The sequence below is a fragment of the Pinus tabuliformis genome, chromosome 3_2 (genome assembly GCF_031772625.1).
Source record: "Pinus tabuliformis cultivar Carrire ecotype Pingquan chromosome 3_2, CPIR1, whole genome shotgun sequence".
NCBI lineage: Eukaryota > Viridiplantae > Streptophyta > Pinopsida > Pinales > Pinaceae > Pinus > Pinus tabuliformis.
In genome coordinates, this window is record NC_142302.1 from 905,580,302 (window position 1) to 905,652,390 (window position 72,089).

Consider the following 72,089-nt stretch of genomic DNA (forward strand, 5'->3'; position numbering starts at 1 on the left):
CTAAATGAGTTATCTTGGGTTATTTTTGAATGAACATTTATCTTTTTGCTAATATAATTCACGCTTTACAGTAATTGTAACCTTGGATGTTTTGTTATTATGTTAATACATTCTTAACTTTCTTATAGTGTATGCTATTCTCTAAAAATTTCACGTTTTACTCTTGCATGAATGTCAGTCCTGATATATAATATTAACTGTTATTCAACATAGAGTGGAATGGATATGCCTGACCTTGTTGCACATGTTTTCGTATAACCAGAGTGTAGTTTTGTTTTTAAAGTCAATGTTTTCATTTTTTGAATTTTTGACCGGAGAATTCACAGTAATAGAATTTTTACACCAACGTTTGGAATCCCAAATAGGATCCATCATCAGGGTTGAGAGAAAGATGATAAAAGAAGAGCCAGATGGAAGAAATAAATACTCATGAGGGAATGAATATTAAAGGAACAGCACAGGTCGGCCAGAAAGATTTATAATGAAACCTAAATTTAATTTTAATTTTTAATTGTTATAAATTAATATCATTTATTTAATTATCTATAAAACAAAATCTTTAAAAAACCTAAAATCTATATTAATATTAATATCTAAAAACTAGTATATATATTAATATTAATATCATAAATCTTTATATAACCTAAAATCTATATTAATATTAATAACTAAAAAAACTAATATATATATTAATATTAATATCCTAAATCCTAACATCTATATAACATTAATATTTATATAACCTAAGTCTATATAACTTAATAATTATGAAACTTGATCACTATATAACTTAATATTTATATAACCTAAATTTTTTTTATAACTTAATATAAATAATAGAATTAATATTAATAAAACCTAATATCTCTATCAATATCTAAAAAACTAATATATATATAATATTAATATCATAAATCATTATATAACCTAAAATCTATATTAATATTAAACTCTAAAAAATCTAATATATATATTAATATTAATATCATAGATCCTAATATCTATATAACATTTAAAAAAATTTATAACCTAATGACTATATAACTTAATATTTATAAAACATGATCACTATATAACTTAATATTTATAAAACCTAAAATCTATATAACTTAATATATATAATAGTATTAATATCAATAAAACCTAATATCTATATCAATATCTAAATAAATTAATATTAATATAACCTAAATTTTTATTTTTATTTTAAATTATTTTGAAATATATAACTTAATATTTATATAACCTAAATTTTTTTTATAACTTAATATAAATAATAGAATTAATATTAATAAAACCTAATATCTATATCAATATCTAAAAAACTAATATATATATAATATTAATATCATAAATCATTATATAACCTAAAATCTATATTAATATTAAAATCTAAAAAAAATCTAATATATATATTAATATTAATATCATAAATCCTAATATTTATATAACATTAAAATTTTTATAACGTAATGACTATATAACTTAATATTTATAAAACATGATCACTATATAACTTTAATATTTATAAAACCTAAAATCTATATAACTTAATATATATAATAGTATTAATATCAATAAAACCTAATATCTATATCAATATCTAAATAAATTAATATTAATACCTAAATTCTATATTAAATTCTATATTAGAATCTAAACTATATTAAAACCTACATTAATGACTAAATTATATTAAAATCCATGCTTGTAATTATATTAATAATTAGAGCTTTAATAGAATATATATAACCTAATAACAAAATTAATATTAAAATCAAAACTATGCTAATATCTATAATAATATTTATATTAATATGTAAACTTATATTAATATCTATATTAATAACTATCTTACCTGTTCGACAACTTACTTGGGGTCGGGCTGACGTTTCTTGATTTCACTGATCAGGGGAAGCCAGCTTCCGCTAATCTCCAAACCGCTGTCTCTGTTCAGATTACAAGGATGCTTCAAGATTTCAAGGGCTTCTCTGATTTTCCGTCTCTGATGCTGCTCTTCTCTCGCGATAATTGATGCGTTTTCTAAGCAGATGTGGTGTTTAGTCTTCGAGGAGTGCTCTGCCAAGGCTGAGGTACGAGATCTTCCATTCCTGATGTCAGCGCCATGTTCTTTCAGTCTTGTCTGGAGGGAGCGACCAGTTTCACCTATGTAGCTTTTTCCACACGAACAGTCTATCTTATAGACTCCTTTAAGCTGCTGCTTGTCAATATCATCCTTAACAGATTTTAAACTTTGTCTGATGGTACCGGGGGCTGAGAATTGAGTTATAATGTTTTTCTTTCTTAGGATCTTTGCCATTTTATCTGTGACCCCATGGATATAAGGTAGAAAAACCTTACCACCTTGAGGTTGATCCTCCTCTTTAGGTTTGGGAGATGACAACCTCCTTTCAGCTTTCTTTATGGCTTTTTTAATCTCATGATCCTTGTAGCCTATATTTTTGAAAGTTGAAACTAAATGCCTCTTCTCTTCATTTATATGCTCTGAGTCAGAAATTCGGAGGGCTCTAATGGCAAGAGTGTTCAGAACGCCAAGCTTTTGGGCTGGGTGATGGTGGGAATCCGCATGAAGGTAACTCTCCGTGTGAGTTGACTTCCTGAAAACCTTATGGCCCAAAGAGCCATCCTCTTTTCTGATGATAAGAATGTCCAAGAAAGGGATGCTCATATTTTCTTCAAGCTCCATAGTGAATTTTATATCAGGGGAGATGGAGTTAAGGTGATTGAAAAACCTGTCGAGTTCTGTTTTACCATGGGTCCATTTTATATTGGTGTCATCGACAAAACGCTTCCACCAAGCTGGTTTTAGAGGATAAGATTCCAAGGCCTTCTTCTCAAAATATTCCATGTATAAGTTGGCCACAATTGGCGAGAGGGGTGATCCCATTGCTACACCAGATGTCTGTTCATAGAATGTTCCTTGGAATGTGAATACAGTTGACCTTAAGCAGACTTCAGCCAGTTTTGCGGTCTCTGGATCAGTGACACCTCTTATAACCTGAATGGCTTCATCAAGAGGAATCTTCGTGAATAAGGAAACCACGTCAAAGCTTACAAGGATGTCATCCTTTTCCATTCTTTCATTTTTAATAAGATTCACAAAGTCGTGTGAGTCTTTAATGAAGGAGTCAGTATTTCCAACAAGGGGCTTTAGAATTTTGGCGACATATTTAGCAAGTTCATAGGTTGGGGAGCCAATAGTATTAACTATCGGTCTAAGGGGGACCCCCTCCTTATGGATCTTGGGTAATCCATAGATTCTAGGGATGGTTTCACAAGAGGGGGTTAATTTCTTCTTCAATTTTTCGTCAAGGCTGGAATCTGAGATAATCTTTTTTACATCCTTCATAATTTTGGCCATGGGATTACTGTTCAGCTTCTTATAACTGCCACAATTTAGGTGATCATTCATTTTCTTAACATAGTCTTCTTTATCAAGGATAACCGCTGCTCCTCCTTTATCTGCTTTAAGAACAACTATCTTGTCATTATTTCGTAAGGATCTGAAAGCCTTTTGCTCTTCCTTACTCAAGTTGCTTTTGGGAGCCTTGGCTTTTCTCATGATGAGAGAAAACTCTTGCCTTAATGCTTCTTTGTCTTCAAGAGGAAGGTTGCTAATCCCATCTTCAATGCTACAAATCATCTTTTCAATGGGGAGGCTTTTAGGGGCCATTGCAAACCCCATCCCCTTGCTGAGAACATTAACGGCTACCTGGTCAAGAACCTCGGAAGACAGGTTAACTACTTTTCTTTTTGATGTTGATGTTGATCCATATGAGTTTTCGCCAGCCTCCTTGTCACCCTTGCTCAGCACATTGCATTTTGCCACATCTTTTTGGATAAAACTGTCATTATTAGCGTTTAATTCTGGCCTTTTCACATCCTCATAGAATTTGCTGACTCTGCCATGCGCATCTTCTCTGGAGACCTGCACCCTCTCGGTACTATCCATGTCAACAAGGCTCACATTGTTCTCATTCTTTTCATTTCCCGCCCTGCCCAGGGAGTTATCACTATCTATGTCGATCCTATTCATTGCTTCTGGTTTAGACTCATCACATATAAACACCTCTGCGATTTTATTGTCAAACTCACTATTTTTATTAGAATTTTCATTTAAATTTTTTGGATTAATTACCTCTGCGTTCTCACCGAAACCGCTATTTGAATTATTACCATTTTCACCGGAGCTGTTGTTCGAACTATTAACACCTATCTCCTCTGCGCTCTCAATGTCAACACCTAAAATGTTGATCGAATTTCTGCTATTATCAATTTCGCTCCCGTTATTTTTATCTGAATACAAATGCTTATTGAGCTGCAGATTTATCGTGTTGCATTTATTTAATTCGTTATTTGGAGCATCTGCGTTTGAACCAGTGCTGACCGACCTACTTTCAAAGGTATTTCCGCTGTCTATGTTTGAGTCAGCGTGGTGAATCCGAGAGTTAACAATTGTCACTTCTGCGTTCTTCATATCACAGTCGTAACTGTTACTCGACTTATTAAACCGGCATTTTGGATAACCTCTGCTATTTGGCACCGTTATTCTTTCTGCGTTATCGGTTTTCCTTCCGCTACTTTTGTCCGAATTATCAAATTCACTTCCGCTGCTTTTTTCTGAACATATATGTTTATTGGGCCTGTATTTATATGAGCAGATATTGGGGCCATCTGCGCAGTTACCAGGATTTTGAACCAGCGTTGTCCGAACTCTTGGTTCGTTCGAAACTGCGTGTTTAACCTTTAGAAGCTTGGTTAGCTTATTGTGCTGTCTAGTCTGCGCAGTCTGCCACTCATTCTCTGCTTTCAGTGCAGTCCTGCCATCTATAATGGCCCACAGGTCTTTATCGATGCTGCTGGCAAGTTTAAGGTGGGAAGAGAGGGCCAAACGACCAAGATGCTCCAGGGAAGCTCTAATTCTTCTGATTTCAGACCGGATTAGAGAGAAACTAAGATGGAGAAACGCTTTACTGTTGTATTTATTATGTAACTTATGTTTAACCTGTGCAAATGGAGGAATGAGATTGCTGTCCCGACAATTTTTGAGGAAATGTAGATCTGAAGCTCTTCTTTTTATCCTTACTCTAACACTTTCGAGTGCAAGGATTTCACTCCAAGTATCCCCTCCGTACAGGGATAAGATATTGGATTTCAGAGATCTGTGGTTTGTGCTTTTTGAATTTTTGACCGGAGAATCCACAGTAATAGAATTTTTACACCAACGTTTCGAATCCCAAATGGGATCCATCATCAGGGTTGAGAGAAAGATGATAAAAGAAGAGCCAGATGGAAGAAATAAATACTCATGAGGGAATGAATATTAAAGGAACAGCACATGTCGGCCAGAAAGATTTATAATGAAACCTAAATTTAATTTTAATTTTTAATTTTTATAAATTAATATCATTTATTTAATTATCTATAAAACAAAATCTTTAAAAAACCTAAAATCTATATTAATATTAATATCTAAAAACTAATATATATATATATTAATATTAATATCATAAATCTTTATATAACCTAAAATCTATATTAATATTAATAACTAAAAAACTAATATATATATTAATATTAGTATCCTAAATCCTAATATCTATATAACATTAATATTTATATAACCTAAGTCTATATAACTTAATAATTATGAAACTTGATCACTATATAACTTAATATTTATATAACCTAAAATTTTTTTATAACTTAATATAAATAGTAGAATTAATATTAATAAAACCTAATATCTATATCAATATCTAAAAAACTAATATATATAATATTAATATCATAAATCATTATATAACCTAAAATCTATATAACTTAATATATATAATAGTATTAATATCAATAAAACCTAATATCTATATCAATATCTAAATAAATTAATATTAATATAACCTAAATTTTTTTTTTATTTTAAATTATTTTGAACCATATAACTTAATATTTATATAACCTAAAATTTTTTTATAACTTAATATAAATAATAGAATTAATATTAATAAAACCTAATATCTATATCAATATCTAAAAAACTATTATATATATAATATTAATATCATAAATCATTATATAACCTAAAATCTATATTAATATTAAAATCTAAAAAAAATCTAATATATATATTAATATTAATATCATAAATCCTAATATTTATATAACATTAAAATTTTTATAACCTAATGACTATATAACTTAATATTTATAAAACATGATCACTATATAACTTTAATATTTATAAAACCTAAAATCTATATAACTTAATATATATAATAGTATTAATATCAATAAAACCTAATATCTATATCAATATCTAAATAAATTAATATTAATTTAACCTAAATTCTATATTAAATTCTATATTAAAATCTAAACTATATTAAAACCTACATTAATGTCTAAATTATATTAAAATCCATGCTTGTAATTATATTAATAATTAGAGCTTTAATAGAATATATATAACCTAATAACAAAATTAATATTAAAATCAAAACTATGCTAATATCTATAATAATATTTATATTAATATGTAAACTTATATTAATATCTATATTAATAACTATCTTACCTGTTCGACAACTTACCTGGGGCCGGGCTGACGTTTCTTGATTTCACTGATCAGGGGAAGCCAGCTTCCGCTAATCTCCAAACCGCTGTCTCTGTTCAGATTACAAGGATGCTTCAAGATTTCGAGGGCTTCTCTGATTTTCCGTCTCTGATGCTGCTCTTCTCTCGCGATAATTGATGCGTTTTCTAAGCAGATGTGGTGTTTAGTCTTCGAGGAGTGCTCTGCCAAGGCTGAGGTACGAGATCTTCCATTCCTGATGTCAGCGCCATGTTCTTTCAGTCTTGTCTGGAGGGAGCGACCAGTTTCAATTATTTTTCTTAATACTTCCATCTCCCTAATCCTCACTTTTTATCATCATCGTGTTTTGTTATTATTATCTTACTCATTGGGAATCAGAATTCCAAATTGCATATCATTAATGTTTGCCTTTCTCTTGTGAATGCCCCTATTATCTACTACAGCTAAAACACTCACACCTGGTCTTATACCATTTTCATATTGAAAATCTCACAATTACATTACAGGGTTACCCCCTATGGTTTGCTGAGGACTAGAAGTTACACCTAAAGAGGGAGGGCTACATAGCCCTCAGTGAATGTGTGCTCCATTGTTTATATGTGGGAACATCTATCCACCTACATTATTTTGGCACCATTGTTGGGGATTTGTTAGTTTAATCTAAATGACTAATTCTAATCTTTTTCAGCCACATATTTTATTTGGTTTGGCCGATCAACACAATTTACTTAATGGTTTATATTAACTGTTGTTGCAGGTTTCTCGAACACATCATGAATTACGCAAAAATTGGGAAGTTTTAGCGCAAGCAGATGAACACACTCAACCAAACCTTAACACTCCTAGATGATGACAACCTATCAGATCTTGAAGTCTACTACAGAAGTGCACGTTCGTTGATTCTCAAGTACTATATAAGTTCATATTGTACTATTTTCTTTATATTGATTTAATCATGATTTACTTGTAATAGTTTTGTATTTATAGAAGTTCTTTCTTTTATCGTTTTATGTAGTTACCCCTTTAAAAATAGATACCCCTCAAAGGCTAACCTAATCTACCTCAGATATTATTTCTTCTCCTTTAGAATACTCAGAAGTACTTGTGACTATACAAAATAGGAGAACACAATTTGATAACTTTAGACAAAACCACCGTTTATCGCCTACCCTTCTAGTAGTCGCATCCTCCAGCTCACCTGGTTTTAACTTTCAAGCCTAGTTATCCTCACCTTTATCTCTCCCAGAGGATTTAGCCTTCCTTCATCCTTCTACTCCTCCCAATAATCCATTGGCTCTACAGTCTTCCTCCTCATCACCCTCTTCTCCTCTGACCCCTCCACCCATGAATGTGTGGGTGAATGCCTGATACCGTCCCCTCGATATATAGGGGCCTTTGCACAATTCTCCTCCTAAATACGAGAAAAATATTCCTCGATTTGATAATGAAGGAGATCGGACTATCGAGGATCACATAATTAAGTTCCAAGATTACTGTGAAAATATAGGAGCTGAATACAATGATATCTGTATTATATTATTTGTTCAAAGCCTCAAAGGAGAACCCCACAAGTGGTTCAGGTCATTGGCTCCCAACACCATCAATACTATGGATAGGCTTATCAAGTTGTTCACTTAAAAACACAGTGTGAAGAAAAGAAATCAAATTTGGCTCACCAAATTTTCCACTCTTAAGTTAAAGCATGACAAATCTCTTAGTGAATTTAATAAAAGTTTTACCAAGTGATATAATAATTTACCCCCAATAGTTCGGCCTTCTGACATGGCAACTATCGTGGAGTATACTTCCTCCCTTGACAATCACCTTTCCTATGCCATACAAGAAATGGAACCCACGACATTTGTTGATGCACAAGCTAAGGCTTGTTCCTGTGAGGGTAACCTCATTGCTACAGGAAAAATGGTTTCTCGGGACGTTAAGTCTGATGGCAAGAAAAACGTCATTGATATTTATCATTGTCTTCCTACTTCCTCTTCTTCACAGGAGTATAATATTGACGAGATGTCTAAACTCATCAAGTCCTTAACGAATAAGATACAATGTTTAGAACTGGGAAATAGACCAACTCTTCCTCATCCTCCTAACCCTGAAAATCGTAATCTGAGTTTTCCTCCTATGAATCCTCCCCCTTTTAATCATCCTTAGAAACAATAACTACTACAACGAGGAAAAATATCCGATGAACCACCTCTTCAACCTCCTTTGAGGAATAATTCTAGCCTAGTAGATGAATACGATGATGAAATTGCTAATTAGCTCAAAAATCCTGATGAATGCGATTATCCAAATGTTGGCTCTATAAGTTATTTTGATATACCTTCTCCAGTTTCCCATTAATATTTGGAGTAGGATTTATGGGACCCCCAATTACAGAGATTCATAGAACAGTTAGAGGCCTAGTTCCAACAAAAGTATAATTTAAGGCCTAGGAAGAATCGTGAGCCTCCTCAAGAATCCCCCATTAAATATCAGCAGGTTGTTGGAAAGCACTCACCACTCCATCCTAATCCTATCTATTTCGACTCTCCTTTGCCCAAAAATTTTAGCTTACAAAATGACCTGAACAAACTCTGAATTAATATGTCATTAGCAGAAGTTGCGAAACTTTCAAAGTATAAACAGGAAATTGGTTCCTTCCTAAAAGAGACACTAGAGTCTCCCAAGGAAATAGGATTCATAGATGTTATCCATGTATAGGACGACACTCCTAAAATCTCCTTGGACCCGTTGAACCCAAAAGTGGTAGTACAATTGCTTTGTTATATGTCATTTTTAAGATTCTTGATTGGAATCTTCATAACTATATGCTCGACTCTGGAGCATCTCATAATATCATGCCTAAGGAGATCATGGAAAAGTTCAGGTTGAGCATAACCCGAGAATACTGTGATCTATACTCTTTAGAGTTAAAATTTTAGGGATTATTAAAAACCTAGTAGTTGTTCTGGCTAAAGTCCTTGTTAAAAGTCTTGTTATGGATATAGTAGTGGCCGACATTCCTCCTAACTACGGGATTCTTCTCTCAAGGTCTTGGGGTGCTAAGAATGGCAGGTCACTCTAGTTAGACCTTTAATATGAAACCATCCCTGTGCTTGGAGGAGGTACTTGATGCCTTTATAGAGAATCCATACTGATTTACACCACTAGCTCAGAACAGAATTCTGAAAATTTTTCTTGTTTACACCATCGAAGAAAATATGGGAAATTTTGTGTTTTCTATTTCAAATAAGAAAAAAGTTTCTCTTACCGAAAAAGAGAGTCTCCTAACTTTCCCTTTAGATACCAACATAGTGTGGAAAATGTACTTCGATGGCACTTCCTCCAGAGCCAGATCTAGAGCAGGCATTGTCTTAATCCCTCCTTCCCAAAAAAACTCCTCATTTTCATTTAAATTAAACTTTGAAATGAAAAATAATATCGTTGAATATGAAGCACTCCTCCTTGGGTTAGAAACCACACACAAACTAAACATAAATAATTTATCAATATATGGTGTTAGGTCCCTATACTACTAGTGTAACCCCTTATTGTTATTAGTACAACCCCCTTATTATCTTGTTGTGTCCATGTAGTCCCCATATTGTTATTAGTGTGCCCCATAGAAGCCCACTAATGTTATTATTATGCCCTTACATTATTATTGTTATGTCGGCTCTGATTATATTATGACCCCTTAGACTCCTATATAGCCGATTATATTATGACCCCTTAGACTCCTATAAATATAAAGGACGTCTTGTCATTTGTATCATCCAAGAATTGTTCATTTGTGAAATGTAAAGGAGGTTGCCCCCTCGAAGAGGCTTATTTCAAAGGCGTTGATCTTTCTTTTCTATCTTTTTGTGAGCTGGTTTCATAACATTTGGTATCAGAGCTTTGGATTCTAGGGTTTCGCTGCTCCAAACAGGCCATCGTGGCATTTGCGCTATAACCTTTTTTTCTGCGAAGTTTCAGACACTAAAAAAAAACCCATTTGGGTTGAAATTGTTCTGAACCTCGGGCCCAAATGTCAGAGCTTTTTGCACTATATTTGCGGAGATATGATCTGAGGAATTTGGCCTTTTTGCAGACTCCCGAATTACATTCCAAACAGGTGACCTAGGGAAAAGCATCATAAATTTTGTTTTGAGCATCAGATTGACATTTCGTAAGAATTTACAAAAAGAGGATGGATTGTATTTTTCTATGTATATTTTTTAGATCCTAAGGTTAATACAATGACACGTGGAAATTTATACAAGTTCGCCCTTCTGAAAAGGTATATATTAAGGTCATCTTGGGAGATTATGCATAACTCTTTCTTGGAGAATCTAAATTCAATCAGACTGGTGGCATTGGAAAGAGGACGCAGAGGGCTACTATAGGTCGCAAGTTCAGAACTGGAAGAACCGAAATTACAGAGTTATAGTTGCTTAAAGATCGAGCTCCTAAAATCAAGAAAAGGTGATATGAGGAAGTTTGATGGCAAGGATCCGGTAAATTGGATACTTTAGATGGAGCAATATTTTGATCTACATGGTGTACCACTGTTACAAAAGATATGTATTGCATCTTCATATTTAGAACCGGATCAATTTTTATGGTATAAAGGGCTTTGTTCTCTTAAACAACTTGTTATCTGGTCAATTTTCACGAAGGAAATGATAGCACATTATGAGGATACAAAGAGCAACACCTTCTGTAGAGCAACACCACAACAATTGGAAAGAGAGAAAGGGCTTTGTTACAAAGTGCAAAGTAAAATTATGGAAACAAGAAAGTCTACCCCTCACAACTATAATAATGGAAGTGTTTTTTCTCCTAGCCTTCCACAACGTACAAGGGTTACACCACAAGAATTGGAAGGAAAAATAAAAAAAGAGCTTTCTTACAATTGTGATAGAAAATGCACTAAAGGTCATAAGTGTGCTGAGAAGAAGTTATTTTACATAGAGTATGAAGAGGAGGAAGAAAAGGATCAAGAAACATCAAAAGAAGAGGATATGCGCCAGGACCCAACCCCAGAGAAAGAAGAAATGAATCCAACCATATCTTGTAAAGAATTGGAAAGAATTACCACTCCTCAAACTCTCAAGATAGAAGGACATATCAAGAAGAAGAAGGTTCAAACAGTGAAATATTAGGAAGAAAAGTATCAAGAAACACCAAAAGAAAATGATACTCACTAGGAACCAACCCCAGAGAAAGAAGAAATGAATCCAACCATATCTTGTAATGCATTCGTCGGAATTACCACTCCTCAAACTGTAAAGATAGAAGGAAATATCAAGAAGAAAAAGGTAATAGTGTTGATTGATTCAGGTAGTACCCATAATTTTATTAATTGTAAGATAGCCAAGGACTTTAATTGCTTCCTAGATCCAGCATCAGAGTGTCAAGCAATGATTGCAAGTAGAGGAACCATAAATTTCTTTGGAAAGTGCCATAATATCAAGCTATCCATGGGAGAATATGTATTGAATAGCCCAATGTTTTCCGTTCCAATGGGTGGTGCTGATGTTGTACTGGGAGTCCAATGGCTACAATCCTTGGGTACAATAGCTTTTAATTTTCAAGAACTTTTTATGAAATTTTCTTCGAAAGGAAAGGAAGTTGAATTAAGGGGTATCACAGGGAAACCTAGAAAGATAATCAACTCTGATGGAATGACAAAGCTTCTAAATAAAGAAGAATGAGGCGTAATTGCACAATTATGTTCGCTAATTGTTCGTACATCGAAATCATGTATTTCTCCAGATCTCCAAAAAGTCTTGGACAATCATTCCAAGGTATTTGAGACTCCCAAAGGTCTCACACATATTCGTGATAATGATCATGCTATTCATTTTATTCCAGGATGTGTTCCTCCAAATGTCAAGCCTTATAGATATCCATATGCCCAAAGGAGTGAAATTGAACATATGGTTGCAGAAATGGTAGAGGTTGGTACAATTATCCAACCAAATTTGATAAACAAAGGAAGGTATGAATGGAAGAATAGTGAAGCAGGGTGGGAACTCATTCAAAATTTACCGAATATCCCAGTTCCAACAATATTTCCAGAACTTGACAAGGAAGGAAAAATCATATTGGACCCTGAAGCATTTACAGAACCGAGAACCTGACAGCTATGAAATCGATCAATTTCAGAGTATCTCATCAAGTGGAAGAACTTACCCACTAAAGATTCCCCATGGGAGGACAAGAATTTTATATAGAATCATTGAGAACTACTCAAGCGTTGAGGACAACACTTTTCGAAGGAGAGGGGCATGTTAGGTCCCTATACTACAAGTGTAGCCCCTTATTGTTATTAGTACAACCCCCTTATTATATTGTTGTGCCCATGTAGTCCCCATATTGTTATTAGTGTGCCCCATAGAAGTCCACTAATGTTGTTATTGTGCCCTTACATTATTATTGTTATGTCGGCTCTGATTATATTATGACCCCTTAGACTCCTATATATAGAAAGGAGGTCTTGTCATTTGTATCATCCAAGAATTGTTCATTTGTGTAATGTAAAGGAGGTTGCCCCCTTGAAGAGGTTTATTTCTAAGGCGGTGATCTATATTTTCTATATTTTTGTGAGTTGGTTTCATAACATATGGTGACTCCAAGATGGTGATCAGACAAGTAACAAACAAGTGCCAAGCTAAGAATCCATGTTTTCATGCCTATAGAAACCAAGTGTGGGATGTGGTTGATAATTTTTTCTTAGCTATTAATTTCAGGACCATTCCTCGTGAACATAATCAGTTAGATGATGCTTTGGCTGTCACATTAGCCACCTTTTCCCCTTCTACTGGACTCAAAATTAGGTTTGAAATAGAGGTTCTCTATAGACCTTTAATACCTGAAAATGTCAAGCACTAGCAAGTATTTGAAGATCAGAAAAAATTAAGAGTTTCAACCAATTGATTGGAGAATACTCAGACCAATTTATTAATGAAGATGAGGATGTCGACATGGCACAAACCAGTGTTCCCCTCTTTAAGCCAAAAACTAGTGAACATGGTGTAATCCAATTGAAAAATAATCATATTCCTAGAGGGTTGATCCCTCTAGAAAATATTTTTGATGAAAATGACGTTGCAGCCACTCCAGCCCTTAAGCCTCCTAATGTTGAGGTGGAAGTGGTTGAAATTTATACTACTTTTGAACATAAGATAATTAATTTTTCCAACTCCCTTTCACAACATACGAAGGATCAATACGTCCAAATCGTATCAAAATACACTGATGTTTTTCTTGGTCGTATAATGAACTTAAGGATTACAACCAAAGCATCATAGAGCATCACATACCTTTAAAATAAGGATTCAAACCCTTTAAGAAAAAACTCAGACAAATTAATCCCCTCTTGCTTCCCTCTATTGAGAAAGAGATTAAAAAAATCTTAGATGCGAAAATAATTGTGCCCTTACACTACTCTACTTGGGTAGCTAATTTAGTGCCTATCAGAAAGAAAAATAGAGAGATTCAACTATGTGTGGACTTTAGAAATCTAAATAGGGCGTCCTTAAAGGACAATTACCCCCTTCCAAAAATGGATAACATCCTACAATGAGTAGTCGGTGCAGCTCACATCTCCATGATGGATGGGTTTTCTGGTTACAATCAGATAGTCGTTCATAAAGATGATATGTACAAAACACTTTCACTACTCCATGGGGTACCTTTATGTACCAGAAATGGCTTTCGGCCTGATGAATGTCAGAGCTACTTTTCAAAGGGCCATGGATATCACTTTTGCAAATGAAAGGGATAGATTTATAGTCATCTATTTAGATGACATGATTTTTTTTTCTTTGGGTGATGAACAACATCTCAGGCATTTGGAGGTTATTTTCTAGAAGTGCCGATGATTTTTCCTCTCTTTGAATCCAAAGAAATCCTTCTTTGTGATAACTGAAGGGAAGTTGTTGGGACACATAGTATCCCAACACGATGTTAGGATAGACCCCAAAAGGGTACACACAATTCAAACCATTTCCCTTCCATGCACCAAGAAGGAAGTTCAACCACTCTTAGGGAAAATATTTTTTTTAAGAAGATTTATCCCTAATTTCACTAAAATAGTTAAGAATATTAATCGCATGCTTAAAAATGGAAATGATGTTACATGGGACGAAGAGTCCAGATACTCCTTTGAAAGAATTAAGCAAGCCATAATGGAAGCCCTTGTCCTAATGAGTCTTGATTATACGAAATATTTTATAATTTTCCCTTTTACTTCTGAACATACCATTGTTGCAATATTATTGTAGAAAAATCAAGACGGGTATTAACAACCCATCACCTTTTTTTGTAAATCCCTCCAAAATAATGTATTAAAATATAATATCATATATAAGCAAGCGTATTCCCTGGTTAAAATGATTAAAGCCTTTAGGGAGTATATTTTACTTTATAAGTCAATAGTATATATACCTCATCCCGTTGTGAGAGATATACTCCTCCATCATGATACAGAGGGATGAAGGGGAAAGTGGATTGCCAAAATGCAGGAGTATGATTTAGAATTGAAAGCAATAAAAATTGTTAAAGGGAAAGGTTTAACTAATCTATTAAATGAAGTGAATTTCGATGCACTAGGAATTCATTTAATTTATCTTAAAAGGTCAGTAGCAGAAGATGGAGGTCTATAGGATAAGTAGTCAAGGTTGTTGCTACATTCATCAGATCCTGCTACAATTAACCCTGATTTCCTATCGATAGAATGGTATAAGGACATCATTGGTCACCTCCAAACGATGAAGTTGCTGAGCTCCTTGAGTAAATCTATGAAATGTTCTATTAAGTTAAAAGCAATTAATTGTTGTATTATAAACAAAAATTTGTACTAGAAGGATCCAATAGGTGTTCTCCATTCACAATTAGATTATTTAATAAATATTCACCATGATGGCATGTGTGGTGGCCACTATGCTTTGTGAGCTATGACACATAAGATTTTTAGAAGTGTCCTCTATTGGCCTACCATTTTCAGTGATGTTAATAAAAAGGTAAGATCATGCCACCAATGCTAGATCTTTGCTGGAAAGAGAAACCTAGCTGCTCTACCCCTTAAGCCTATAATAGATGAGGCACCTTTTTAGCAGTGGGGGTTAGATTTTATCGGATAAATCCACCCCCCATATTGTGGTCAACACCACTAAACTATTACCACCACTGGCTATTTTACCAAGTGGGTGGAGGTTTCACCTTTAAGAAAGATCAACGACAAAGATGTAATGGAATTTTTGACTGAAAATATTTTCTCCTGTTTCGGCTACCCTATAAATATTATAGAAGATAACAATAAGTCTTTCTATTATGCTGCTTTTCAAAATTTCTGCAATAATTTCTAAGTAAATTAGGGACATTCGACAAATTATTACCCACAAGGCAATGGGCTTGCTGAATCTAGCAACAAAAGTATTGTCAAAATTCTTAAAACATTGTTACACTCTAGAAACTAGAACTGGCATGTAGGGTTCAAATATGTTTTTGGGGTAGATATGATAAGCACCAAGAAATCAATTGGTACTTCACCATTCTAGTTGGTTTATGGTTTAGATGTCATGTTTCCTTTATACCTAGGTAGAAAGGTTATGAAAATCCTACAAGTTTTAGGTGAAGAGCCCAAAGACCTCCAAAGAAGGATCAATTAAAATAGGAAAGGGAGCTAGTTTTCCAAAGGATTAACTAGCATCAAGTTAAAAAGGATTTTGACAAGAGAACTTAGGATATAAATTTTCTCCCTGGGGACTGGGTCCTGAAATGGGATAAGAGAAGTGAAGATCCGGGTAAGCATAAGAAATTTGACAACCTCTAGTTAGGACCCTTCATTATTGATAAGGTGGAGGGTGAAAATTCTTTTTCTTTAAAAAAAATTGAAGGAGAGGAGGTTGGATGTGTTATAAATGACAAATACCTCAAACATTATATCACCTATTGATTTAAAATATAATAATAATAATAATAATAATAATAATAATAATAATAAAATGTAAATAGATAAATTATTTTTGATAACAAAATTATTAATATTAATGGATGATTAGTAATCTAGTACCCCAAAAAACTAAAATACAATTTTATATCATGAAATCCTAGGAATTCACTTGTTAAAAATTATTATGCAATGGAAAATAAGAATATTTCCCATTATAAATAAATTCTTTTTAATTGCTAAACTAAACATAATGATTACTATGATATCCCACACTATCCCCAAGTTAAGATAGCCTGGATGTTATACAATTCATATGAAAATCTATTTCATTATCCCCTTTGCTGCTACATTCCCATCTCTCAAGATAATCACTAACCTATGCATTTTTTCTCATGTTATGATTATTTTCAACTTGGGAAATTAAACAAAGTAAAAATCTTCCCCCTTTTTTACAAAAATGTTCCTTCACCATCTGTCTTACTGAACTTTTAACCTCCCTCCTTAGGATGGGGTATGATGACAACCTCCATCGGGGCTATGAATGTACATTGGCAGTGGCGCAAGGTCAGTGGCATTGGATAATCCCAATGCGTAGCCTACTTATCCCCTTACTTTTTTGTTTGGCAGGGTATTATGATGACTTCATCATGGCTATGAATGCTCGTTGGAAGAGGAGCGACATCAGTGGCATTGGAGAATTCTAGTGTGATTCTTCCTCCACGTCATAAAGGAAAATTAATAAAATCCACAAATTGAGAATACAAAGAGCCGAAACTGTATGGAATAATAAGAGGCTTAGGAAAATTCTTCCAGTAAGACAGTGAATGACTTCGTCGGGGCTATGAACGCTCGCTGGCAGAGGACTGACATTCGAAGGGAACTGATGTTTAAGGGTGCCCTAAAACCTTTGTTCTCAATGTTTTTCATCGTGATATTTATTCAATTGCAACCTAATAGTTCTCCATAGGAAATTTGGTCGCATTAATACATTATAAAATCTTGTTGAGATGGTGTTTTCCCTAATTTTCCTTGTGTTTTGTTGTATAATGCTCAATGATCGATTTTTGAATAGTTACCTAATAACCCTTGGAAGGTTTATCGTTCATTCAATATGAATTTATTCATTTAACTGAAAGAGGAAAATGTATTCAAGAAGTAAGACTAGCTACATTATATATGCTTTTCATGATATATATTAAAACTAAAAGAGACAGAAAAATGGAATTCACAGGCTCATTCTCCCCATTTACTCATCATAGGCTTGTTAATGAAAATAAGCATCAAAGTGTAATTATACAAAATTCAAGAGAGAAAATTTTATATTCCATAAGTTTAAATAATTAAAATAAATAACATAACCACAAGATCAGTATGTTAAGTTCAAAAGGAGCCTTTATATTCCTTAATTTACATAAGTAAAAATTATACAAAATTCTACAACTAAAAAGGCTTTACGACCAAAATTGAGCTAATTGCTCTTTTCAAAACCAACTTTCTGAAACCTGGATTATATCATTTGCTGGATCTGATGAGCTAGTGATGTAAGTGCTACCAGCCGGGTCACGTGAGCAATACTTTCAACTCCTTGGAAAATCCTAGGTAACATGGTCAGTTTCTCCTCAATTAATGTCACGTGTTCTTCCATGTTGGTTAACAATCATAGTATTCTATCCATTTTGGTATGTAAGTTCTCTCGGTGTCCCACACTACTGCTACTAGCACCCGAAATGGATCTTATCCTTCTTTGTCACACTCGGCTTCTCCGGTCACAGACATTCGGGTGAATAATTATGTTTATCCCGAATGCTGGCTATTTATTCTTTAATTAACTTTTTTCAGCTTTGCATTTACATCTACCTTTAACCCATCACATCGTAGTCACCTTCCCCCATGTTATATCGGTACGGAGAGGTCTATTTGAGGGATCTTCTCCGCCGTTTATACATGACTCCATAACCCAACTAGAGAAGGTCGTTGGCCCAGGTTATTGGCTTCCCACGAGGCAAAGCCATCCCTAGATGGAGCCAATGTTGCATAAAAATCCCCCCCTAATGATTTATTTTTCAAATATTAAGCTTTAATAACCTTTATAGGGTAAATGTAGTGATCCCTCTAAAAGTAGAGCATGAGTGAAGGGTTGATCTTATGTTAGTATCAGATCAACAGTTAACCATAGTGCTCATGCTTTTAAATCACATGCTAGATAGTTTCTATTAAACTCCCGATGCATTTAAAACTCTCATAGGTTCTTGGCTTGATCATCCTCAAAGCTAATCTAATTAGCTCTAAAGGTTCTATTGCACTCAAAGGAATTTGCGCAATAAGCACTTCAATATTTCCCGATGCACGTAGATTGTCGATTAACCCCGCATATAATGACTCTCAGTCCCTATCACAAATAAAGTTTTCCACTCATTAGCACATCCCCACGGACCTGATAACAAGATCACCGTCGATCGTTATTATATCAACGGTGATCGAATCTAAATTTGCATGTTATTTAACTTGTTTCTTTCGTGTGATGGGTGGGTCCCACTCACCATGGCTAGTGACCTAACCTATGGTGATTCTACACATGTCTGCTTCATTAATGAGCATATTAAAACACCATTAAGCCTAAGCACCACCATATTTTTCCCACTCCGCTCATTATTTTCACTCTCTGCATGATATTTTCTCAAGCTCAACCATGACTCCATCGAGACTGAAAGACTACAATGCACATCCCAAATTTGAATTCATTCAACTATAAGTTATTATTTCTCTCCACCTTTTAATTACAGTTGTAATCTTTCCCTTTGAGCCGTTATAGCTGAGCTAGTTGGAAAAGAACCCCTCATGAATGAGTTGGCGGGAGTGTAGGACACCAAGGTGTGCCTCACTGATATTCTTACCCTAAAGAGGACTCTTTCCTCATCAACAACTACATCAACTTATGACCATTGCTTACTTAGGACTGGAATCTTGCACTCAGTTCTTCCGTGGGTCCATTTTGACACTAATTCCATATTATTACTAGCCGAAAGTTGTGAACCAGAGTAGCAAACAATATATTTTAGGAATAGTCCCAGGGAATAGACATATTAGATAAAGCATTAGAAAACCAATTCATTACATGGTATGAGGAAGATAAACTTGAGTTCCTTTGCAATATTTTCGATAACCCTGACCCTGAGTTAAAGCTAGTTTTTCCCATCTAGACTACTTTGCTAAAACCCTTCTACTAGACCTTAACGTCTCTCTTGTTAGTCCTTTTCGACCTCACGGTTGAATCTAAGGTAGATGAATTGTTTTTTTTAGTAACTTGGCTCATTAGTCTTAAGCCAGACCAACAAACCATCAACTTTCATAAATACTTAGCTTTGGCCCTCATTGTGGATTTGTCTACCACCCTTCCTTTCCACTCATGTCGGCATTGATCCTACCTTGTTCACTTGATTTTGTATAATTATCCTTCGTACTTCCTTGCCTTTGGACTCCTATTGGATACTACAGACACTGAAGGCAGAGAAAAAAAAGTATTCCATTAGACTGATGTCTTATATCCTCAGTGCATTCGTTTTGCTTATTCTCAATATATTGACTTCTTCACTTATCCTTCAAAATCTAAGATAATTGAAGCCATAGTGAATCAAATATCAGAAGATCAAGTCAAGGTACTAAAGTTGAAAGAGCAAGAGAGTATTGGTAGCTAGTTTCTATTTCTGGACTATACTGTAATACGATTGTATGCATTTGATAATCAACTGACTCGACTTCCCAAGTATGTAATACCTTTATTATTTTCTTATGAAGTATTAAGGCAGAAAATTGTGCTTAATGAATTTCATTTTGTTTCTAAAAAGAAAGGGGCATTGTTCAACTATCCTTATGCTATATCTCCTCTAATTTCTAAAAATAAGAATGCCATTGATGCCCTGGAAAAAGAAATGTCTTCTTTTGGTTTCACACAGGACGATTGTTGGCATTATGATCCACTTGGTATTATTTCCCGACTTAAAAAATAAGCCGGATTATCGGCTTATGTTCACGAACGTAGACCATAAATGGAAAAATGGTGAACTTGTCGGTACTATCAGAAGAAGACTCACAATCAATATTGTTTACTAGGATGACTGACACATTCATACAAACTGCTTCAGGCCATTCACTGGTTCAAGAACACATAGCAGAAGTGGAAAATTCAATTTCAGGTTCCACTGACCCCTTGAGCAAGAAAAAAGACAATGAATTAACTCAATTTAAGCTATTTTAGCTTGTTATACCAAAATAAGATGATGCGGAAATATATGATTTTGAGTGGGAGATCGAGAAATTAGACACAAAGATTAGACAAAAATTGAAGGAGATAGAACCTAAAATTTGTGGGACTCAAGCCCTGGATATCCAACATGCATTTACTAATCAGAAGAAAGAAATAATTTCTAGAAATGAACAAACTACATTCCCTAAACAATCCCCATCAACGGACACCTTAGTGCTCCAGGAGATGTTATCTATGAGTGGGCCCTATTTTATATCAATGGCTAATTTCAAGACTAATACCTTGAACCTCACAGTGTTGTAGCCTGAGATAGGAGAAAAACAACAAGTGGTTGGATCCATAACATTTTCAGTGGCCATAAATCTGGGAAAATCTTTGGACATGGATGTGATTAACTTACACAAACAAGCGGGTGAGATAGTGGCTCGTAGATTCCTCGACTCCATATTAGGGAACAAGAAGATGCAGACAATGTTGGAAAAGGTTTCCAAACAACTGAATATATAACCCATATGGACCTTCATACTAAAACCAAGCGAATCAAGGAGTTTGAAGAGATTGTCCTTCGAAAATCAGCGCAACCTAAAGATACTACCCCCTTGAATAAGTTACTTGAAGAAAAGGATAAATAGATACAATCTCTTCAAGAATCTTGAAGATCCCAGACCATGATCCACATGTTCTTATACAAGAATTCATAAAGAAAGAAGAAGTCGAGCGTTGTCTTTGGGAAATGGAAACTGATATGCGGCTCAAAGAAGAAGAACGTAAAAAAGCCTTCGAGTAGCTACAGGTGGTTAGGACAGAATTAAAGGAGAAGGAAGAATGACACTTGAAAATTCTCAAGGATTATAAGGCCTTGATCAATAAATCCCTTAAATCAGCTCGGATGGCTGAATCATAAGATCCTAAATTATTGCATATCAAAAATCACTATGTTAGAGCAAGAATAAATCACAGGCAGCTAAAGAATAAATCACAAGAGATGAGAACAAGAAAAGTGTGGTCGTAGGGTGGAAACACAAATAGATTGAGAAGATCCAAGCTACACTTAGAGATAGAAATAATAAAAAAATATATATCGAGGAAGTCGCTCATGTCATGGTCACCAGGAAGAAAGTACTGATAGAAGCCAAGAAATAAATCTGGAGGAAAGTATGGCAGGAGATCACTATAGTTGAAGCATATGTGAAAATTCTTTCACAATGTGAAAAGGGACAGAATTCCAACCTAGAAGCAAATTCTACAGCTGAAGACTTAGATAAAAGGATGGAACCTCTCAATGCTATCATTGATCTAGCTAACACTTTAGAGGACAATCTTTTACAGAGCTTGAACTTCCAGTTAGGGTTGAATGTATTTTCTCATTATATATGTTGAAAGAGAAACAGGTTTTCATCTAGGCCATGCGAGAATAATTTGATAGAGTAATGAAGGAAATAAACAAGTTCATAAAAGGAGTGGAATTATTTAAGAAGATTTGGCGTGCCTTCATTCAGGAATCAAGAAGGCCAGGCAATTTCTTGGCAAAGATTCTCTGATAAACTAAAGGAAAAAGAACATGATCTAGGTCATTTGGCCATGTTATGAGAGGAATTAGTTTCCTCTAATACAGTTGTTAACACCCTCTGCAGGGATTTTACTATCCTGGTTGGATTAAAAAATATTAAACAAAATCTTCCTACCACTAAACATCAAATCATATCTCAGCTAGTGGTGGCAATTACCAAGTACAAGAATGTGCCCTAGATGTCTTCTACGAATTGGGACAAACTAATTAAAGTGAAGAGTCATTTGAAGCACAATGTGACAGTTCAACAACTTACCTCTTCAACTCAAGTAGCCGAATCAATCCCACAAATGCAATCAGTTATAGATCAACTAGAGGATTGGAATGAGATTACCCTCATTACAACTCAAGCACCAACTCGAAATATGCATGAAGCAAATGCACTATCTTCCTTGTGGTTGACCAATTAGTCCAAGTCATCAAAACCACGAAGGTGGCACCACATTTAGATCATTTCGTTATCATGTTTTATTTTACTTTACTTATTTTATTTTTGTGTCTATTGTCGAAAGCAATTATCAAACAATTATCTAAAAAACCACTATTTAAAAACCATGTTTCCTGTTATTGTGGGGTTGTTGACAGTGTGGAAGAAACTTTTGCAAATACTAAAAACTATTTGTACATGATACACAACTTTCATTATTAGTTTTGAAGACTATTCGTGGTGATTCTTATTTGTTCGTTTCTGTTTCATATGTTATTTTGAATTGTGATTATAGTAATTTAAATCTGAGGCTTGATCTCGTTTATACTTTAATGTTTTAGTATTGTCTTCCAATATCAATATTATCAACACAATTACTAAATGAGTTATCCTGGGTTATTTGTGATCAAACATTTATCTTTTGCTGATATAATTCATGCTTTACAATAATTGTAACTTTGGATGTTTTGTTATTATGTTAATACATTCTTACCTTTATTAGAGCGTACATTGTTCTCTAAAAGTTTCACATTTTACTCTTGCATGAATGTCAGTCCTAATGTATAATATTAATTATTACTCAGCATAGAGTGGAATGGACATGCCTACACTTGTTGCATATGTTTTCCTCTAACCAGAGTGTAGTTTTATTTTTAAAGTTGATGTTTTCATTTTTCTTTTTCTTAATACTTTCATCTCCCTAATCCTTTCTTTTTATCATCATTGTGTTTTTCTATTATTATCTTGATCGTTGGGAATCAGACTTCAGAATTGTATATCGTTAATTTTTTCTTTCGTCCTGTGAATGCCACTATTATCTACTATGACTAAAACACTCACACCTAGTCTTATACTGTTTTCATATTGAAAATCTGACAATTACATTACAGGGTTACCCCTTGTGGTGTGCTTAAGGCCAACCGTTACACCTAGATTAGGAGGGCTACATAGTCCTCAGTGAATGTGTGCTCCATTGTTTATATGTGGGAACAATATGTGCACCAACAGTATGGAAAAAAAAATCTCTCGGAAAAATGGAATGCCTCTTCCTCCCAATGGCTTGGTTATAACACAACTCGATATCCCACTAGTGGTTAATTTTGACTACATCAACTCTTAAATAGAGTTAAAATATAGACTCTTCTAGATTATTTTACATTACAAACACGTGGCTAGCCCCTTTTCCATAAATAATGGGGGCTGATGCAACATCCTCCTAAACTATAGGTGCAAAAATAGGAAGGTCAACTTCTGAGTGGCATAACTTTTGCAAACAAAATTTGATTGATGCGCTTCTTGTGCCGTTGGAAAGATATTTGTGTGTACAATAACATGTAAATATGTGCAAATAAGTGCCAAATTTTTACCCCACAAAAAAATCATTTGATTCCTCAAAACACTCTTAGAAGGTTTCAAACCCTGTTTTTCCAAACTGGGACCCGTTGGTAAAAATGGTCTTGTGATCTAATTCCTCCACAATTCCCACTCCAAATGCATCGAGATGGATGAAAAAAATACAATGATTCAATTTGGATCACATTTCCCCATTTTGGGAGCATTTTGGTCCCCAAAAGTGTTTACTGGGTGAGGAAAATTTTCCTCCACCTCTCTGGTGTACCATTTAGCATTGCCTGAAAGTTGTCTCTTCAACCCAATCTGCCAAAGGTCATGATGCCCTTGTCTTGTAGTTATGGACCTCTTCTACAAAACTATATCTTCTATCAACTCTGCTTGAGCTTCTGGTGCCAAATCCTCCATAGAAGGTAGGACCTATTCCTCTTCTCGATCTGGCATGGAAGGCTCATAGAGTTTCAAATTATCTAAATTCACAACTGAGTAAATGCACATATATGGTTATAAACTGAGTCGATATGCATTATCACCCACCTTTTCCAGTATCACAAAGAGACCATACCTTAGAGCCTTGATTTTCTTACCAGGATCCTCCAACCTCTCCTTGTTCAACTATAGCCATACATTATCTCCCACCTTGAATGATTTATCTATTCTGTGTTGATCATGGCTGACCTTATACTTATCTTGCAAATTCTACAGTGTTTCTTGTACCTGTAGACAAATTTTCCTGATCTTCTCTATAATTTTTTCAACCCTCAAAGCATCTCGTGTAATAACTTCCCTCACTCCTCCTTGTTGCCCATATGCAATATCCAATGGTGAAGGTGGAAAATATCCAAAAAAGTCTCAAATGGGGACTGTCCTATAGAAGTGTGGACTGATTTCTTATAATAATGTTGTATATATACGATATTTGCATCCCACTTCTTCGGATGCTTCTGGTTGTATCCCCTCAGAAGTTTCACCAAAGTCTTGTTGAATACTTCTGTTTGCCCATCTGTCTGTAGATGGAATGTTGTAGCTATCTTCAACTTTGTGTCCATCTTCTTCCACAATGTAGTCCAAAACTGAGAAATCTTGTGTCCATATCTGAAATGATGCTCTTCAGTATCTCAAAGTGCACCTAGACCTATCCAGAGGACAAGGCTTTTTCTTCTTATCGATTGATGGTATTTTAATAGGGCATCAGAACACACATCTTGATGAACCTATCAGCTACCATGAACAAGTAGTCATGTCCCTTCTTGGTTGTTGGTAAGCCTCCCACAAAGTCCATGGAAATGATTTCCCATGGATGAGTAGGTACAATTAAGGATGACATAGACCTTGTTTCTTGTTTCTATGCTTGATGGTACAAAACAACATGCATCCTATTATGAACCTAGCTACCTACTCTTGCATCTTGGGCTTATTGTACTGTTCAAAAACCCCCAATTTTTATAAAATAATTTCCTATGAAATTAATTATTTAAAAATAGGGGACCCTTTTTAAGTTTTGAAACACAAAAAATTAAAAAAACATTTTTCTGTTTTGAATAAAACAAGTTTTAATTTTCATAAAAAATAATAAAACATTTTTTTGTTTTAAACCATTGGAATTTATTTCATAAAAAAGCCAAATTTTAATAGCCCCCGAGACCAAGATTATCCTTAGGCTTTAAAATCCTTAAGTATTAAACACATATGGGTTATTAAAATAAAAATAATAATGAAAAATCATAGTTTTGGTTGAAATTTTTCCAAAGTCCAACTATCATAATCAAAACCTGAACTATACTCCTTCGCATCGTTGATTGCGATATGCGATTTAGGCCCCGGGCCCGATGGGATAATAAATTCCATTGTATAAATCATCACGTCCATCACATCGCATAATCTGTAGGCTTGATCCCATATTCCTTCACCTTTGCGATATGGCCTAGACCCAATGGAACTATTAATTACATTTCATAAAATATCACATTCATCATCCGCGGGCTTGACTCCAGACCCCTCCACACCTCCGATTACGATCTACAATAGAAGCCCCACCAAAACCCTTTCCTCTGCCACATCGCCCATGATGTCATCCTCCACGTTACCTGCCACACCACAGAATCACGTCTTTGCCACATCACTCATCCTCTACATCACCCTAGAATATCGCAATCGCAAAATCCTTCGGCCACTCTTATAGTCTGCCACTCCATAATCCCAATGCTATTGGCCCAATCCATTCTCCTCAGTGATTGTGATATCGCAATCGTAAAAGCCATGGGACTTAAGCCATTCCTCCACCCCCATTGATTGCGATGTGATTATTCTGGGTTTTATCCCCAATTCCAAAGCGATTGTGATATGATTTCAAAAGGCCCCCTTTGGATTTTGATCGGAATACTCCCTGTTTTAGATACAATTGCAATTTAATAAAAACAACCCGCCTGTTGTTTTTAATTTAATTTTATCTGAAAATACAAGTCTTAATTCAATATTTACTTATCCATGGCTTATCCTTTCAGGTATAAACAGAGCTTGACATGGAGGACAAGATAGCTACGTAGAGAAAGAGGAAGGTTCTTTCCTTAGAATCTGCAGAAAGAGAGGTAATTTAGATCGAAATTCAAGGACAATAAGCTAGAAATGGCAAACTATATTTATTTTTCATGATTCTAGGAACTTCATTTAATTTTTTCAGCGCTACAAGAAAACTTGCTATTTTTAAAAAAATTATATTACTAGCATTTGCACCACATGTTGCAAAGGAAACGCCGTAAGGCAATGGCATAAGAAACATTAGTGATTTTGTTTCTTTATTGGTGTTTTTTTTTTATCATATGTTATGTTTTAGGAAGATTCCAACCAAGATATGTTTAAAGTGAAGGTAATGCACAACACTTCACTCGAAAAGATTTATGAAAATGCTCTTCATTAAGATTCTGGAATCTTTATAAGTAAATGTTTTAAATCAAACATTTCATAACAAAGTAATCTCATATCACCTTAATTCACAATGCAATGGATAATAGTTTTTGTTCATTAGAAATTGGTCTAATTTTATGAGGAAAGCTTAATAGAAAGACTTTAGTAGTAAGAGGAACATTAATAAACTCCCTCATCATTTGTTATATAATGTTGTTAATTTAGCTACTTGTTGCTTCTTATCCTTATTTTAGTCGTGTAATATGTCCAAACTATAAAATAATGGTATTATTTATTCTCTTTGGACCATTGTATCCTTCTAGTGCCATCAATAAATTTCAATTTTCAAAGTAAGGTTTCCTTGTTCCAATAAAAAAATGTGTAGATGTAATACCTCTCTATTGAATTTCTCTAGCTTTTATTCCCAAGAAATTTTATCAAAGATTCAAAAACATTTTTTTAATTTCTCTGGCACAAAAATAAATGTTTGAGCTTAAAAAAATATCGTACTTGACACAGAGCTCTTCTTTTTGCAAAAATGATGAACTCACAATCGTAACAGAATCCAGTTCGCATAATTGAGGAAGAAGACAATTCTATACTTGTAATGGAAAACTTGTTAAAAGATCAAAAATAAAATAACCAATTACGAGATGTGGACAAACGTACAAGTGGAAGAGAATTTCCTAAGTAAATAGATCATCAACGACACTATGCGAGTTATCAATTTAGGGCTTGAATAAATTATTTATGAAGCTTGTGAAATTCGGGAGAATCAAGGTATTATTGTTGAGCTTGATGACAATATATCAAGTTGTTGCAGAGACATTTAAACAATTGAAAGAACAAAAGAAATTGCATTCATCTTTGAACAAGTTAGACTTGTTGAGCTTGATGACAATGTGTTGAGTTGTTGCAGAGACATTTAAAGAATTGAAAGAACAAAAGAAATTGCATTCATCTTTGAACAAGTTAGACTTTGTTTAGATTGTCTTAAATAAATGTCTTAACTACCCATATTGTGTAGTAGCACTAGAGCCTTGTGCCCTGAAGGATGTAGAGTTTACCTTGGGTGCCAATACTTAGAATAAGGGGAAATGCTTGGAGGTTTTCCCCAAAATATGTTGTTTTATTAAAAAAAATGACAACTAAATTCATAGTCTTCATAGATAGGAAAAGTTGGAGCATTTGAGGTAATTGCACTTATATTAGATTTCCAAAACTATAGGTTTCAATTTTGTCTTTCATATTGGAGTAATCACACAATTAGTTCCCTTGATTCCCTGTGTCACTGCTCAACTTGAGTTTTAAGTTATTTTAACATCAGTAATCATTCATTTGTGTGGAGATTGGCTTTTGTTTTGACATATTCAATTAAGGAGTTAAACTAAGATTAAATGTACCTAACCTAACCTAACCGAAAATTTAACAAACAAACAAAAAAAAACTTAAAACTTACTATATAATCATTAAAACATGTATTATTTATATGATTATTGTTATCTCATAATTGAGTAAGGCTTCCTATTTCTTGTTATATCATAATTGCAGAAGGCTTCGTATTTCAACTTACCATGGATGAGGATCAGTTGACTTTTAATTGAGTGTCTTGATGTATTCTATGGCCTCATCACCAATTTTTCCTTTGTCCACCTGAGAAACAAATACTTCAACAATTCAGTGTCTAGAAAATTAAGTTTGATAATAACAACAAAAAACACAACTCTGCAATCAAAATCTAACATGTCTGTACAGACATAAAAATCTATTTTATACTCATTTTCTTAGCTTATGGCCTGTATTAGTGTCTTGAACTTTTATTCCAGACAGAAATCATCAAGTACTACCTTTGGATTGAGACCCTCAGGTAATAGAGACTCTAGAGTATTGAGCATACAATTCATTTTACTCCTCCTAACCCTTTCAGTCCATACATGTGCTTTATGATCAAAGCAACTCTTCTTTGTTGAGGTTGGAGCTTGATCATCCTCTTGCAATCTTGGACTTATTGCACCAGTCCAGCTCCTCTTTCCCTCACTGGTCTTAAATTGCAATATTGACTGTTGGTTTTCCATTGGTGTCGGGTTTGTTGAAGTGGAATAAGCAAAAACAATCGTATAGAGATCTTCAGAGTCTTTGTACTCAGACATCATGGGGAAGGGGGCTACAGACAACATTCTGCAAAGAGGATCAAAAAGAAAATGACAGAGAAGTTTATCCGCATTCCAAATTCTGATAAAGTCCTGATTGAAATCTCTCTGACTGTTACATGGAAGTGTAGACATATATAAGAAACAATAAGGCCAAATGGAGATTGAAAGAGTTGCAGCTATGCAAGCCTTATCAATTGAATGCACTGAATCTATAATACATATCATTATAAAATTCCAAATTCATATATTTTGTTGTGATTATGCAGAAAGAGATATATGTACATTTCGTTTTCAAAACCAAGTCGAATTGTCTCATTGAACTCAAGTGAACTGTCTCTTGAACTCGAGTCAAACTGCCTTACTGAAATGAAGTCAAACTTACAGAATTTGTATTTATGTTACAACAGTTTTGATGGAAGGTTAAGATTTTGATTTTCTAGGGTTAGGACTTGTATTTATGTTGCAGATACAATCACCATGGTCTAGATATTTAGCACTATCAAGGTTCAAAATTAACTGAAGAAGGTGAGCTTCATAAAACTTCTGCTTGAAAATTTGGAGTCAAAAATGAAAAGTTCTGCCAATGGGGTTGTGGTTGAAAAATTGAAGATGACAGAATGTCAGACACCCACAAACTTTCAGTTTCCCTTAAGACATGAGTAAGGGATTGGGGCCATGTTAAAATCCTAGATAATTTTGATGATAGTATATCCCAGTCATGAACATTTTGTCATATTTGGCAAACTCTCTGCTAGGTTAAATAATAATTGAAATAGACACAGTTTTATTTTTAGAAAGTGAAACTGTGTTTCAGAATAGATTTGCCATTAAAAGCAGCAACTTTGCTATACTGAAAATCAGAATTTGCCCACTGCTGTAAATAACAAAATGCGTCTCAAAGAATGTGTTTTAAAAGGAATGAAAAAACATGCTATTCATTTCAACTTCAAATAGAATATCAGTGATTTTATAAACTTATTATGTACATAGGCAGCCATCATAACTATCGTGCAAAGAACTCTAATGCTAGAGACATCATTCCACAAAGAAAGTTTGGTCTGGAAGTCTTGAAGCAGAAATTGCCAACGATTGTTAAGAATTCAAAAATCATTGTTTTTTCGTATGTATCCATATTATCGGGACAGAGGCATCGATACAGAAGTGGACAAGTGCAACAAGGAAGAACCTAGGCCTCCATGACCCATGGGAGCTTGAGATATTTTGCTTCTTCTTAGACATACCACACATACCTCCCTATTAGAGGCACCATAAACACTGATTTCATTCCAAGAGTAGTAGGTGAGATCTTAGTAGTCATTGTTATGCAGAGAACACATTAAATCGCCTCCATATGAGATATGGTGATTGTTTAAGTGTGGTTCTAAAGAATATACCAACAGAAAAGACCGGTTCATCAAAGCTAAAGTGGCATTAGCTCGACAGACAAGAAGAACCATCTGAGTGGAGTGTTTGTACACAAGGTGACCAACAATAGCCTAACATCAAATAATAATTCCTGCCTGATAATCTTACTAGCATTAATGCATTGAACCCCGTAAAATCTCAACAGTTCAAAGCACTTGGGGCTCTAGTACTAGAATGGGTAATATCTCCCAGGAAGTCCCAATGTTGCACCTTTCCTAACACAAGACATCAAAGACAAAATACACTTCCTCCAGACTGTCCAGCTTTATTCCAAAAATAACCAGAATGAACTAGGTGACTTCGTAACTGAGATAGTCAACCAAAAGACAAGATCTTACAAAGCCGACTACCAATGGATTGTCCAGTTTTATACCACGGAATCGAAAAACTGGGAAGCTTTATGTCTGAGATGTTGGACTATAGAAATGAGATCTTACGAACCCAGAAGCAAGAGCTCAAAAGCCCAATTAACCATAGACTGGCCAACATATTCCATGAAAACAAAAAAGGACAATGAAAATTCATAAATGAGCTGTTCAAACTCGGAAATCAGATCCTAGATTTCTAATTGAGTTATCCAACAATAACAATGAGATTTTAAAAAACCCAACATCCTTGATCAAATCCCAGATTAAATTGGATTTTGGTTCTAAGAAAGGAAGCCCCATAGACCAGCTATATAGGAAACTTATACTTGGGCTGTTCAAACTCTGAAACCAAATCTCCGGAGGTCCTACGTACCAGCTATATAGGAAACTGCATACTTGAGTTGTTTAAAGTCGGAAACAGGATCTTGGCCTCATGACTAAGCTATCAAACCTTTCAAACAAGATCTTAAAACCTCAACGTTCTTGATCAAATCTCCAAATAACTAGATTTTTGTTCCAAGAAAAGAGGCCCTCTAGCTGGCATGTGGGTGTAATTTGGTCCCAGTAGACACATATGGCCTGAATAGACTGGCAGATGTTTATATCTGTGCGTATGTGAGTGAAAGTTCCTCACCTTTGCCCATCATACTGTGCATAACCTTAGTAGATCAAACAATTATAATACCTAGATCAACAGAGCCATTTCCAATCAAATGTCGCCGAAAAAATTAACCAAAAATCCCTCCCAGATTTCCCTTTAGAACCAAATTAATATAAAAAAATGGCCTGAGAAATAACAATTCTCAGTGAAATATTTGAGAAAATCTCGCAGATCCCTATGTACATGAATGAAGATTTCAAATTCCAGACAAATCTTCTCAAATAAAACCGAAAAGAGGAAGCAAACCCGAATAACACTCTGCAAACAAGGGCATGGAATGAGGAGGAAGATACATACCTGCAGCTCCAGTGACAAGAATACGAGCAGGCCATAGACTGGCCAGCATATTCCATGAAAACAAAAAAGGACAATGGAAATTCATAAATGAGCTGTTCAAACTCGGAAATCAGATCCTAGATTTCTAATTGAGTTATCCAACAATAACAATGAGATTTTAAAAAACCCAACATCCTTGATCAAATCCCAGATTAAATTGGATTTTGGTTCTAAGAAAGGAAGCCCCATAGACCAGCTATATAGGAAACTTATACTTGGGTTGTTCAAACTCTGAAACCAAATCTCCGGAGGTCCTACGTACCAGCTATATAGGTTAAATAATAATTGAAATAGACACAGTTTTATTTTTAGAAATTGAAATAACGTAAGAAGTCAGTTTTGATGTTTAGAGAGGTGCATTCTATATTATAGTTCAATATAAAGGTGATGTGTGATTCTATCTATGTATATATATATATTTTTTAAACATGGAATTGGGAAATGACAGATCTCGGAAATTTTTCATAAACCAGAGTAGTATGAATTCAGTGAGCATTGAAAGTAAACTGCTCCCCACATTCAAAAGAACGTGTAAAGCTATTCAAAGTAAGGAAAGTTGGATGGTGATGTAGAAAGAAGAGCAAAAGAAGTTGCTATGGCCTGGATCAGCAGGCTGTCCAGCGACAAGTTTGGCAACACTAACCGGTCTGTCTTGCAGGCTTTGGTGTTCCCCTCAAAGCCCTTGTCTCTTCAGAGAGCATGATCGGTTCCAAAGAATGATAGGTCTCCATTGCAAAAGAATGGGACAGTAAATGTTTTTCTTATTAAAAACAGAGGTTCCAAAGTAATTGTAACTGCTTTTCTTTTAATGAAAGTGTATGTTTTTTTCTTTCTGGAAAATTAAAAAAAAATCTTTATAGAAAAAAAAAGTGATGCACTCTAGCTCTCTTGGACCTCAGGCACAGATCTAGAACTATTTTCCTGAGCTCAAAAACATACAAATTCTCGCTAGTGCATAATCATATGTCTCACCAAGTCTGCGCCCTTAAACTGACTCCTTGAAACCAAGTCGAATTGTCTCATTGAACTCAAGTCTCACCATCTTAAACTCAGGTGAACTGTCTCTTGAACTCGAGTCAAACTGCCTTACTGAAATGAAGTCAAACTTACAGAATTTGTATTTATGTTACAGCAGTTTTGATGGAAGGTTAAGATTTTGATTTTCTAGGGTTAGGACTTGTATTTATGTGCAGATACAATCACCATGGTCTAGATATTTAGCACTATTAAGGTTCAAGATTAACTGAAGAAGGTGAGCTTCATAAAACTTCTGCTTGAAAATTTGGAGTCAAAAATGAAAAGTTCTGCCAATGGGGTTGTGGTTGAAAAATTGAAGATGACAGAATGTCAAACACCCACAAACTTTCAGTTTCCCTTAAGACATGAGTAAGGGATTGGGGCCATGTTAAAATCCTAGAGAATTTTGATGAGAGTATATCCCGGTCATGATAACTAAGCCACAGAAAACAACTCATGCTGGAGAACAGAAGTACCATCAAAATCAACAATACCAATTTTAGTTGAATGAATCAATTCCTATTCATAAAGAATCAAAACACAAGAACTGTGAAAGGAAAATCATTCATATTGATCAATTTTCAAGAAGACATCACTTTGTGAACAACTTGGTCATAGACACCACTGAAGCCATCTCTATTATCAACATTTTGCTGCTCTGTTTTGAATCCATGACCAAATTGCAGAGGTATCCAAAAATAGAAAGTGAGTATGTGAATTTTTTTATTGTATTGATAATAACTAGCATACTAAAGGAATCATTATATTCAAGGAAATAAGGCCCTGTTATACGTTGTACTCACATTTATAGAGAGTTGGTATTAATAATTAGACCTGTTACCCACCAATGTGTAGAATAACTTTGGAAAAGGATGAGGGATGTACAGAGCAAAGTTGTTCAGCTTTGGTAGAAAATGGGAAGACAAATTGTCAGAGTTAGAAGCTACAAGCATTGCACCTCATATCATGGTAGTTCAATGAGGGCATGGGTCGAGGTAAAAGTGTGTATTTTAGTTTACACATAATCCTCATTCACTGCCCAAGCTGTAAAACATTGACATCTCACTTCTCTCTGTGCAGAAACTCTAAGCTACCCAGCTGGTAGGTAATTCTAAAAGTATGCACTACAAAATTCTTGGGCATTGAACATTCATACACATTTCACATTCTAACATACAAAACGTATGACCATAACTTTCAAAACTGGTTACAAGGGAAATACCAGGAAATAAGAGGAAACAGGTAATAATGGTTTGACAATAATGTGTGATCCAAAGATTCAATGATTATGATGCCCAATATTTTCAAAGTATCGTGACCTCAATCTATTGTCAATATTTTCAATAGCTCAGTTCTGGTAACACAAATTCAAACCTGGCATATTCAAATGTGAATTAAAGGTATTGAACATTTTTTCATATTTGGAAAACTCTCTGCTAGGTTAAATAATAATTGAAATAGACACAGTTTTATTTTTAGAAAGTGAAACTGTGTTTCAGAATAGATTTGGCATTAAAAGCAGCAACTTTGCTATACTGAAAATCAGAATTTGCCCACTGCTGTAAACAACAAAATGCATCTCAAAGAATGAGTTTTAAAAGGAATGAAAAAACATGCTATTCATTTCAACTTCAAATAGAATATCAGTGATTTTATAAACTTATTATGTACATAGGCATCCATCATAACTATCGTGCAAAGAACTCTAATGCTAGAGACATCATTCCACAAAGAAAGTTTGGTCTGGAAGTCTTGAAGCAGAAATTGCCAACGATTGTTAAGAATTCAAAAATCATTGTTTTTTCGTATGTATCCATATTATCGGGACAGAGGCATCGATACAGAAGTGGACAAGTGCAACAAGGAAGAACCTAGGCCTCCATGACCCATGGGAGCTTGAGCTATTTTGCTTCTTCTTAGACATACCACACATACCTCCCTATTAGAGGCACCATAAACACTGATTTCATTCCAAGAGTAGTAGGTGAGATCTTAGTAGTCATTGTTATGCAGAGAACACATTAAATCGCCTCCATATGAGATATGGTGATTGTTTAAGTGTGGTTCTAAAGAATATACCAACAGAAAAGACCGTTTCATCAAAGCTAAAGTGGCATTAGATCGAAAGACAAGAAGAACCATCTGAGTGGAGTGTTTGTACACAAGGTGACCAACAATAGCCTAACATCAAATAATAATTCCTGCCTGATAATCTTACTAGCATTAATGCATTGAACCCCGTAAAATCTCAACAGTTCAAAGCACTTGGGGCTCTAGTACTAGAATGGGTAATATCTCCCAGGAAGTCCCAATGTTGCACCTTTCCTAACACAAGACATCAAAGACAAAATATACTTCCTCCAAACTATCCAGCTTTATTCCAAAAATAACCAGAATGAACTAGGTGACTTCGTAATTGAGATAGTCAACCAAAAGACAAGATCTTACAAAGCCGACTACCGATGGACTGTCCAGTTTTATACCACAGAATCGAAAAACTGGGAAGCTTTATGTCTGAGATGTTGGACTATAGAAATGAGATCTTACGAACCCAGAAGCAAGAGCTCAAAAGCCCAATTAACCATAGACTGGCCAGCATATTCCATGAAAACAAAAAAGGACAATGAAAATTCATAAATGAGCTGTTCAAACTCGGAAATCAGATCCTAGATTTCTAATTGAGTTATCCAACAATAACAATGAGATTTTAAAAAACCCAACATCCTTGATCAAATCCCAGATTAAATTGGATTTTGGTTCTAAGGAAGGAAGCCCCATAGACCAGCTATATAGGAAACTTATACTTGGGTTGTTCAAACTCTGAATCCAAATCTCCGGAGGTCCTATGTACCAGCTACATAGGAAACTGCATAATTGAGTTGTTTAAAGTCGGAAACAGGATCTTGGCCTCATGACTAAGATATCAAACCTTTCAGGAGGTCCTATGTACCAACTATATAGGAAACTGCATACTTGAGTTGTTTAAAGTTGGAAATAGGATCTTGGCCTCATGACTAAGCTATCAAACCTTTCAAACAAGATCTTAAAACCTCAACGTTCTTGATCAAATCTCCAAATAACTGGATTTTTGTTCCAAGAAAAGAGGCCCTCTAGCTGGCATGTGGGTGTAATTTGGTCCCAGTAGACGCATATGGCCTGAATAGACTGGCAGATGTTTATATCTGTGTGTATGTGAGTGAAAGTTCCCCACCTTTGCCCATCATACTGTACATAACCTTAGTAGATCAAACAATTATAATACCCAGATCAACAGATCCATTTCCAATCAAATGTCGCCGAAAAAATTAACCAAAAATCCCTCCCAGATTCCCCTTTCGAACCAAATTAATATAAAAAAATGGCCTGAGAAATAACAATTCTCAGTGAAATATTTGAGAAAATCTCACAGATCCCTATGTACATGAATGAAGATTTCAAATTCCAGACAAATCTTCTCAAATAAAACCGAAAAGAGGAACACCAGTGAAGCAAACCCGAATAACACTCTGCAAACAAGGGCATGGAATGAAGAGGAAGATACATACCTGCAGCTCCAGTGACAAGAATACGAGCAGGCCATAGACTGGCCAGCATATTCCATGAAAACAAAAAAGGACAATGGAAATTCATAAATGAGCTGTTCAAACTCGAAAATCAGATCCTAGATTTCTAATTGAGTTATCCAACAATAACAATGAGATTTTAAAAAACCCAACATCCTTGATCAAATCCCAGATTAAATTGGATTTTGGTTCTAAGAAAGGAAGCCCCATAGACCAGCTATATAGGAAACTTATACTTGGGTTGTTCAAACTCTGAAACCAAATCTCCGGAGGTCCTACGTACCAGCTATATAGGAAACTACATACTTGAGTTGTTTAAAGTCGGAAACAGGATCTTGGCCTCATGACTAAGCTATCAAACCTTTCAAACAAGATCTTAAAACCTCAACGTTCTTGATCAAATCTCCAAATAACTGGATTTTTGTTCCAAGAAAAGAGGCCCTCTAGCTGGCATGTGGGTGTAATTTGGTCCCAGTAGACGCATATGGCCTGAATAGACTGGCAGATGTTTATATCTGTGCGTATGTGGGTGAAAGTTCCTCACCTTTGCCCATCATACTGTGCATAACCTTAGTAGATCAAACAATTATAATACCCAGATCAACAGAGCCATTTCCAATCAAATGTCGCCGAAAAAATTAACCAAAAATCCCTCCCAGATTCCCCTTTCGAACCAAATTAATATAAAAAAATGGCCTGAGAAATAACAATTCTCAGTGAAATATTTGAGAAAATCTCACAGATCCCTATGTACATGAATGAAGATTTCAAATTCCAGACAAATCTTCTCAAATAAAACCGAAAAGAGGAACACCAGTGAAGCAAACCCGAATAACACTGCAAACAAGGGCATGGAATGAAGAGGAAGATACATACCTGCAGCTCCAGTGACAAGAATACGAGCAGGTTCTTTCGCCATTTCGAAGTGTTGTCTGCTAAACTGGCCCAAAGCAAGCAAATGAAATGAAGCTGTGAATCTGGCATCCTCGTTCATAATCCAGTCTGTCCTCTGTCCGTAAAGGGTTTTTCCTTCATAAAACATGAGAAATTTCTTCGGATCGATGCATTGAAGCTGCTCGTTGCGAATTGCCCTGTCTGAACCAGTGGCCGCCTTGGATCTTTTTCTTCAGATAGAAGCCAACCAGTTCCTCTTCCGTTGGATGAAATCTGAAGCCCGGAAGATCCATTAAAAACTCTGCCTGCAAAACCCTCACTGGGGATAAAAGCTCATCAAGCTCCAAGCTCCTGGAGTGGGATGCCCAGAGACGTGGAGTGGGATGCCTAGAGACGCGCCCTGCTCAGCAAGATTTGAAGCAGCAAGAAAAACTGTGCAGAAAGAATATAAGAAACTAACCTAAACTACATCCAACGGTCTGGAACGTTTCAATCATCTAACATCTAATCTAATGGCTCAAACAAGTACACGGTGGCAATTTGGGGAGTTGATTTCAGAGGGGAACGCCTTACGGCGTAATTATTTAAGCATACATGATGGATTGATTTAAGGGTCTAGAATTTGACAGAGAAATCCTAAGGAAGAATTTTCACTTCTGCATTTTTTCTTGAGTATTTGTTTGAATAAAAATTTTCAGATCGTGGCCTCTTTTATTTTTGCAAAAAATATTGAGAATTGTTTCATTTCTGTATTACTTTAAAGCCTTCGAGCAAAGGAGAAAAGGCTGAGACTGCTAATTTTTTGAAAACAAGCGATTTTGGATATGGGTATTTTTATTAGTATTTTATAGCGATTTTGTTTTCTTTTATTATTTGATGTTTCTCTCTGTTTTGTGTTATATGCATTTCTGTGAAACAACATTAGCATAAATTCATTTCTGAATATGTTTAAGTGCTGTAATATTTTAATGGCATGTATTAAAAAAAATTAATAATATTTTGATTATGATATAAGCTTATCATAGTTGTTTTAATTAATTTCTTAATTAAAAGAATTAATTTGAATCGTTTTTCAATTATGAAGTAAATAATTAATTTCTTACTCATCTACTAAGGAAAATTATTCTAGATCACAATTAAACTGTTAAGGAATAACCCGAGTAATAAGTAGATTATTTTCATATGTTTTATCTTTTAGTCATAAACCATTCCAAATCCATTTTTTCCATTCCATTATAAGAAATTCCTATTCATTTTATCACCTCTCGTTGGGAAATTGGTCCCATTATATCCAATCAGAGCCACTACCCCAAACAGAAAAGGGGTTTCTTTAAGGTCCAAACTGGGAGGTTATCCCCTTGTTGGTGTAGTGAATTTTGAGGCATCAACATCTTGGCACTAGAAGGAGGGCCAAGAATATGAATGGCAAAGAGAACTCAATCTAAATTAACAAGCCATTCCAAGAGTCACTCCCCCTCAAGATCACCTCCAACTTCTTGATCCTCATCTAAAAAGCCTATGTCTAGATCAAAAGTTGAGCAGTCACTCCCAAAATATCATAGTACTATTCCTAAAGTAGCTTCTTCAGATTATAATCCTGAATTAATTGAGGTTCAGATTTTAATAAAGAAATTAGAGGAAATCTCTATTTCAGCAAAAAATCTTGTTCCATCTGAAGCATCTGAAGGAATTGTCACTTATGTTTTACAGCCCACTCGGATTATAACTCGTTCTCAAAGTGAGAAGCTTGAGGTTTCTCCTTTTGAATCTCCCCTCCCTTATTTTCGAAAGAAAACTAAGAAATATGAGTTAAAATAATTAACTAGTGAGGTTTTATCAAATTCCCCACCACAAACACCTTCATTCCCTCCATTCATTCCCACTTCTTCTTCTCAAAGTACTGGTGCTACTTCCTCAAATCCTCACACTCAACCTACCTCTACTTCCACTCAAAATCCATTAATATCCACTCAAAATCCAATAATGGTAGGATAACAACCACCACCACCAGTCATACCATGGTCTAATCTTGGAGTTGTACAAATGTTAGTACCTCTTCATGCCCTACCTAAGCATCCTGAAAGATGGCTTCCAAAATTCAATCTTGACGATGGATTGCCTGCTGAGGAAAATCTCCATAATTATATGTTAGCTATCAATCTTAATGGATTAGTTGAAGAATATTGTGTAGTAAGATTATTTCCCTACACTCTCCAAGTATCAACAAGATCCTGCTACTTTTCATTGCCAACTAGATCTATAACAAGTCGGGATATTTTTGAAGAACATTTTTGGGCTAAATTTGGTGATGATAGATCAACTGCAAAACTTGTCAATGATCTTCCCAATTTGAAAATTAATCCCAAAGAAAATATAAAAGATTTCAATTCCATATTTAAAAATTGTTAAATAAAATCCCAGCCACTTCAAGACCTGGTTTAGATTTACAAATTGAATGGTATATTTTTTCACATCCTTCTGACATAGCAATTGTAGATAGAGCTAACAAAACTACATTGGTAGAAAACATGAGGAAAGCTTTTTTTGTAGAGAAGAGGATAATTTCACCAGAGAAGAAAAATGAGCAAGAGGAAAGACAACAAAATAAGGTCACTTTTACAGATGAATCAAAAAAGAAAACTCCTAAAGATCCCTTTGACCTTGAAGGATTACAAAAAGTCCTAAAAACTATGTCTAACAAGATGGTAGAGATTAAAAAACGAGTAGATTAATCTTTTTACAAGAAACCATTTAGACCATTCAGAATAAATCAGCCAACTAATCCTCAACCTCCAAACACAATATCAAATGTTGAAATTGATGATGAGGATGAGGATGAAGCAACATTTTTTACTGACGAATTCCAAGATGAACAAATTGTTGAGTTAAACGAAATGTGGGATTTCATTCTTCCTATTTCTGATAGTGAAAATGAACATGAATCACTACCTGTTAGCACAAGAAGAAAAGGTCCAACTGATCCTATACAACCAATTCCAAAAATAGAAACCTTCATCTCCTCTTGCTAAAGATAATTTTTTTAATAACAAATCCACTTCCACATCTAATCAAGTGATTCCTTCTTCATCTATTTCTCCATATCCACCCAAAACCTTAGTATTTTCTAATAATATTAAGTATAACATTGTAGACGATATGGAAAAAGTAGAAGAAAATATATCCCTCTATGAAATCATTAAACTCAAACAACAACAAAAGTTTTTATTTAAAGAATTGAATGTAGTGCCTTCTTCTCCTCTCCCTACTGCTATAATATCCAAGGTTGTTAAACCTCCTGTTAATTCATTGTTTAATTCCTCTGATGCTATTTTGATAAATGATAGATCTAATTCACATACCCATCCTTTCCCATTTAATGTTGAGATATTCAATAAAATGTACATATTTGCTTGGTAGATTCAGGAGCTTCTTCGAACATTATGCCATATTCAGTTTGTTTAAAATTGAACTTGTCTCCTAAAAAATATGCAATTCAGATTATGCAACTCAATAGGACAAAAGTCAAAGTCATAGGAGAAATGAATTCAATCCTCATTCAATTATATTCAAATCCTAAATTCTGTCAAATAATTGATATACTATTTGCCGACATTCAAAATTTCTATGGTTTGATTCTTAGTAGGTATTGGTAAGAAAAAACTACACGGTTACTTTTCCATTGATTGGTCTCACTTGTGGCTTCCTTATAATGGTAAGCCAAATCAAATTAAAATCAACTGAGAAAAACACATGACACATTTGGTAACAGATTTTAAAGGTGAAAATGAACCAGTAGCGTTTAATAATAACATCCTTGGAAATTACTCTATTGAATCATTTTTTGGTAATTTCAACGCACAAATGTCACCTTTTCTGAATAATTCAGTAACTTTCCAAATTGAAATTTTTTCACAAACAGATTCTTTTAGATGTGTAAATATGTTAAAAAAACCATTAATTAACTCTTTGTTTTGGAAATTGTATTTCGATGGATCAAAGTCGAGTGATGGTGTGGGAGAAGGTTGCATATTGGTTAATCCTGAAGGTGATAAGACAATGCTATCTTGCAGGTTAGAATTCAAATGCACAAACAATATTTTAGAATACAAAGCATTGGTCCAAGGTATGTACAAAGAAATAGGCCTTAACATTAAATACCTTCAAGTTTTTGGAGATTCAGAAATTGTACTTAAACAGGTAAGAAACACTATGCATTGCATTTCTAGACATTTGAATCATTATCAGTATTTCGTTCAATCTATCACTTCACACTTTTTAGATTTTAACATTTCTTCTATTCCTAGGATTCAAAATGCTAGTGTTGACCTTCTTGCTAATGTTACACAAAACTAATTCCATCAGAAGATTACATCCCAGAGTTAACTTTTATACCATCCATTCCTGATAATATCACCAACTGGTGGGTATTCAATGATAATGAAGGGAACAACACCAAGGAGTGACGAGGTTACTATCTGATAATGGAAGCGCAAGCAACAATGGCGGGAGCAACCTAGGGTTTGCAGCCGCAACCTGTAACCTCAACAACAGTTCTGGAAGCACTAAGGGACAGATTAGCAATTTTACTCCACAGAGGTCGAGGACTGACCCGACAAATGGTAAACGAGGGGTCCACTGGGACCCCAACCTTCAAGCAGGTCGTCATGCAAAAGCAGAAAACCTTAGAAGGGTTTAAAATCAACGACTCTGGAGACTGTAAGGATGGCAGCGACAGCAGAGGAGAAAGGACACAGTAGCTGCAGAAAGAGACAAGAAAAAACCCCCCGATGAAGGGCAAAGCCAATCATGAACAGGAGACAGAGGGTAAAAGACCGGAAGCAGAACAAAGGAGCACAGTACCAATAATAGCCCTCACTGAAAGCGGAAAAGAAAATGGTAAAAGAGCTGCAAACACAAGCGGAAGAGGAGCAAGCAAAGACAGACAACCTCGACTCCAAATAGCCAACTCAAGGGGCTTGAAAACCAAAGGAAAAGGAAACCCTCCGAGTAGTCTTCTCAGATCCAGACATTCAGGCCTATAGAGACCACATGATGGAGCACGCAGTTATCTGTAAATTTATGGGACTATGGCCAACAGAACGCACTCTCTACCAATGGATAAAACAACACTGGAAGCCAAAAGGGGATGTTAAACTCCACCTTGGAGCTAAAGGCTTCTTCACGGTTGTCTTCACAAACCTAGAAGACAAGGACAGAATATTCGATGGCGGCCCTTACTTCTTTGCCTCCAATGGACTCTATATGAGGCCATGGAAGGCAAACTTTGTACCTGAACAAGAGACATTCACACAAGTTCTAGTGTGGATCAGGCTATTTTCACTACCCATAGACTATTGGGGACTGGAAATGCTCAAGCAAATTGGAGACCGGCTCGGAACCTTCATCAAAGCTTATGAAGCCACAGTGCAACGAAGATATACCTCCTGTGTGCGCATTTGTGTTGAGATGGACGTCTCGGGGGCCCTGCATGAAGGCTTGTGGCTGGAATTCAGAGATGAAGACTACTATCAGGCCATCGACTACGAACAGATCCCCTTCCATTGCAGAAAGTGCCATGATCACAGACACCTCGTCAGAGAGTGCCCTCTCAACAAAACAGGGGAAGAACACAAACAAGAACAAGCAACAAAGAATAAAGAGGCTTTCACAAGGCCAAAACTACGACAGAGAGCCAACAGGAAACGAACACACAGAGTAGAGACAGGACATGGTATCATCAGCAACACCTTCAGCATTCTGGAAACAGACACAGACTCAGAAGGCACTAACAGAGACAAAAAACACATTGAAGCACCAGATCACAAGACAAAACATACTATTCAGGATGGGGAGGAAAATACACTCAGAACAGAAGTGCAAATGCAAGAGCACGAAGAGGCACATGATGAAGACACTGATATGTTAACCAGCGATGGGGGAAGCGAGGATCTAGAGCTCAATGCAATCCTAGAAAAAGAAGGAGTCAACCTACCAGCTCTGGAAAAAAGCTGGAAAACCCAAGGGCTAGACAACATACCTGAAGAAGAAATCAGGAAAATCAGCAAGCTCTTCATAGAAAGACAAAAAGTGGAAATGGAAAGGCAAAACAGAAGATTAGGGATCGCAAAAGGCACAAGTAAGAAATCAAAACTCATAGCTCTCAACCCTACAGGCCGAAAGCCAAACAAAAGAAGAGGCAGAAGAACCAGCGGAGAGGTATTGCACGACCTAGGAGTTCTAATGATCAATTCTAGGAAAATGAAGGCTCTTCATGCCTTCCAGACCTACCAATGAGTCTCTTAGTTACCAATGAAGGTCATCTCATGGAATTCAAGAGGGCTAAACAGCCAAGCTAAGCAAAGACTACTCAAGAGAAAGTTCCAACAGGAAAAGCCAGATATCATGTTCATCCAGGAGACCAAATGCGCCACCAACCAAATAGAGACCATCAGCAAGAGACTTGGTAAACCAATCAATTATATAGAGGTAGCCAGTCACGGATGGGAAGTAGGCATAGCTACATTCTGGGACACCCGAGCAATAAACATCATCTCAATGGAGGCTGCACGCTCGTTTATTGCCACTGAAGTTCAAATAACAGGTAACTCTGAAACCTACCTATGCATTAATGTCTATGGCCCGCAAAGACTAGAGGACAAATTTTCTTTTCTTAATTCTCTCATGAATTTAAAGTTAAGATACCCCACCTCTAAGATCATCATGGGAGGAGACTTTAACATGATAACATCCCTAATGGAGAAGAATGGAGGTCTCAAAAAGCTCAACAAAGACTCAGAGCTCTTTGTTGATTTCATAGAAGCTGCAAAGCTCGTAGAAATCCTCCCCAAAAATGGCTCCTACACATGGAACAATAGAAGAGGAGGAGATAATAGGATTGCCTCCCAGCTGGATCGATTTCTGATCTTAGAAAGTATCCTACTCGGAGGAGCCACTGTGGATTCTGATATCCTCCCCAGTGGAGGATCGGATCACTGGCCCATAGCTTTGGAAGCAGCCATCCTAGGCACCCCCAGAAACAAGCCCTTCCGATTTGAAAAGTTTTGGTTAACTCATCCCGACTTTCCAAATCTGCTGAAGGAATGGTGGCACGAACCATCGGATCTAACAGGCACCAAAATGTTCAAGTTTCAAAGAAAGCTAAAACACATCAAACACAGAATCAAAGAATGGAACACTGAAAAGTTTGGAAACATCTTCCAGGAAAAGAACATTATTGAAGGAAAGTTAAATCAAATTCATACAGAATGGGCTTCAGGGACTTACACAGAAGATTCAAAAGAACAGGAAAAGGTTCTGATGCATCAATGGCAACTTCGCTGCCAACAGGAAGAAACTTTGTGGAAACAAAAATCAAGGATTCATTGGCTGAAGGAGGGAGAGCAAAATACAAAATTCTTCCACAGATCAACTATGGACTACAGGGGAGCAAACAAAATCCTTAGGCTCAAAAACGAAACAGGGGAAATCCTTCAAAACCACAAGGACATATCAATGCTACTCACCAGGCACTTTCAGCACATAGCTAAGGAAACGCAAGAAGATAGATTCGAAGCCATAGAGGAACTAACTAAAGCAATACCTCGCACCATAACCTCAGAGCAAAACTCTGCTCTGCTCAGAAAGGTTTCAATGGAGGAAGTGGAGGAAGCGGTCAAAAGCAATCCAATTGATAAAGCACCGGGACCGGATGGCTTTACAATCAACTTATACAAAGCTTGCTGGCCAACTATCAAAACAGAGGTATGGGAAATTGTTGAAGACTCAAGATGCTCAGGTTCTATTCTCAAATCCCTGAATGCCACTTTCATAGCGCTTATCCCCAAGGAAGAAGAAGCCAATTCCCCTAACAAGTTTCAGCCTATAGCCCTCTGCAATGTGATATATAAAATCATCTCTAAAATCATTGCAAATATACTTAAGTCTGTTCTTCCTAACCTCATCTCAGAAGAACAATCAGGGTATGTGGAAGACAGGCAGATTCTAGACAATATCCTCTTAGCTCAGGAGATGATTCACACCCTGCAGACAAGGAAACTTCCAGGTATGCTAATGCAACTAGACCTCTCAAAAGCATTTGACAAAGTCAACTGGAATTACTTGGAGGCCATTCTAAAGGCCTTCGGCTTTGACTTGCAATGGATCAAATGGATCCTCGCTCTAATCAAGTCTTCCAACTTTTCCATCCTAGTAAACGGATCCCCCTCCGCTCCATTCTCCCCCTCCCGTGGTATTCATCAAGGAGACCCTCTCTCCCCCTTCCTGTTTGTAATCCTCATGGAAGGGCTCAGTAGGCTCATTCACAAAGCAAGAAAGGAGAGAAATCTTTCTGGCCTACGCCCCCTCCCCTCCATTCCTACCACTACGCACCAGCAATTTGTTGACGACAGCATCTTACATGGCTCTCCTACTGTCAAAGAGGCTACAGCCTTCAAAAGCATCCTCCATATCTTCAGTAAAGCCTCTGGAATGGAGATAAACCAGGACAAATCGACTATATTCTTCTTCAACACTCATCCTGCCATCCAGAACCATCTCTCCAATATCCTGGGGTTTCGAAAAGGCTCTCTCCCTTCTAAGTATCTAGGAGCCTCTCTCACCACCAAGCCTTGGCAAAAAATTCACTGGGAAAACATCTTAGCAAAACTGGAGAAAAAATGCAAGCATTGGACTCACAGGGCTCTTAACTTAGCAGGGAGACTCGTCCTCACCAAAGCTGTTCTGCAGGCCATTCCGCAGTATTTTCTTTCCATCATGCCGGCCCCTAGCGGCATCATGCAGAAGATTAGAAACATCCAACGATCCTTTCTATGGAGTGGTAATGCGGAAAAAAGAAAATGGCCACTAGTGGCCTGGAGTAAGCTCTGCACCTCAAAAGCAGTTGGAGGCTTAAACTTAATTGACCCCCATATCGTCAACAAGACATGCGGCGCCAAGTTATGGTGGCGTTGGCTAAAGGAAACCAACCTACCATGGGCCAGACACTGGAAGGAGAAATACACTCCTCACTACAGCAATCAGGACCTAATCAAGATACAAGAAACTCCGGAGGGCTCTCCAATATGGAACTTAGCCAGAAGAAACCGCAGCTTAATCCAGGACCATAGCTTTTGGGAGATCCGCAATGGAGAAACTGCCCTCTTTTGGGAAGATGCTTGGTAGCAGCTGCTAAAACTGGAACAACCAGAGCTAGAAGAGTTCAAGACAGATTGCCAGAACAGGGGAAAATTTACAGTCCATCACTACTGGAACCCTAACAGCTGCGACCAGGAATGGAGGGAATGGGTTGTCCAGAATGAGGAGAACCCAATTGAAGAAAATGACAGCACAAAAAACCTCTTGAAAGGCCTAAATAACCGCACTATCAGGAAGACCATAAAAAACGACATCCTGAGATGGGGCATGAAAGGCAGCGGGAATTTCACTCTCAAAGAGGCCAGAGAGCAACTTGAACTCTCGGAGCATCTGGAGGCGAATAAGTGGAGCAGCAAGGTTTGGGACGCCACATTTTGGCCTAAAATAAAAACCTTCTTATGGCTCCTCATGAGCAGGAAAACCCTTACGTGGGAGAACTTGCGCAGAAAATGTTACGAAGGTCCCTCCATTTGCCCCATGTGCAAACATGCAGAAGAAACCATGAACCACCTTTTCAACTCCTGCAACTGGGCCGATCAATTATGGCAAAGAATGGAAACTATATTGAAGCAAACAAACAGAGACAGGGAATCCATACAAAATACTATCATGCACTGGCCTACCAATTACTCCAACAACATAAGAATCAACAACATATGGAAAATTCTACCAGGCTTCATCACTTAGACCCTCTGGAAAGAAAGAAACCGCAGAATTTTTCAGGATGAGCATAGGAGCATAGAATACCTGTATAGCATCTTAATTCAAAACATGTGCCAATTAATCCTCGTAAAATGCAAGGTATATCCTGACAACAATCCTTCGGCCGAGGACCAATGAATACTGGAAGCCTTCAACCTGCTCAATGCTCCTCAACCGGGTTCTTCCAGACAACAGCAAAACCTCAACACAGAACCGAAGAGCTGGGGGCCACCTCCGGAAGGGTTTTTAAAACTAAACTTCGACGGTGCCTCGAGAGGCAACCCCGGCCATGCAGGGATCGGAGGAGTCATCAGAAATCATGAAGGAGACATACTCTACATCTACAGCAAAGCTCTGGGCGAAGGCACCAATAATGAAATGGAATTTGCAGCACTAGAAAAAGGGTTGAGGATCCTCCAAACTAATCAAACAGGCCAGGAAGTAATTGAAGGAGACTCAGAGGTGGCCATCAATGTAGCCAGGAGAATTAAGGTAGGAACGACGGCTAGCAAAGTAACCAAGCATTGGCGACTGTCCAAAGTCACAGACAACATTTCCAAAATGATCGGGGCGATGAAAGGTCTCATCTTTCAAGCAGTAAGGCGTAATGCCAATGTGCTCGCTGACCACTTGGCTAATCATGGGATTGAACACCCCAACGAGATATGGGACAGCTGTTGGCAGCAGGTCGACAACCCGCAGTTAAAGAGCAAGTGCATCCAGCTCTCACAATTGGATATGGTGACGACAGTGAGCCTGTCCGAAGGGTCGAATAGACCTTCTCCATAATGGCATGTACAGGCTGACTAGGCGTATGCCATTTATTCCAAGCAGCATGTGAAGGACTTACCGGATGAGGGCAACCATGAAAGCAGCAGGTGACAAAGATTTGGGCAGGGCCATGATCTGGGTGATATGAGCTGCTGAATCATTACAACGAACAGGGACACATGGCAAATTTTGGTGCATGCAGGGCGCGGCGACCGTAGGAGGGCTCAATTATCCCAAATCCCAAACAAAAATCCTTCACGTCGCAATAATGGTGATCAGACGTGCAAGTTGCACAAAATTATCCGATCACTCGCCGGAAACCTCCCTGATTTTGATTATATAATCACTCTCAATTACCCAACGACAGACATTGCATCTGTGGGTAGCATTCTCGTCCCTCCTCTTTCTGCAAATTACGATCGAGATTCTGCTAGGCAAGAAAGCAGCACTATGGCCGGGGAGAACAGCCGCAATAAATCTTCCAAAAAAGATTTGTAGCAGGCCAAGGAGATGTTCGAAAGGCGAACCTCGCAGCGAAACAAGCGAAGAATCATAGACTTAGAGGCCACGGTCAAGGATGAGTAAATCAAACTCTCTGATCAGCAAATATACAATGATGTCGACTGGCTCTAGGACCCGGGAACTCCCAGCACCCGGGCCACGTAGTTCGTAAGGACACAGGCAGAGGCTTGGTGAATGAAGACCCTCCTGGCCAAAGCCATGGACGTCCAGGGGGAGCACGCGGATCAGCTGCGAAAACTCAAGCAGTTTGCTGAAACTATTGCGCATGACCACATGGCAGTGGTGGAAAGCAGTGAATTTAAACTGAGTGCAATCCAACAACAAGTCGACACCATGACGAAGAAACTCACCGTGCTAATCAAGATTCTACAGCAATTCATTGGGAAAGACAACAAGCCAGCCGACGAACAGAAGACTGAATCTTCTGGTGACCAGCAGGGTGCCTCCTCCAGGCCTGGGCAGAGCTACATGGCAAAACCCAACCCGGTTATGGAAATGTTCAAACGCCTCTGATTCGGCATTCCTTTTGGCCTCCCCTGCTCTACTCCTCTCGGTGGATACTATGTCTTCGTTCCAGGTTACTTTTGTCTTTGTATATTGTCAACTCGTGCTTAATGCCACTGTGCGTGGTGTGCATGTTCTCAGTCTCCAATCATATAGTTTTTTCCAGTCCTCTGTTATTTTAGACTCTTCTGATATCATGGGGCAAGGCCTGCAGTTCAGCGGCCAGTAATCTGCTTCTGCAGAATTTTGTACTATATTTTGTTAATATAAAGCTTACTTACACAAAAAAAAATGATGATGAAGGAATCTTAAATTTATTAACTTCAAAAAATTCATATGATGACCAAATAATTGATGAAGATAAACACGACAATCAGTTAAAAAAGAAAATCAACGACAATCCCATACCAAAATTTGTAGTTAAACTTGAGGATATTTACGATTTAGAAGATAGATTCAAAAAGGTTACTAATTCAAAACCTCAAAGTTTGACTTTAAAATTTGAATTAATAAACCTTGGGATAGATATTAAACCTCAGAACATTAACTTAGGACTTGGTCTCTCATTTTACGAAATATTATCCTTCATCCTTTTGTTAAATAAATATAAGGATACCTTTTCTTGTAGTTACAAAGATCTCAAAACATTTGACACTTCCATCATTTAATACACAATTTTAAACCTGTCCAACAAAAATTATGTACATATCAATAGATTTAGAACTTATGTCTTTCCTTGATGGATTTCCAGGATACAATCGAATCATGGTGCACCTAGATGACAAGCTTAAGACTACTTTCAGAACTAAATGGGAAACTTATGCCTACCAAAAAATTCCATTCAGGTTAATAAATGCAGGGGAAAGTTTCCAAAGGGCTATGGATATATCTTTCAAAGCTCTGTCAAACAAAACAATTGTTGTTTACTTAGATTACATTACTATTTATTCTAAGAAAATAAATAACCATTTACATGACTTAAACAAATCTTTGAACGCTGTAGAAAATATCAAGTAAAATTCATCCGAATTTAGAAAGTCAAATCAAAATAGAATTGAATAAACTCCTTAAGGCCAAAATCATATTTCTTGTTACGAATTCAGAGTGGGTTTCCAACTTAGTGCATGTTAGTAAGAAAAATGGTGATATCCACATTTGTATAGATTTTAGAAACCTCAATAATTTTGCAATCAGTTGTAGGTTCAGAACTTATATCTTTCCTTGATGGATTTCCAGGATACAATCAAATCATGGTGCACCTAGATGACAAGCTTAAGACTACTTTTAGAACTAAATGGGGAACTTATGCCTACCAAAAAATTCTATTCAGGTTAATAAATGTAGGGGAAACTTTCCAAAGGGCTATGGATATATCTTTCAAAGGTTTGTGAAACAAAAGAATTGTTGTTTACTTAGATCACGTTACTGTTTATTATAAGAAAAGAAATAACCATTTACATGACTTAAACAAATATTTGAACACTGTAGAAAATATGGGATTTCATTAAATCCAAAAAATTATTTCTTCGCTCTTAGTGTAGGAAAGTTTTTAGGATTCATTGTATCCAAAGATGGAATTTATATTGACCCTGCTAGAATTAAAGAAATTTCAGAAATTCTTCCCCCAAATAATAAATAAATCCATGCAATATTTTTTCGGACAGATCAATTTCGTCAAAAGATTTGTTCTCGATTTTTCACAATTCGTTCTACCATTACAACAACTGATCAAGAAAAACTCAACCTTTAAGTGGGGTCTAATGAAATACAAGATTTTGACTCATTCAAACAAGGAATCATTAATCCTCCCTCTCTAAGTACTCCAAATTTCTTTGATCATTTCATCTTGTATACTTTCTCTTCTTCAACATCATACGCTGATGTCTTAACACAAATTAACAATCAAAAAATTGAAACACATATCTCTTTTTTCAGTTCAAATTTTCAAGGCGTTGAAATGAATTGCTTAGAGGTAGAGAAACAAGCATTTGTTGTTTATAAATATATAAAACATTTTAGACCTTTTCTCTTAAAAAAACATACGAAAGTAATAGTCCCATTCCCAGTCGTGAGATAATTACTTATGCAGAAAGAGTTAGGAGAAAAGAGAGAAAATTTGGTAACATCTCTGCAGGAATATGATATTGAAATGAAACCAGACAAAATTGTTAGAGGACAAGGTTTTTTCATATTGCTTACAGGAGCATCCAACATGCCAACTAATCAAGACATATGTAACAATGAACACGTATCTGAGGTAAGCCTTATTGATACTAAGTCCCAATACATTGATCTGATTTTTTATTTGAAAAATGGATATGCTCCTCTTGAACTCAATCATAAAAGAAAAATAGCTTTAAGATTGAAAGAAAATCAATATGATATTGTTGATAATGTGTTATTTAGAAGAAACTATGATTCCGTTTTGTTAAGATGTCTTGAGAAATTTGAACCCTAAAAGGTTTTGCAGGAACTTCATGATGGACCAGCAGGAGGACACTTTGGAGGAGATACTACCACGCATAAAATCATGCATGTAGGATACTATTGGCCCAATCTCTTCAAAGCTACTCATGCATACGTAGGAAAATGTAATACATGCCAAACTATGTCTAGAAGATAACAGAAACTAGCCTTGCCTCTATAGAAAGTCAACGTCGAACAACCTTTTGAACAATGGGGACTAGATATCATAGGTGAGATCATTCCTCACTCTTCTAAACAACATAAGTATATTTTGACTGCTAGATTTAATTTCACTAAGTGGGTGGAAGCAATTTCGGTAAAGGTAGCCAATTCTGATGCCATTACTGAGTTTATTGATCAATTTATCATTACAAGATTGGGTTTACCTTCTACACTTATATTTGATAATACATCTTACTTTTTAGGTAATAGTATGACTGAGTTTTCATTTAAGATAGGTTTTAAAATAAAATATTTTGCTAACTACTATCCTCAGGGAAATGGTTTAGAATAATACACTAATAAAAACCTCCTAATAATAATCAAAAGAACTATTGACCAAAATCAACCTAATTGGCATAAATCATTAATATTTTCTCTATGGGCTAATAGGATAACTCAAAAGACCTCTATATGTACTTCTCCTTTTAACTAGTGTATGGGAAGGAAGCCATCATTCCATCACATTTATCTCTTCCCTCACTAGCCCTAGTTCAATTCATTGAAGAAATACCTACTTCTTCTTTACAATTAAGACATTCCTAAATCCTAAAACTAGAAGAAGAAAGGGAGAAAGGAAAACTCACACACGCCAAACATCAATAGATAGTGAAAGCTTCTCTTGATGCAAGCTCAGTTGCACAAAAATCCTTCCAAGTTGGAGACCTATTTGTCAATTGGTACAAAGCACATGAACAAAAAGGGAAACATATGAAATTTCAGAAATTGTGGCTTGGTCCACTCCAGATTGTGGAACAGATAGGCCTATCTACATTAATACTTCAAGATTTATCACGCAGGAGAGATTCTCTTCCCGTAAATTGACTCATTTTAAAGAAATTCTTTTCTTAAAAAAAATTAACTACAAATATATAATAATAATAATAATAATAATATTTTTGTAAAAGATCACTTCCATTGTACATCTTACTGCAATTTATTTTCCTTCTACATATTTTGTTAATAAAAATGTTAAATAATACTCTATTGACTTTTAAAACATCTCTTGAAGTTATTTTTTATTATTTTTTCAATTTAAAGGTAGAAATCTTTTAAGAAGTAGTTACCAAAATTGAAAACTAGATAAAAATTATATAACTCTGAAATTTTTCCATTAAGTTGTGAAATCTTTAAAGAATCTTAAAAATTCATATCCTTTTACTCTAGTTTCAGTCAAAAAGGTTATCTTTAAAAAAAATTAAGGACTGTCTTATGACTAAGTACTTTCAACTTGGATTTGTCATCCAAAACTCTTAAGGAGTTAATGATTCTCCCCATCCATTAAAAAGTGATTTTTTTAGAGTGTAATTCTAAAATATAATAAATCTAAAAGATAAAAGGTCTCATCACGAGCTTACTTACTATGATCATAGGGAACCAATTAATCTGTCATTACCACTATTGAACACCAAATCACAAACCAACTTGTTCAGTTCAATTATTACCAGTGAATGACATTGTTGTTATCTGGCCACCAAACTAGGACAATGACTTTTAGCATCAGTTAACAAAAAAGAAAATAAAAATAAAAAACTTTTACCTCTAATTATTACACTATTAAATGGATGAGTTACTGGATTATTGTTGGTTAAAAGGTAGCCATGTCAAAGCTATGAACACTTGTTGGAAGAAGTCTCTCTACTTGTGACAAACGAGTACATTAGAAGCTAAGTCATAAAAGGCCCCCTACTTTATCTCTATAACTGATTAATGACTGATACAAGTAAATAGGTGTTTTTCATTCACGAAAGGTTTTTAAAGAAATTGCAATTTAATGAGTTTTATAGTCAGAGTAATTTTATTTATCTAAATGTTTTGAAAAGTAGTTTCCACTTCCTAAATTATTTTTACTGAATTTTTGGAGAATTTCGTTATTATTCATTAGAGATAACTGGTTCTTCCAGTGAATCACCAATTGTTGTATTGTTCAACAACCCCCAATTTTTATATAATAATTTCCTATGAAATTAATTATTTAAAAATAGGGAACCCTTTTTAAGTTTTAAAACACAAAAAAATAAAAAACACTTTTCTGTTTTGAATAAAACAATTTTTATTTTTCATAAAAAATAATAAAACATTTTTTTGTTTTAAACCATTGGAATTTATTTCATAAAAAAAATAACAAATTTAATAGTCCCTGAGACTAAGATTATACATAGGCTTTCAAATCCTTAAGTATTACACACATATGGGTTATTAAAATAAAAATAATAATGAAAAATTAGAGTTTTAGTTGAAAGTTTCCCAAAGTCCAACTATTCAAACGAAAGCCTGACCTATAGTCCTCCGCATTGCTAATTGCAATATGCGATATGAGCCCGAACCCAATGGGATAATAAATTTCATTTTGTAAATCATCGCATCTATCGCATCACATAATCCACATTCTTGATCTCATATTCCTTCGCCTTTGCGATTGCGATTTGTGACCTGGCCCAGACCCGATGGAACTATTAACTACATTTCATAAAATATTACATTCATCATCCACGGACTTGAGTCCAGACCCCTTCACACCACTGATTGCGATCTATGATAGAAGCCCTGACAACACCCTTTCCTTTGCCACGTCACCTGCCATACCCATGACGTCATCCTCCACGTCACCTGCCACACCCATGACATCATCCTCACGTCACTTGCCACGTCACAGAATCACATCTTTTCTGCGTCACTCATCCTCTACGTCACCTCGAGATATCGCAATTGCAAAATCCTTCGGCCACTTCTTATAGTCTTCCGCTCCATAATCCCGATGCGATCAACCCAATCCCTTTTCCTCCGCGATTGTGATATCACAATCACAAAAGCCACGAGACTTAAGCCATTCCTCTACCCCGACTGATTGCGATACGATTATTCTAGGTTTTATCCCTGGTTCCAAAGCAATTGCGATATGATTTTAGAAGGCCCCCTTTGGATTTTGATTGGAGTACTCCCTGTTTTAGATACGATTTCGATTTAATCAAAACGTCCCACCTGTTGTTTTTAATTTAATTTTATCTAAAAAATACAAGTCTTAATTCAATATTTACTAATCCATGGCTTATCCTTTCAGGTATAAACAGAGCTCGACATCGAGGAGGAGATAGATGCACAGAGAAAGGGGAAGGTTCTTTCCTTAGAATATGCAAAAAGTGAGGATATTTAGATTGAAAGTCAAGGATAATAAGCCAAAAATGGAAAACTGTTTTTATTTTTCATGATTCTAGGAACTTCATTAATTTTTTCAGCGCTATGGGAAAACCTGCTATTTTTAAAATATATATTATTATTTAAGCAGACATGATGGATTGATTTAAGTGTCCAGAATTTGACAAAGAAATCCTTAGGAAGAATTCTCACTTCTACATTTTTTCTTGAGTATTTGTTTGAATAAAAAATTTCGGATCGTGGCCTCTTTTATTTTTGCAAAAAATCTTTAGAGTTATTGCATTTCTGTATTATTTTAAAGTGTTGGAGCAAAGGAGAAAAGGGCAAGATTGCCAATTGTTTTAAAACAAGCATTTTTGGATACGAGTATTTTTATCAATATTTTAAAGTGATTCTGTTTTCTTTTATTATTTACAGTTTCTCTCTGTTTTGTGTTATATGAATTTATGTAAAACAAAATTAGCATAATTTCGTTTATGAATATGTTTAAGTGCTACAATATTTGAATGGAATGTATTAAAAAACAATTAATAATATTTTGATTGTGATATAAGCTTATCATAGTTCTGTTAATTAATTTCTTAATTAAGAGAATTAATTTAAATCGTTTTTCAATTCTGAAGTAAATGATTAATTTCTTACTCGTCTACTAAGGAAAATTATTCTATATCACAATCAAATTGTTAGATTCTGAAGGTAGATTATTTTCATATGTTTTATATTTTAGTCATAAACCATTCCAAATCCATTTTTTCCATTCCATTATAAGAATTTAATATTCATTTTATCACCTCTCATTGGGAAACTAGTCCCATTATATCCAGTCAGAGCGATTACCCCAAATAGAAAATGATATACTTTAAGGTCTAGACTGGGTGGTTATCCCCCATGTTAGTGTAGCGAATTTTGAGGCATCAATAGGGCCAATACACACACATCTACAAGTTAGCCATGATCTTCACTACACCAAAGTTCCCTGCAACCTTGGAGGTGTGAGCCTCTCTAATCAACTACAAATTCTCACCTTTAGGAACACATAGCTTATCCATCCTGTAGAGTAACCCATCCTAAAGATGGTAGTCAATGGTGTTGTTGACATTGTTCACATGACTCTGACTCTATAACTACTGGTACACCTCCTTGTTGTGGGGAAAAGTATCCGACTCGGAATGACCCTATCCCGACTCTAAGGGTGATAGTTCCTTAGCAACAACTGAAAGTAAAGCTTTGATAGTTTTCCTTTATGAAAATACAGAGAAGGAAGAAAAGATTGACCAACCGATGTCTTTCGCTTTTGTCGATCCCGTCTTCTCTCTTTGCCTCTTGCTCCCAGCTCCTTGCTCTCTTGCCGGCCCAGCTACACACAGATCCTGCAAAAACGAGAGAAGGAAACTACAAGAAACATGTACTCATAACTGATGCATGGATTATGATGAATCAAATATACAGATGAAAACAATACATCATTTCAATACAAGTATATAGGAGAACATCGAAAGCTTTATTGATAGAAGAAAAAGGTTTTGAGAAGGTTACAACCATAAATGGCTCCAATCCAGCAGCACCTCCCCAGCAGCAAGAAATCTCCTCTTCCCCTCTATAAAAGCAATCACCCAATAGCTCTAACTGTAAACCAACAGCACTTCCTTGCTTTGCACAAAATTCCAGCCTCCCTAGACCTCATAGAAGAGCTCTATATATAGGGTAGAAGGAGAAAGGATGAGTCAGCTTGAGACTGACATAAAGCTGCCTTGTGTCCTCTCCCTCTTCAGTTAAACTTCAGTTCTTGAGTCCACTTGGAGATCCTTGCTTCCACATGGAGATCAAGTACCTCTTACTCATCACAGGGCGAATTCCTTGAACCAAGTGTCAGTTTGGAAGCTTCCTGGGCAATTGACACCTTGCAGAATGACTGTGCCACTTGGCCAATCTCGCCCAGCGCAGGTAGCCTTCATTAGAGTTGACTTTCAGCGCAGGTACAAGGAGGAGCAGTTGACATTCAGCGCAGATGCTCAGTGGAGCAGCTGACATGATCCAAAAATAGCCTGTTTTAAGTGTTTTCAGGTGGAGAACTGATAGGAAGTGCTGTGGTTTGCTGACCTTGTTCCTCTAGGGGTAAGAACAACATGTTTAGGGACTGAGGATCCCTGTAATTATTGACATTTCATGCTCCATGCTGCGAGGCACAAAAATGTCTATAACAGTTGCCCCCTAAAGTATGAGGTCGTTTATCGGGTGAAATGCTTTATCCAGAGGGTCCGAAGTTCATTCAAGTGTTGAGAGGTGCCCTGTAATACAATACAATACAATACATTATTTTTCATTCTGTTTTCATGATCTAGCTGAGGTGGGCATTCCCATGCTCAGCTTTATAAATACATTTTGGTACATAGAACAGACGATCGTCTGATGGTAGACTGATAATTCTCTGCTGAAATTATCATCCTTTGAGTAGGATGATCATCTGCTGCAATGATGTACATGACAAATGCTTTTATATTTCCTGAATATGTATCGCAGCCCGGATGGATGAAACTAGATCCGGGGTCTTCAAACTCGTTCGATCTTCACTCTAAGTACAAGTCGATCCATGTGAGAATTTCGTTGAAGTCGAACATGGAAAAACATCGCTTGATTACCGGTCAATGATGAAAACCGTTAACAAGTGCGAGAGGAATCACCGATAATGATAATGACCCTCAAGGTACTGCAGTACAATTCACGTGGCGTGAATAAAGGACTTGGCGTCGAACGCCACGCAAAATCTTCTGGTCGAAGGTCATTGATGTATACCTGTCGCCGGAAGTGAGAAACTTGCCATTGAGGCATGCAAGCTTCAAAGTACTGATGGGGTTGTTCCTAGATCAACTTCTTGGATAATGAGCTGAAGTCGACAAGAAGCGATCCGTCAAAGGAGGGCCTTAATGAATCCCACATCAATGACACGGAACGGAGCTAATGATTTTAGTGGAGGTGAAAACAAACTGTGACATATGATTCAGGGTGGCGATCATGAATGGATGAAGGATAATGTATGGCAGTGGATGGGACACGGTTGACACTTTCAGAATGACCTCTCTTGAACATATAATGACACTGATGCGATGGATTGGTAGCATTACCCCAAAATGTGGATGGTTTGGCGAAGACCATAGTAATGAGACCGGTGAATGAAACAACCCAACCCGATGTGGTACGGAGGAAAAGTGTCATGTTCAAGAGCGACTTGCTACCATTAAGCTTTGATGTTCTCCCAATTTTTCCCCAGTCATTTCTGACCAGTACCTCTTTATTTTTGTCAAGCTTGAGGAGGATAACATATGCTTGTTCTATAACCTGCCCTTCGGGCAAGCCCATCGCTATGATTTAACGAGCTTAGCGATAGGGAAACTCGTTCTCGTCTAAAGACAAGTTTGTCGCTATTTAATCATTTTAACGAGTCTAACGACAAGGAAAACTCAGTCCTTTTCATTTTTAGAGAGTCTGAAGAGGTACAGAAAGTTAACTCCATAATTCCTTTTTCGTCATCTAATCCCTTAAGTCCGAAAAAGTATAAAACAATACAGAAGGGATGAATTTTCGATTGCTTTAACGAGTCGAACAAGACAAGCGCTCGATCTTTTTGTGCAATAATCCCTCAGGTCCAAAAAGATTAAAATCTAGAGGAGGGATAGCTCTTCCGGTCGCTTTAACGAGCTGGAAGGCCAAAACTCGGCAAACTTTTCATATTTTACGAGTCAGTGAAAAGAGCTCAAAGAAGACTCGTCTTTTGAGGAACGAGTGATAAACAGGGATAGCAGCAGATTCCAGGTACAAGTTGGAATATTCCAATCACGGCAGTGTCACAAGGATGGCTAAGTGAAATCACTCTTCGCAGCTGTTCCTCAAAATGGGTAAACAAACATATGGAGATGAACGATTGGCCAAATGAACGGATGGAGGTGAGACTGCAAGAACACGACCAAGGGCTTTAATATGGCTGTCAAAGGTTACATTCACCAAGGTTATTTACCGGTTCATTTTTTCTGGGTGAGCTTGAACTCTAGGGGAAGATTGCTCACAACTTATGTTTATTTTTTAACGAGCATGAACTATGCGCTAAAACTGCTCGGATCTTGCATTTATTTTTTAACGAGCAAGAACCATGTGCTAAAACTGCTCGAATCTTGCGTTTATTTTTTAACGAGCATGAACCATGTGCTAAAACTGCTCGAATCATGGTCAAATTTGATTTTTTACTTTTACTAGCTTTTCTCTTTTCAAATGTAGTACTTCACCTTCAATTGCTGCAACAAACTTTGTTAGAAATGGACAATATTTGCATGAAAATGAGATTATAACCTTAATATTTAACTTTAAACTGTGTAAAAAATCATAAAAAGGTGTTTTTACCTCTCATTTACCATTTCATTTGCATTTTGCTTGTTGGAGCTCTGGAGGTGCCTCTTCTTCCTTGATTTTCACCAGCTGATTCCGGGAGATTCTGTGGACGATTTTCGGCGCCGTTTGGACCAGGTAGGAGCTAAACCTTAGCCCTTCACTTTCATGGTTTCCTTTTTCAGTTTCATGCACATTTTTCAGGGTTTCTGAGCCTCAGGGGTTTCATCAAGGCGCCCTGGCATCAGCGCAGGTTCTCCTTTCGAAATCTGCGCTGTATGTCAGGTTGTCTTAAGGCAGACTATGCCTCAGCGCAAGGGAGAGACTCTCTGCCTGCGCTGGGCCTAGAAAAACTGATCTTGCATGTGATTTTCGATGATTTTTCGCCAGTTTTTCATCAAAATTAGGAACTTACTCCTTCTCTTGTTTGCTTGCAGGGAACTTTGAACAAAATGTCCCTTACATGGCGAGAACGAGAACATGAAGCAGAGGACATGGTTGCACTCCATGACCCGGTCACGGTGAACGCGCTTCGGAACTGTGGCCTACTAAAGTTCTTCCGTATCTCTAGCATGAGAGCACAGATTTCTTTACTGTAGTATATGCTTGATGCTTGGGATCCTGTTAACCAAGTATTCCAGATTAGGGGGAAAACCATCCCCTTGACCATAGAGGACATGTACTTCTTGACTGGGTTGTCAAGGCGGGGTGCCCCCATTTATTTGTCAGGTACGGCTCGAGGTACTAATTCCACCAGAGACTATATCCGTCAGTATTGCCGGGAAGGTTCACAGCCGAGCAAAGACGGCAAGATCAATATCTGTGACATCACTGACAGGTCTCTTAGGTCCATTCTGTTTACCATTGGTAGGATGGCCGGTAGCGCAGCTTTACATGTTGCCAACAGATCTTACATGCAGCACGCCTTGGAGTGTCTCCAACCGAAAGTGTTTAACTGGTGTGATGCAGTACTTGTTCAGATGAAAAGTCAATTGACCAAGGTAAAGGACGGGAGGCTGAAGAACTTTGGATTTGGTTCTATTCTGACTGCCTTCGCCTTGGAGAAAATCCCATTGATGCAGCCTCAGTACATCATACTTGACTTGCCTTCTCCGACCGAGCCACGCATGCAGAGGTGGGTTGACCACATGTCCCGACATGCTGGTCAACCTCAGATTACTTTCACTGAGGCCTTCTTTAGGTGGTTCGAGTGTCAGGAGATGGTGTTTTCTGAGTATCCATATGTGGGTATGGACTACCGAGGTGATCCGGATTTGGTGCTACCGGATGGCGAGCAATGGGGCGCTATTGGTAAAATCTCTGACCATATCACTGTTTATTGTTTTTACTCATGATGTTACTGTGCAAAACTAATCAAACTCTTGGGTGCATGCAGATGTTGGTCCTGTTCGTCCAGCAGCCCGTCCACGATCACCAGCTGCTGCCGCAGCAGCAGAGCCTGCTAGGAGAGTTGTTATTCGCGACCTTGGTGATACTGAGACACTTACAGCTGTGCAGGAGCAGGTTGAGAGCCTTACTCGTGGTCTTCCGGATGTACAGATTGACGAGTTACCTTTACAGTTGCAGCGGCACACTATTGGCGTGCCTAGACGATGGACTCGTCTCTTGCGCATGATTGCACAGACCGTGACGTACTATCATGAGCACCACTAGGCTAGGGTGCCCCCTAGCATCTTTTTGAGTTTTAGGTCATACGACCAATTTTGTCTTGATTACAGCACATCATGTACAAACTATAAACAACTTTATATATTTTGATTTTCGGGGTTTATTCTGGTTTATTTGTGATCCACTTGTATAGCACCAATGCATCTCTTTTTATATATGTCGTAAATGTCTATCTAATACATAGTTTGCTAATGAATCTGTTAATGTGTTCAAGTTTCTGGAAATATGTTGGTATTGAATTGAATCAAACTCTCTTTCCAAAATCTTAACCCTTAGAAACATTCGATAAATAGCTGGATTGCGGACTGAATATATACCAGTGAGTTGTAGTATCACAAGCTGTGAGTCTAGCCTAACAATTAGTCGGCGTATACCATGAGCGATGGTATCAGAGAGGAGTTCAATCAACGCACTATACTCAGCGATGTTGTTCGTTGACTGCCCAATACACACACCTCTGAAACTCACTAACTCGCCGCTTGGATCAAAAATGGCCCAGGCTGCGGAGGAAAAATTCCGCGTACTACGACTCGCTCCGTCGGCATATCCTACATATGTCTCAGAAAAATTCGACATCTGCAACAAACGAGAAGGGTGGATTACTAAACCGAAACAAACACTTTAGCGAAAACAAAATACAACAAAAGCACTCAGGTTACTATTCAGGCATAGTAACGCTTGAGGTACAACCCGTTGCGGGGTTGCGCCAGTGGTATCCCGTCATAATCCATTAACTCATAGGCTCCTTTTGCTAACACCCTTTTAACAATATAGGGACCCATCCATAAGGACTTAAATTTTCCTGCTCCTAATTTGTCGAATTCTTGGTCGTAAAGCAAAACCAAGTCACCCTCAGAGAAGATACGAGGTTTGACATTCTTGTCGAACTATGCCTTGACTCGTTTCTTATGGGCTTCGTTCGCCAAAGCGGCGTCACGACGGTTTTCATCCAACTGGATCAATTCCAAGAAACGAGCCTCTTCTTCTGAGGTTCCGGGGAGGAGGTCAATTGCGAGTTTAAGAGACGAAATTTCACACTAGATCGGTAAGACTGCCTCCAGGCCATACACCAATTGGAATGGTGTGAACCCAGTGGCGTTCTTTACCGAGGTTCGGTAAGCCCACAATGCTGAGTACAGGAGTAGGTGCCATCTTCTTTTGTGAACCCCGATCATCCTTTGCAACATACGCTTCAGGACCTTGTTGATTGCCTCAACTTGTCCGTTGGCTTGTGGATAATATGGGGTAGAGCTGTCGTGAGATAGCCCTAGTTTGGTAGCTAATTCAACCATCATGTGATTGCGAAAATGCGATCCATGATCTGTCACTATAGCCTGCGGAACGCCAAACCTGGCGACTACATGATTAAAAAAGAAAAGGGCAGCTGTTTCACCAGTGTTATCCAATGTAGGCATCGCCTCGGCCCATTTGGTAAAATAGTCAACAGCGACTATAATATACCCATGCCCCCCGGTCGAGGTGGGGTTACATTGCATGAAATCGATGCCCCACTTGGCGAAAGGCCCAACAGCAACTATAGGCTGCAAAGGTGCGGGCGGTCTCCTGGTTTTGCTATCAAAGATCTGACACGCATGGCAACTTCTGACAGCTATTATGCAATCTTTAAACATAGTTGGCCAGAAATATCCTGCTCGTAAGATTCTTTGTGCTGTTGCATATCCAGATTGATGCCCCCCGCACGCGCCTGAATGACAATCATTCAGGGCTTTCTCGGCCTCCTCATGGGTAAGGCACCTCCTCAGGACCGTATCGATACCACGACGGTAAAGTGTATCACCGACGATCATGTAGTCTTTAGATTGGTATCGTATGCGCTTCTGTTCCGAGTGTGAGGTATTAGGCCTAAATTTTTGGGTTTGGAGATAAACAATGATGTCTCCATACCACTCGTCGCTTACTAATATCAGAAACAAATTTTCATCCACGATTGACTCTTCTGATGTTTCATCGTTGGACGACGATGGGAGATCGCATAATAATTCCGTGAAAACTAGAGCTTTCTTCGATTTGGATTTTACAAAATCCAAATCAAACTCTTGAAGGATCGCTATCCATTTTGAATATTTGCCCCCAAGCAACTGTCGCGACAGTATATACGTCATGGGGTTGCAATCTGACAGAATGGTAGTTTTCCTAAAGAGGACATAATGTCGAAACCTTTGAATCGCTTGAACAGCAGCAAGCGCTAGTTTTTCAACATAGGAATATTTACTTTCTGTGTCATTTAAGTTTTTACTTAAATAATAAATAGGATGTTCAATTCCATCGACTTCTTGCACTAAGACCATCGCAATGGTCATATCTGCTGCAGCTAGATACAGGTTAAAATCTCTTTGATAGTCCAGGGCGTACATTAATGACGCTCTTACTAGGGAATCTTTCAGAGCGTCAAAGGAAGCTTTCGCAACCTGGTCCCAGACAAAAGGTACATCTTTTTTCAAAAGACGAGTATAACCTTTGGCAAGTTCTGCGTAATTTGGAATGAACCTCCTCAGAAAGTTTGCTTTCCCTTGGAGTTTCTGAATCTGAAGCAAATTTGAAGGTGGAGGCAAATTAATGATTGCCTGAACCTTACAGGGGTCGAGACGAATCCCATCCTTAGAGACTACAAAGCCAAGTAAACGACCAGAACCGACGCAAAACACACACTTGTGTGGATTGAGTCTTATCTTGTAGTGTCGGCAACGTAGAAATATTACTCTCAAATGCCGTGGATGATCAGTCCGCTTCCGCGAATGAGCCGGAAGATCGTCGAGGTAAGGTTGAACGATGTTCTTGATGTCATGGAAGGCATAATTCATTGCCCTCTGAAACGTCGCCCCTGCGTTCTTTAAACCAAAGGGTAATTTTCGATAAGCGAATGTGCCCCACGGACAAATAAATGCAGTCTTAGACTGGTCCTGTGGGCGGATATTTATTTGATTATACCCGGAAAATCCATCCATAAAGGAAAAGATCTCACATCCGGCGCATTCATCAATTATCTGGTCGATGAAGGGTGTAGGGTAGTTGTCCTTTGGACAAGCTTGGTTTACATCCCTATAGTCGACGCACACTCTTATCGTCCCTTGTTTTTTCATAATAGGGACAATATTCGATACCCAATCGGTTAGAGGAACCGGGTAGATGAATCCAGCATGGAGAAGTTTTTCAACTTCTGTCTTAATGGCAGCGGCTTTCTTGGGGTGCACCTGCCGAAGCCGTTGTCTTACTGGTTTGACATCAGGATACATTTTAATCTCATGTTCAACTATGCTCGAGTCAATGCCTGGCATTTCATCATATGACCATGCAAAGACATCTCTAAATTCACGAAAGAGAGCACCATATATTTCCAGTTCTGAAGGGGAACAACTTTTGCCGACATGAATATTCTCTACAACATCGGGTTTTGTCGAGATGTTTATGGCTACGGTCTCTTCAATATTGGATAGGTTTCGCTCTGAATCCACCGTATTTACAGTATTTGTTAGGAATTCAAACACTGAAGGGTGATATAGGTCGTGTTGAGTTTCTTCTTCACACTCTGGAAGAAGGGAACGATGGTGGTGATCATTCCATGGTGCCCCCTCAATCATCATTGATTGTAAGATTCCTTCGTCAGTCCCATGAACTTTTCACCATGGATCTAATGGGGTACCATATTCTCCAGACCTATCTACCCAAATGCTTGACGAGCGTTGATTTGGGCTCGCCTCCCATGCCTGAAACATTGATTGCTACAATATTTCTATAGGGCTAGGTGGCAAAACCACTTGATAATCCATGACGACTTTGTCTTCTGCGATTTTCGATGAAGAAACCATGTTGCATGTTGCTACAAACGGGACATTCCCTACATGGGGAGGAGGTGGCAAAGCGAAATTTCCCATCATTGTGGGGTCTTTCAATAGGCCTACTCCGATATCTTGAATCGAATGGTCGCACCCATGGATCATGGGAATGCTTCCTGTAACTTGTGAACCATTAGGGAGGAAATTATGTTGGTCGACGATCGTAATCCCTCCTTCAAACAGGAATGCGATCTTCCTAAAATAAGTCGACACTATAGCTGCCATGGCATATATCCATGGTCTTCCCAGTAGGATGTTATAGTCAAGATTGCCATCAATGACTTCAACATCAATTTCCACTGTTTTTCCTCCTAGTTCAACCTTAAAGTTATTTAGGATACCGTACGGAGTGTACGTCCTACCGTCAAATGCTTTCAATATCGTCGAAGATCGCGACAAGGTTGGAGATCCAAGAGTTTTCCAGCAACTCATCGACATGATACATGTCGATGCTCCTTCATCAATAATCGTTCTATGAACAGTTTTGTTGAGTGCTTTCACTTGAATAAGGAAAGCTAGTTGCGCTGGTAACTGAGGATCATATCCTCTGTGATCAAAGGATACAAGATTGGAATCTTTAGGATCCACTCCACCAATTGCTGATAACAATGCCTGCCTTTGGGATGGACAATTTTGCAGTACCTCAAGAGTCGACATAGCAGATGGCGATTGGGCCAAATCTTCCACTATGTTATAATGCTGCGCCGCTCTGGCGCGAGGATTAAATGTCGACTTGTGTACTACTCCCTTAGGTGGCTTTATTGTTAATTCATGCGTGAGGGGGGGTACAGCTTCTGCCGAAGTTGTTGTCGAACTACTGGGTTGATCTTTCCCTTTGTCGTTCGACACTGGTGGATTCCCATAATCTTTATTCCTGGTCGAGATCAAAGCATCATTTTGCTTAGAAACCGACAACATAAGCACTTGTGACGGGGAAGCGTTTCCACTATCAACCATATTTTGACCTGGGGTGGGAAATGGATCAGTCAACATGGCTGAAGTTTGGGAACTTTTAAAGAACCTCTTTAACTCAGCTTTGAACGGACAGTTTTTTGTCGAATGATCCTTTTCATCGCATATCTGACATGGATAAATTTGTTTCCCTTGCCCAGGAGGGTTTGAAGGAGTTTTTTGAGGGGATGACTCACCCTGTTTCTTCTTCTTCCCTTTGTTTTGTTTCTTCTTGCTTCCTGGTTGATTGGAGTTTTTGCCTTTATCCGTAGATACAGTATTTACCTCTGAAGCAAGAATCTCTTGATTTGCTTTTTGATTCGAAGTCTTACGGGCTTTCTTACTTGAATCCTTTGTCGACTTAGCGTTTGCAGTTCCAATCACGCCATCACCGGCATGAGAGTCATTATTCGATCCGGGAGGAGGAGGGATTGAAAATTCCGGTCTGGGGGCGTCAGGTATCTTATCATAGAGCGTGCCCGACTGAGTATATACTAAGTCCAAATATTGAGCACGAGCAATAACCTGCTCCTCTGTTACGACGCCTCCCTTGGCCACATCTTCTGTTATAGCAGGAAGAAGCGACTTTATAAACCACTCAGCTAATAGCTGATCTGGAACATAGGTCTTTACCATTCTGCGACGACGACGCCACTCATGTATATGATCTGATATATGTGTGGCCGTTGTCTGTTTGAAATTGGTCAAGATCTTTGTTCCAGTTTCGTACCTTATAGGTAACTGAAAGTGTGTCAAGAAAGTCGTGGCTAGGGAACTAAAATTGTCGAAAGAGGCTCTAGGTAATTCAATATACCATTTAGCCGCCGGACCAGTCAATGTCCTCTGGAAAAGGCGAAGCCTTATCGAATCATCATTCAAGGTATTCGACGAACACCACAGATGGAATGTCATCACATGATTCGACGGGTCTTCGCCAGGATTTCCATTGAATTTAGGAATGTCCGAAGGAAGTTTGTGAGGAATCGCTGGCCACCAATGGGCATAGGCGATTGGATCGTTCGTCAATCGATGTAAATCTGGTAATTCTAGAGTTGCCACGAATGGCAACTGCTGATTCAGGTTTGGCGAGGCGTACCCAGGATACGATGGAATCGCCTGAGCAGTAGGCCTTTGCATACCAGCATAATGCAACTGATGTTGATATGACTGATATGGCTGGTGGGCTTGGCCACTGTAAAGTGGTTGATTTAACCCGTTCTGAATATAGGGTTGCCCACTATTCGCAAAGATCTGTTGTTCAGATCCCTGGTACACCTGTTGAAACTGAGGTTGTTGGTATTGCACCATCCATGGTTGCGAAGCCATGTTTTGCTGTGCGATACTAACCGATGGACCAAGATGCGGGGTTATGGTTCCCGTTTGTGTCTGTGTCGTCCCGGCAGTTGGCGATTATGGTTGTGTTGCAGGTTCAATGGGCTGTTGCATTACAACTTGGGGTTGACATACAACAGGCATCGATTGAACTTGCGACACGGTTACAATTGCTGGCGTCGTCGGGATACTAGACATAGGTACACACTGTTGCATGGGATATACAACTCTTGGTTGTTGGGGTAACATAGGTACCCAACCACTCGTCGTTACTTCAGTCAAACCTGAATGTTGTTGAAAACTGCCGTATGGGTATCCCCCCGGAAGGGGAAGTGAAAGGGCATATTGTCCCCCATATGGTAACAATCCGGAACTCAAGGGTATAGATTGCCTTTGAGGACTGGATGGCCCAAACTGATTTCCAAAGGGATCAATTTGTCTAGTTTCAACATAAGAATTACCGGGTATTATACCGGAAGAACAAACTGGAACAGACCAAGTTGTTGTAATAGTCCCTGGGTGGACTCCTTCTAGCTGATGAGAGCTAGTCGGGACAGCTGGTATGCCGGCAAACATCGTTGGAGTGACAGCAGGAGTTTCTGCTGTCGCTGTGTCATTTGGCACAGTCCTAGATGTCGACGGTTGCTCAGACATTTTAAGTCTATCCAATAAACTGCCTAACGATTCTATAGGAACTTCCAGTGGCGATGGACAAACTTCTGATGCAGAAGGAAAAAGAGTGGCACCTACTCCAAAATGAGTTGGAGTGTTTGCTTGCTGGTCCTCTACGATTTCCTCTATTGCAATCAGACCAGGAGGAAGAGGAAGACCGTCAGGTCCGTAAAAGATTTCTGGTGCCGAAGAAGGGGTTGCTTCGACAGCGACAGTTGTTTGAACAACAAGACTCTGTGGACCAGTTTCAGATGGAACTGGTTGAGTTATGCAAGTACTTGTCCTCAGACTAGGATCAGTACAACTGTCCCTCTGTTGCTGTTGAACTTCTTCAATAGAGGCAGGGATTCCAGAAATATTAGGAGTGACCAGAATCTCAGATGTTGTCGGAACTGTTGTTCTAACTTTAATGGGAGATTTTGACCCGGTCAAGCGAGTTCGCTTCGTCCGTACTACTCTCGATTCCGGAGACAAAGACGGTTGACTCGCGAGTCTCCTCGAACAACGGAGTTTTAATTGACTTTCCTCCATGGTTGCAGATTACTTGATCAACTAAAATATAAAAAGGGGAATTATGTTTCCGTATTGAATGAATTTTATTAGACGCTTTTAGACACAACTTTGCTTTTTCATGTTTTAAGAGTCGAGAAAAAGCTAAAGATGACTCTAGTCGCCTTCGATGTATTAACGAGCCCGAAGTGACAAATGCTCGGTTGGACTTTTTCAGTTATAGAGTTTGAAAAAGGCCAAAAGAAACTGCTCTGGAGATCTAGACAGAGGGTGTGCCAAACCTTTCGCGAAACCACAGAATATGTTTTACGGTACGGGTGGTCGATCTTCGTGAATGCTGTGTTCACTGCATTGCGATCAGTAGGGCGGCCGACACGGCTTCTTAAGGATAAAGGATAAATGCCTATAGGGGTCTCCCAATATACGCGACGGTACGCGGGAGCACAAGTCCGTATTAGTGCTATCGTCTCTCAGGAGGAATCACCCACCTTCGTAGAGATCGACAGTCACTACGTTTAACGACGCCGGAACACGTCTCTACCTAGACCTCTATTGTGAGCATTATGTTACAAAGCGTTTTTAGATTCATTCAATATATTTTAAGTTGATCTTGTTTAGCAGTTTGTCTTTCAGGATCACCACGAGATGTATTGGTACAAATACCTAAATGCAGCTAAAATGATAAGCAAGCTTTACAATCTTTTTAGCTTTGAAAATCCTAACTACTGAGGGGAGAGAAAAACATTATCTTTCCACACAGAGCACAAAGCACAAACTAATGCACTTTCCCCTAGATCAATCACGCAAACTTATCAAAAAATGCAAATGCAAGATGCATGTATTTCTTTTCTTTTCCCTTAATGTTGATGTAGACAAAAAGGAAACTGTCGTATAATTTTCGAATTCAATTTGAAGCGTAAACAAACAAGTTTTGTCTAAAATCAAAAGACGCCTTACAGGTACTTGTTTCGACACTAAAAATGTATGAATTCAAACCATAAAATGAAAAACAAACAAACTCAAACAGCCATGAACAGTAATAAAACTAGCTCTTAAGATCACAAAGACACTTTTACAGTTCAGGATCTAAGAGGCCACAGCTATACTGGTTCGCTTTTCACAATGGGAAACTGTAACTGAAACAAGAAATACTAAAAGAACAATCACAGTTTCATCACACAACTGAGGCGGAATAATGTCAAGGAAAGTTGGTTTACAGCAAGTACAAATGACAAGCAATCAGCAGCAAAACAACAGTGAAAACAGGGCCAAGACTCAGTGGGAAACCTCAGGAAGACATAGCCTAACTGGTTCAGCGCAGGCTCTGGTCTGTCAAACTGACTCTCAGCACAGTTCCCGAAGGGAGTACCTGCGCTGAAATGCAAACTGCCTTTGGACAGCCTGCACTGAGACACGAGAGTTGCGTTTACAAGGGTTTCCGGGTCATAAAAAGCTCAAAAATTCACTGTTTTTGCTGAAATAAAAAGCTATAGGTCAAGTACAAGCTAAGGGATGATCAAGAGGATGAAAATCTATCACAAAGAGCACAAGAGTCTTTGTGGATCAGCTCTTCAAATCATAAACTTGCTCAGAAACTGAGCCAGAGCAGCTGCCCTCTACTTTGCAATTGAAGGACTCAATTGCAGTTCGATTTGGTGCTCTCCTTGTTTATGAGATGAATAGCAAGAAACACAATAAACCAACAAGATACTAGGGTCCCCAGCGGAATCGCCAGTTTGTTGTGGGGAAAAGTATCCGACTCGGAATGACCCTATCCCGACTCTAAGGGTGATAGTTCCTTAGCAACAACTGAAAGTAAAGCTTTGATAGTTTTCCTTTATGAAAATACAGAGAAGGAAGAAAAGATTGACCAACCGATGTCTTTCACTTTTGTCGATCCCGTCTTCTCTCTTTGCCTCTTGCTCCCAGCTCCTTGCTCTCTTGCCGGCCCAGCTACACACAGATCCTGCAAAAACGAGAGAAGGAAACTACAAGAAACATGTACTCATAACTGATGCATGGATTAGGATGAATCAAATATACAGATGAAAACAATACATCATTGCAATACAAGTATATAGGAGAACATCGAAAGCTTTATTGATAGAAGAAAAAGGTTCTGAGAAGGTTACAACCATAAATGGCTCCAATCCAGCAGCACCTCCCCAGCAGCAAGAAATCTCCTCTTCCCCTCTATAAAAGCAATCACCCAATAGCTCTAGCTGTAAACCAACAACACTTCCTTGCTTTGCACAAAATTCCAGCCTCCCTAGACCTCATAGAAGAGCTCTATATATAGGGTAGAAGGAGAAAGGATGAGTCAGCTTGAGACTGACATAAAGCTGCCTTGTGTCCTCTCCCTCTTCAGTTAAAATTCAGTTCTTGAGTCCACTTGGAGATCCTTGCTTCCACATGGAGATCAAGTACCTCTTACTCATCACAGGGCGAATTCCTTGAACCAAGTGTCAGTTTGGAAGCTTCCTGGGCAATTGACACCTTGCAGAATGACTGTGCCACTTGGCCAATCTCGCCCAGCGCAGGTAGCCTTCATTAGAGTTGACTTTCAACGCAGGTACAAGGAGGAGCAGTTGACATTCAGCGCAAATGCTCAGTGGAGCAGCTGACATGATCCAAAAATAGCCTGTTTTTAAGTGTTTTCAGGTGGAGAACTGATAGGAAGTGCTGTGGTTTGCTGACCTTGTTCCTCTAGGGGTAAGAACAACATGTTTAGGGACTGAGGATCCCTGTAATTATTGACATTTCATGCTCCATGCTGCGAGGCACAAAAATGTCTATAACACTCCTTGAAGTCCTCATATTCTGAATATGCCTCTTTGTATGCATCATGGGTGAATGGATCCATGTGCATAAGAGTCCCAAAATCTGTAATCTTTGATGTGGGTGGCCCTGAAAGCATATCGACCAACTTGTTTTGTGCTTCCCTTCTTATACTTGATCACAAAATGAAATTTATATACAAACCCCATCCACTTGTAATGCCTAGTCTACTGTGGCTTACTCTGGGCTTGCAAGTACTGTAAAAACTGGTGATTTGTGTGGATTATTGTTTCTTTTGCCATCAGATAGTGCTTCCACTTCTTCAGAGCTGGCACCATGGCATAGAGCTCGTTATTTTAGGTAGGGTAGTTAAGAACTACCCCATGAAATACTTCAGAATGGTAGAAAACGAGCCTTCCTCCTTGCATCAAGACAACTCCAATAACATATCCACTTGCATCTATATCCACTTCAAAGGACCACTACAAGTTTGGTAATGCCATAACTGGTGCTTGACTGATCTTATTCTTTAGCTCCTAAAAATCATTCTTCTGACTTTTCTCCACTGGAAACTCTTGCCACTTGTTGTTATGGCATGGAGCAGTGCTGCTCCTGATGAAAATGAGGCTATGAATTTCTCCAGCTACTATGATGACCCAATGAAACTCCTAACCTTAGAAGCATTACCATGAACTGACCATTTCATGATGGCCTCCATCTTGGAAGGATCTATCTTCAACTCTCCTCCACCGATCACATACCACAGATACACCAAATATTGTTGCAGAAACTCACACTTCTTGAGATCTTCTAGCAGCGCGTGCTTCTTCAATGTTATCAGCACCTGTGTCAAATGTGAAATATTCTCCTCCTAGGTAGCACTATATACTAATATATCATCAATATATACAATAATAAATGAATCAATATAAGGGCGCAATATATCAT